The sequence below is a fragment of the Silene latifolia genome, chromosome 6, assembly GCF_048544455.1.
Source record: "Silene latifolia isolate original U9 population chromosome 6, ASM4854445v1, whole genome shotgun sequence".
Classification (NCBI taxonomy): domain Eukaryota; kingdom Viridiplantae; phylum Streptophyta; class Magnoliopsida; order Caryophyllales; family Caryophyllaceae; genus Silene; species Silene latifolia.
Genome location: NC_133531.1, coordinates 133,440,047 through 133,512,135, shown reverse-complemented (window position 1 = coordinate 133,512,135; position 72,089 = coordinate 133,440,047). Strand labels below are relative to the sequence as shown.

The following is a 72,089-nucleotide window of genomic DNA, read 5'->3' as shown; positions in this document are numbered from 1 at the left end:
GTCTAATGGTGAACATGGGGTCGTGGTGGTCGGTCTGATGGTGGATATGGGTTGGTGCGAGGGTGGTAAGGTGGTGGACAGAGGAGGAGCGGGCGAGGAGGAAGATGGTGGAGGTCGGTGGAGGCCGGGATGGACGAGAGGGAATGGTGGTGCGTGTTTGTGGTGGTTGTCGTTGGTAATGGTGGTTAGATCTAAAAGAAGAAAGGAGGAAGTGGCGGTTGTGGGAGTTTTTGGTGGGTGTTGTTGGTGGCGGCAGTCGTGGGGTGGTGTTGGGGGCGGTTAGATCTGGTGGTGGAAAGGAGGAAGTGACGGCAGTTGGTGGTGTTGATGGTGCAGGGTGGATCGTGGTGCTGGTGGCGGCGGAGTAGTGGAGGAAAAGAATGGAGGGTGGTCGGTGGTGGTGTCGGGTGGTTGAAGGTGAGAGGGTGTTTTTTTTTTGTGATTTATTTTTTTTGGATGGTGGGAGGTGGCTGGTGGTTTTGGAGATTTTTTATTTATTTGGTTTTTAGAGAGAGGGGAGGGTTGATAGTTGTGAGATAGGAGAGAGAAGTGAGTGGAAAAATAAGGGTTTTATAGTGAAATTAATGTTTGATTAATGATGGTAGTGAGAGAAAGGGATTAATTAACATCAATCCCTTCATTTTAGCACTAATCCCTCCCTTTTCCCTTTCAATCTCAACCCCTCATCTCATCTTTTCAATGGCCCTAAAGAGGACTTAGGGACTCAATGATATGGGATGGACTCACTTGATCCTTCCTCTCTCTCTCTCTCTCTATATATATATATATATATATATATATATATATATATATATATATATATATATATATATATATATATATATATATATATATATATATATAGTGGGATCCTATGTGAAACGAACATTCGGTGAGAACGCACTCGATACATTAGAATATATATAAAAGGTGCACTTTTTTATTTTATTTTTATTTTACCAAATCTCATATACACTTTTAACTAAAGTAGGTACACTTTTTACCAAAATTCTATATACGCAAAAAAGCATCTCCCTCTCTCTCTAAAAAAAACCCTCTCTAAAAACCTAGCCTCCATTATTATTCGGGGGCTTCCATCGATCATCCATCGATGGTAAGCCCCACAAAAGCTTTCTTAAACAACTAATATTATGCAGATCTATCTTATTTTCAATAATAGTCTCCCTTTTGGTGAGATCTGTTGTTCCGTCCCTTCTTTCGGGGTTTTTCCATTTTTTCGTGGGATTGTTATCAATATAATAAGTTTTAATCGACGGGGAGATTATCAGATTTGTTTCGTGGATGAATACATCAAGACGGCTACACTGTTTCCCTCCATCAAGAAGGATGCAAAGACATCGATTATTCATAGATTCAAGAAATTTATGATTTTAGAGCGGCAGTATTACCGATATTTAGATAGTTATTTTGAATGTATTTTTTACGTTAGCAATCTTGATTTTCCTTTGTCTATTTGTTATCTTCATTGTAACCTACGCTTAGTTGATTATTAATGAGATGACAATTTCAAAAAAAAAAAAATTTTACAATGCTCGGCCCACAACCCTGTCCATATAGACCTGGCAAAATTGACCAGGTCAGAAGGACTCCGCCCGACACTCGAGCTCTATTAGAAATAGAGAGGGAAGAAAGCATAAAGGGAATGGTTGTATTATTGATATTATCGTTTCGTTGTCTAACATACACTAAGAGACACTTTATATAGTGTCTTAAACCTAGACCTAGAATCCTTTAGGAAATATTATTCATATCGTAATTATATTATTACGATTACGGTATAATACCGTAATATTTTCCAACATCCTCCCTCAAAACCGTGGTAATTTGGCAAAATTTCCATGGGTTTGCACAATATCAATAACATGAGAGAAAAACATTTAAACTTCTTCGATCTTCGATCTTCAAATCTTAAACAGGAACGTCGCAACTTTTCGAACCTGTCAAAAAAATCATTGGACGGGAACGTTGTCGTTTTTCGAACCCGTCAAAATTCAAACGAAACGAGAACGTCGATTTTTTTCGAACTCGTTGAAATTTCGTGATCAGGAACGTTACAATTTTTCGAACCTGATAAATTCGGCGAACGGGAATATCATCCGTCCAAAATAATTAAGATCTTGCACACAAACCCATGAACAAGGCATAAGCCCACGTTATTAGGGAATGTGCACCTAAAAAAATCTCATCCGTGTAGCAAACTCTTGAACAAACAGACTACCATAATGCTAGTCGAAGAAGCTGGAAACTACGGACATGGCATGAAACCACGTCCCGTGATTCGATGGATCATGTTCATCGATTGAATTAAAGTTGTAAAAACAATCGATTCAGGCCGCAGAATTTTTTGATTTTAGGCCTCAAGAGCGTGAGGCTCTGATACCATATTAGAATTCCGTAATATAACATTGTAATAATCGTAATTGTATTAATGAATCGTGTCTATACATCGTCACATATCGTTCCTTATATACTCGATACATACAAGCTATTTACGGGAAAGATTATGTATAACAGTAAGATTATATTTCCAACGGCTATATGATCTTCTAAATATGGCAATGGAGAACTTGAAGGGAGCCGTTGGGTGCGTAATACCCCCCCTCAAGTTGGTGCGTGGAGGTTCGAAACGCCCAACTTGGATAGGAGTTCATCAAATGATATGCGACCAAGAGCCTTTGTAAATATGTCGGCTAACTGAGCCTTGGTGTGAATATAGCTTGGTCGTATAGTACCATTAAGGATTTCGTCTCGAACAAAGTGGCAGTCAACTTCGATATGTTTCGTTCACTCATGAAATACGGGATTTCGAGCGATATATAGGGCGGACTGACTGTCACAAGAGAGATCAATGGGTGCCTCGTGTTTGATGCCGAGAAAATTGAGGAGCCCTTTGAGCCATTTTATTTCACAGACGGTATATGCGATGGCTCGGTACTCAGACTCGGCTGATGATTTGGAGACGGTAGTTTATTTTTTGGTTTTTCATGAGATGGGAGAAGAGCCAAGGAAGACAAGGTAGGCTGAGAGAGACCGCCTGCTTGTAGGACAAGAGGCGTAATCGGCGTCACAGTAAGCTTGTAATTTTAAATCGTCCTGTGCGCGAAGAAGGATACCTTGCCCCGGTTTGTTTTTAATGTATCAAACGACTTGTAGGGCAGCCTTCCAGTGATCTTGTCGCGGAGCGTGCATGAATTGTGCAAGGATATGGACGGAATAGGTTAGTTCAGGTCGAGTGATCGTCAGATAAACCAAGCGCCTAACTAGTCTTTGATATGGTTGGCGGTCGGTAAGGAGAGGAGAAGTGGAGCTGCCGAGGTGGTGGTTCGGCTCCATGGGAATGTTGGCAGGCTTAGAGCCTAAAAGTCCGGCTTCGTTGAGGATGTCGATTGCATATTTCCTTTGAGAAATAAATAGACCGGTGGGATTGCGAGCAATTTCCAACCCCAGAAAATACTTTAAGGGCCCGAGGTCTTTCATGTGGAAGCATGTGCTGAGATATGTCTTGAAGCGATCAATTACAGGAGTATTGTTCCCACAAATGACGAGATCGTCGACATAGACAAGGACGTGTACCTCAGCATTTGTTTCGTGAAGAGAGAAGAGGCTATGATCATATGGGCATTGTTTGAAGCCGTATTTTTGAAGGGCGGAAGCGAGTTTGGCGTACCAACATCGAGGTGCTTGACGCAGGCCGTAGAGGGACTTTCGGAGGCGGCATACTTTCCCGTTAGATGCACCGTGGAACCCAGGTGGTGGTTTCATGTAAACTTCTTCATCAAGATCACCATGAAGGAACGCATTGTGTACGTCCATTTGATGGAGATCCCACTGTTTGGCGGCAACAATTGCAAGGAGAGTTCGCACTGTTACCATTTTTACTGTAGGTGCGAATGTTTCATTGTAGTCGACCCCTTCAATTTGTCGGTTACCTATGACCACTAGGCGTGCTTTGTAGCGTTCAATTGTCCCGTCAGCATTATATTTAATTTTGTATTCTCATTTGGATCCGATCGCCTTTTTATTAGGTGGGAGGTCTTCGAGGGTCCAGGTATTGTTGCGTTCAAGTGCATCGATCTCGCTCTTCATGGCATCTTTCCATTGTTGGACCTGCATAGCTTCACGAAAAGTACTAGGCTCGTGGTTGTTGGTCACGGCCGACAAGAAAATTTTATGGTTAGTTGAAAAACGGTCGTAATTTATAAAATGAGAGATGGGGTATTGTGTACCTGAAGACGATGATGAAGCGGTGAGAACATGAGTCGAGGGGCGTTTTGTTGGTTGAACAAAGTCTTTGAGGAGAGTGTTGGGTATTTTAGTGCGCTGTCCTTTACCCATAAGGTCGTTTGAGGTTTGGTCGGGAGCATCGACATTGGTCGTGGTGGATGTATCGATGTTGGTGGATGATGTGGGCTCGGATGGGGTGTCGATGGTGGATGTGTAGGGAGTGTCGGTTGATGGGGGCTGGTTGGGGTCTTGGGGAGTGGATGAAGGAGGGTTCGGGATGGGGTCGTTGGGTTCAGGTGAAGGGGTTTGTGTGAGGATAACGGTGTCGAGGAGGTTAATGTCGTCATGAAGAAACGAGGAGGGGTCCGGTTGGTCGTGGATGTGCATAGCTTGGTAGGGGAATTCGGTTTCGATAAAAACGACATCATGGGAGGTAAAGTGGGCACCTGTGTCTAAGTCATAAACCCGCCACCCTTTTTGTCCAATTGGGTATCCCAAGAAAACGAATTTGCGACTGCGAGAACAAACTTATCATTGGAGCGGTTTATGTTCTTGGCATAGCATAGGCATCCGAAGGTTCGTATATGGGTCATCGGGGGTGGCGTTTTAAAAAGCATTCCGTAAGGGGTCTTGCCTTTTAGGAGCTTGGATGGGGTTCGATTGATAAGGTAGACAGCGGCTAAGATACTCTCTCCCTAAAAAAATATAGGTAGACTAGCTTGAAATAAGAGAGCACGCGCCACATTAAGTATGTGACGGTGTTTTCTTTCGACTCTACCGTTTTGTTGTGGTGTGTCAACCATGGAAGTTTGGAAAAGGATACCGTTTTCTTGAAAAAATTGTTTTAAATTTGTAAATTCGGTGCCGTTGTCACTGCGTAAGACTTTGATTTTCTTATTAAATTGCCTTTCAACTAGCGCAAAAAAATTCAATAAAGTTTGACGTGTATCGCTTTTTTTTCGTAACAAGTAAACCTATGTAAAACGGGAAAAATCATCGACAATTGTTAAAAAATATTGGGAACCACAAGAAGCGTTTTCAGAATATCGTCCCCACAAATCACAATGAATTAAATCGAAAATATCATTGGCACTGTTCGTGCTTAAAGGAAAAACAGTCCGAGTTTGTTTTGCACGAAGGCAAATGTCGCAAGTATTGCTGTTAAAAGAAGACTTAAGTAGAGAATTAAAAGACGGAATAAAATGTGTAATAGAAGTGGATGGGTGGCCCAACCTTCGGTGCCAAAGTTCCACTTGATCATGAGCCGTCACGGAACACGCACGTCCAGCTAGAGGGCGTACCTCACCCAATAAGTAAAGCCCCTCGCTTTGTTCACCGGTCCCAATCACCGTCTTCGAGGAACGGTCCTGAATGAGACAAAATTTTTGAGAAAATTGAATAGTTAGAGACGGGTCGAGTAAAAGACTAGAAACTGATAACAAATTACAATTCAAATTTGGTGCGTATAACACGTTTCGTAAAATTAAGCGACTAGACAAATGAATGTCGCCACTTTGTGTGGCCATTGTGACATCACCTGTAGGCAAACCAACAGATAAAGGAGCGATATTATGTAAATTTGTAAAGTGGTCGAGACAACCTGACATGTGGTGCGATGCACCCGTATCAATAATCCAAGAGGAGGAAGGGGAATAAGACATACCGCTAAGACGTTCAGTAGACGATGAAGCTTGTCGGGATTGCCACAGTTGAGCCAATTCCGCAAGTTGTTGCGGGTTTAAATTGTTAATGTCAAACTGTTCTAGGGGAGACTTAGAGGAGGTCGGCTGTGTGGTAGAAGACCCACCACTGGAACCTCCTGCCGTGGCCATATGCAGCCGAGGAGTGCCCCCTGAATTGGCTGCTTTGAGCTTGTTCCAACGGGCACGGCTAGCGGTATCAGGGACGAAAACAGCCCTACTCAAATCGGTGTCGTTGGGGTCAACATATATACGATCCCTTGGTCGCTCCCCCCACTAGTCCGGATATTCCCCAGTAACCCGAAAACATTGTTGAAACGGATGACCGGGTCGTTTGCAAGCACGATAATATTTAGTATCGGAGGGAGGGGGTCGATCAGGTTTAGTATCACGGCTGCCCCCACTATGTCGTGAATTATGGGTGACTCGAGCAGCATAGGCCATGGTATCGGGTTGAGAGACCGGTTTATGTGTGGTAAGGTTTCGAACCCCTTCTTCCTGAAGAAGGCGATTATAAATAAAATCGAGAGCGGGAATGGGGTTCGTACCTAGAATTTGGGATCAGACATTATCAAAACGATCATCGAGACCAATTAAAAAATCACGTACCAGTTTCCGTTCTCGATGTGCCATCATAATTGAAGTCCAATCACAAGGACACGCAGAACAAGAGCACGTCGGGAGAGCATCGAGTTGTATCATTTCCTCCCATATTTTGGACAGTCGGCCATAATAATAGACAAGAGATTCGGTTGGGTTTTGTCGACAGCCAATTAATTCGGCATGTAATTGATAAATACGAGCTTCATTGTTCTGACAATATCGATTTTTAATATCTAGCCATGCCTGTTTGGCTTCGGGTCGAAGGGAGGTCACCCTTCGTATGGCAGGGTCAAGCGAATTGAGGATCCAAGCGGTAACCAGAGCGTTGGTTGATTGCCAGGACGTGAAATCAGTCGATGTTGCAGCGGGTTTGGTGACGGAACCATCGATATAACCAAGTTCCCCTTTGCGAGGAGAGCAAGGTTTAAACCCCGGGACCATTCATCGTAATTGTTGCCGTTGAAAGAAATCTGCGTGATATTAGTGCTCAGGTTTTCAACATGAACAAAGGAATAAGAAGGAGGCTTTGATGTGGCAACAAGTTCGGTGTTTGTCATGACTGTCAAAGCAAGTTAACGACGTCTGTGTTGTTTATTTTATTTTATTTTTTCGAAAGAGAAGAAACAGAGAGAAGGGAGGCGTGTGGTAGGTTTAGGTTAACCTAGCTGATACCATATTAGAATTCCGTAATATAACATTGTAATAATCGTAATTGTATTAATGAATCGTGTCTATACATCTTCACATATCGTTCCTTATATACTCGATACATACAAGCTATTTACGGGAAAGATTGTGTATAACAGTAAGATTATATTTCCAACGGCTATATGATCTTCTAAATATGGCAGAACTTGAAGGGAGCCGTTGGTCTTGAGGAGCCGTTGGGTGCGTAATAAGCTCAAGACCAGAACCGGAATTGACCCGATCCACTTGTTTATTGTTGCATACTAGTTATTATCAATAAATAACTTCATAATAGTTGCCTCGAAATTGACCCGGGTCAACCCGAGCTCTTAGAAACCTGAAATTGACGAAATCTAAATTGACCCAACCCCTAAACCCTATTAGATTAACCCGTTTGCATGGCCTCCGTCCAACCCCACTAGATACCAACCCGCACAGCCATAGACCAAAAAATCATGTTAACCCGACCCACCTCTACGACTCTACACAAGCACGTATTCGATCCCCTCTGACTCTATAGTAATCCACAACATCAAAATCTACTTGACTATCCCCACATAGAATAGAGTAAGAAGTATACTTTCTCTCTCTATATGAGAGTTTCTCTCTAAACTGAGAGTTTCTGTAATATCCCGAAAAAAAAAATATCATTAAATTTTTCTAGTCTTATTATTACTCGTAAATATAGTTAATATCGGAAAGACGGTTGTACGAAAAACGGATCGAAATAGCTTTTGTAGCCACGTGCCTTGTAACATGTTACACAATTTTGCATGTTACTTAAAAAGTGTACGTGGGTAATCAAGGGCTGTCCTTAGCTAAACAAAAGGATGACTAATGCAAAAAAATTACTTAGTAGTTAAGTTTTCCTGCCTATAAATAGGAGGTATGTCGTAGGTTTTTTTAAAAAAATACACAAGAATAAGTCTCACTCTTATCTTACCTCATACTTACAATAAAGTGAGAAAGGTGGAAAATATTTTATAATATTTCGTAATTACAACTTACTCTATATATAAAATAAGGTATGATTTCGGGACCCTTTGTCGATATAAGTAATTGTTTACATTTGAAATAAGATAGTATAAATAGCATGTTATATTAGTTTTATTGTTAATTTCATCTTATAATCATTATACTGTCCACATGTTATATTATTTACCGTCTTATAAAGTTATAAGGGTACTGTCGTTATAATGCATCATTGGCCAATTATAGCATTCGGGATACGATTATTGGATTGAGGCGACATTATTTTGTCCTATGTACATGGAAGGAGGGGGAGGGGGAAGTATGACCCCATATGAACGATGAGAGGAGGGGGAAGCATGACCCCATATGAACGATGAGGGGAGGGGGAAGCATGACCCCATATGAATGATAATTATGTTATCCGGCAATGGCCGAGATGGGTCTCAGACCCGGATTTCTTATACTATGTACATAAAGGTAGACTTGGGCTGGAGGAGTTTCGGCTCCGTAATGTCTCTCTATTCAGTAATGGTAAACCGGTATAAAAGTGGAGTGATTTATTGCATTCTGAAATGACAGGTTGTGCATATCTATTTAATAATTATTCGACTGTGTTCATGTGATCTATTTTATAGTACTTGTGCGACCAGGAAGAAGTAAAATATTAAAATGAAGGAAGGTATGGCCGGTGAAGGTGACCGGAGTCATACTCAGCCTGTGGTTGGCTGATTCCGTTACTTTCATTCTTTTTCAGGTACAAGTGTCGGGGAATGACAAGTGTGAGGAATTTCAGATAGGATCAATGGCCTAATAGGATGAATATGTAATAGAGTAATTAGTTTTTAGCTTTAAAAAGTGTTTTTATATTTATTTTTTTTACATAAGCCTTGTGTTCTCCGAAGGGGGAATACGGCGGTGACGCCCTTGTAATTCCGCTGCTGTTTATTATTAATAAAAAGAGCCATTTTGAGCTGCCTGTCTGCTTTCCGGGGCGTTACAGTTTCTTACCCTCTGGAGTTTGTCCACCGCCTCCACTTCTCCGGCAAAACACGCAGAAATCAGCCTTTATCTTCTTACCAAACTAGCCTAACTTCATCTTTTTCTTCCACTAATCAAACACTTCTGCCAAACTCACCACTTCCGTTTGTCGTGATGACATGTCGGCTGCTGGCCTGGGTTCTTACACGTGTCTTTGATTGCTCCGTTTATCTGCCACGTGGTCACTCCGGCCAAACCTTTTCTTTTTCCTTTTCTACTATAAATTAGCTTCTACTCTTTTTAATTGATCCATATCTCCACCTTGCTTTATTTAAAAACTACAGTTAATCACAAACATGGCTTCATCCTCCTCCACCGCCCCTTGTAGGGCCGGTGTTAGTATAAAATTACCTCCACACTTATGTGTAGACCTAACGAGCTTAGATTTCAATAGAGTCCTCACGGCCCGTTTTATCGATCAACGTTATCTGGATGTTGACCGGATTTGCAACAAATTGGTATCCACTGGAGGTTAAATGGGTCGATTTCTATTCGACCCATGAAACCTTATTACTTATTTTCTTTCTCTTCAATGGCGGATTACAAATATTTCAGGAAGCATCAATCGGTCAATATCGCCGGCAGTTTAATGGTGCTCCGTCCATGCTCTGCCACTACATTTCCGGACAATATGCTGTTTCATATTGTCCCTGTTTGGGTGCGAGTTCTACATCTCCCTTTTCATCTAATGCACTCTTCCGTCACTGCTTACCTTTTGTCCCATGTCGGAGACATTTGCGAGGAAGAAGTTGTGAATTCTTTAACTCCCTCTTGCTCTTTTGTTAGGGTGCAGGTTTGGATTGACCTTTCCAAACCTTTGATCCCTGGATGCTATTTGGCGCTTAGTGACAGGGAACATCAATGGATTGGGTTTTCTTACGAGGGTGTGTTCAGATTTTGCAAAACTTGTGGTGAAGTGGGACATCGTGTCTCATTCTGTCCATCTGGAAAGTTTCAGGGTGCTCGGCGTATCCATGCCCGAATGGAGGAGCTTCGTGCTAGAGGCTTGATGGTGCTTCATGGACCACCTGGGTCGCGATTTTACACCCCTGAGATCATGAGTTTACCTTCAAGGGTGAAGTACTTGACATCTAAGATCGATATTGCAGCTCTTGACGAGTCCCCTCAGGTTGATTCAGGTGGGGATTCCCCGGTGTTTTCGTTCTCTTCTTCTTCATCTGACAATGGAGGGGACGAGGAAGCACCCTTTGAAGCGCCGTCACCTGAGGTGATGGTCCATAATGACGAGTCTCGAGAAGTTCTGCTAGAGAAGCATCCTTTAGTACGCTATGTCCCTTCTCACGATGGAGCAACTACCTCTACTGGTCCTGTTTCCCCGGGTTTTAGAATGGCAGCTCCTGAAGTTGACATGGAACCTACCTTGGACCTTGGCTTACCTGACCCAATTACACACCCTCGCCAGGTAGATGTTGGCATAATTTTTCGTGATTCTCTGGTTGCTGGGCCTATTAATGGGTCTGGGAATAGCTCTACTCCTACAGACTCATCGGGTAGGAAATTAAAACTTGTTTTTAAGAGGAAGGTAATCTCTGATCTTAATTGTTTCAGTCGTCCAAGTTTTAAGAATTCGTGCCGATCACATTTTTTGGACTTGACATGGGATTTCTCCTCTGTGTCTGTTGCTGGTCCTCGAGCACTCCCCCCTGAGTGTCTCTATGAGTTCCTGGGTTTGCCGGGTTTCAGCTACACGAAACCGAAACTTCCAAATTTAGTTAGCTCTGTTTATGTGTGTGGGTCGAATAAACGTAAATATCCAAGCTGTGATTCGGGCCTGGAGTTTATTTCTAATAAACGTCTTAAATGTTTTGTTGCAAGCGTTTGGGGTTTTCCTGTTTCTCCTCTAACTGTGTTTCCGTCTTTTTTTCCTGTCTTCTACCAGCGCTGAAGATGGGAGGGCTTGCTTAGGTCAGGTGGTGGACCTTAAGTCACCACCCGGATACCAATGACTATCTTTTGTTGGAATTGTAGGGGATTTGGTGAAGCGGATGATCCTACAATTCCGTATCTACATCAAAGTGTCCTTAAACATCATCCGCTGATTTTGTTTTTGCAAGAAACTCACACTAGTGTATATATTGCAGCTATGAAGACTCACCATCTTGGTTTTCCTAATTGTTTTGGGGTGGACTCTAATGGTCGTAGTGGTGGTCTCCTTTTGTACTGGGAAAGTTTTGTAGATATACATGTTATAAGTAGTTGCCCTCGTTTTATTTTTTTGTAAATTGGGCATAAATGTAAATCAAGGTGTTTTTAGGGATATGTATGTTTTGTTCCTGTATGGGGAACCTGTTTTCCAATATCGGTATGTCTTATGGGATCGGATTTCTAATGCAATTTCTGGTTTTTCTCCATTTCTGGTTATTGGTGATTTCAATCAAGTGGACCTACATTCCGACAAATTTGGTGGTTCACTAACAATTAGGGGACAAGCTGAGTTTACAGAGTGGAAATTACAGAACAATCTTGTGGATATTCCGTTCTTTGGTCCTCGTTTTACCTGGATGAATGGCCAACTTGATGAACATTGTATTATGGAACGTCTTGATCGTGCGTATGCAACTCAAGATTGGTTGGACCTGTTTCCCTCTACTTCGGTTCTGCACCTACCTATTCTTGTATCTGACCATTCACCAATTATGTTACGTTTTCTACCGCAACCAAAATCGCGCAAACGACCATACCGTCTTGACAACTGGTGTCTTCAACTACCAGAAGTGATAGCAAATGTTTCTAATGCTTGGAATACTCCAGTAACCGGCTCCACTTCATATGTTTTGTCCCGCAAGTTAGCAGCAGCTCGTTTTGCTATTCTGAATTGGGTTATTCACCACCGCATTTGCTATGATATAAATTGGTCGTCGATTGAAACTGAACTTCTTTCAGCGTTTACTTCTATTTTGGACTCTGCTGCTGCACTCACATATCACAACCTCAGAACTTCTCATCTTCAACTCATCTCCAAGCAACATAGTTACGGGCTTCAGCGGCTTAAGACAAGGAAAGAATGTATGGAAGGCCTCCCGACTCGATTTTTATTTAACCGGGTTAAACAACGATCTTCCAAGCAGCGGTTGATTTCCCTTCGAACTTCTGATGGAACCTGGATTAATGACCCGAATGAAATTGAAACTGAAATTCTCTCTTATTTCCGTTTGATTATGGGTACTCATCATTCGGCTCAGGCTCATAATTTTCAAATAACTGAGGATTTTCTATCGGGCCTGGATATTCCTTCGCTTTCATCAGGCGACTGCTCCATTCTAGCTACTCCTTTTACTGAGACTGATGTTCTAAGAGTGATTCGTAGTATGGATGGTTCGAAATCACCGGGTCCGGATGGGATTACACCCCGCTTTTATCAGGTGTTTTGGCCTCAGATTGACCATCTCGTGACGGCGGCTATTTTGCAGTTCCTCAATTCTGGGGTCATGTTGAAGGAATGGAATCACACACATATTATGTAATACTACGGATTTTTATAAGCTAAGTACTCGACCGAGTAGAGCCTATTCGGCCGAGTAGTGTCAAGAATGTAATCTGTTTGGGTTCTGCCGAGGAATACTCGGCCGAGTATAGTGAATACTCGACCGAGTAGAGGATACTCGGCCGAGTGTACACTTTACTCGACCGAGTATCCGGTCTGGCGAGTAATATTTCAGCGGTTGATGCGGGAGTGTTTAGGGTTATTTAATATTGAAAGTCAGTTTCTAAACGTCATTTACAACCCTAAACATTTTACGATTACTCTAATCACTCCCTAATCCTCCACTGTGTGGGCAATCGTCGTAGTCCTTGCGTTCAATCTTTCATTCTTTCGCCGGTGACGATGTGGTAATTGTTATGCATTTGTATGGTTGATTGCAGCGTAAGCGGATTGACAAAAAAGGTAGGGTTTACCTACTCAGTTACCGTTAATTGATTTGAGACTGTGCTTGTGTTGTAATTGTTGTTATCTGCTGATCATCGGAGTATGGGTGTTGTGATGACGGTGGTGATGTGGTTGTGTTGTGACGGTTGTGGTGTTGTGACAGCTGTGATGCTGTGGTGTTGTGTGATTGTGGTGGAGTCACTTGCGGGAGTGGCTTCACACCCTAGTTCGCCCTCCGTGGAACCCGTCACGGGAGGGGATGTGCACATTAAGGGACATGGATTGTTAGTGGCTCGTTGATGAGCTGGACTTGGTGGGGATGGGCTGCGGTCACCCACTGGCGGAGTGGATTACCTGTTGCGATGGGTAATCTGGCAGGGCTACACACTTCGGTGTGTAGTCGGTTACTATGGAGGATGATCAGTCGGTTATATTGTTTGTTTGTCTTACATTGATTGAATGGTACTGACCCCGTTGTTGTTGTTTTGTAAAACCTGCGGTGATCCATTCGGGGATGGTGAGCAGACTTGACAGGTATTGCATTTGGTGAGCTTGGGCGGTCATGGGGAAGTCGTCATCACCAGTTGTAGTATCACAGTCACGAGTCTTAGCTATGATTTTGTAGTTGTCCTCAGTTGTATTCACTTTATTGGTTTTGGTTTTGATTTGGATTGTTGTAAACATTAATACTTTACAGTACTTCTAATAAATGTGTTTAGGACGGACGCTTTTGATATATACTAACCTCGGGCAACCGAGATGGTAACAGCCTTTCATGCTTGGGTAGTCCTGGTAAGGTACCTTGGTATGAGGGGGTGTTACAAAGTGGTATCAGAGCCGAAAATTCTGGCACCTAAAACTAATGAACCCAATGGATTTAGGGAGTCTAAATAAAATGAACCCGGGGAGGGTTGTTTGGAGCTACCGCAAAGACTTGGGAGACGTCCCGAAGTCGCACTATGGCCCTCACAATCTCAAGCCGGTCACCAGGGGGAATTTTTTGTGAGTCTTTTCGATGCGTGTGTGTGGTATGTGGAACTTGAATGGTTGAATCATGTGAAAGGAAGTGAGATGTGTGGAAACATGGTGAAACTTGTTGAAACGGATTTGGTATGAAATATGTTGGCATGTTAAGTGTTTATTATGTGGCTTTCAAGTGGAACATGTGTACATAATCATGATGATGTTAATGTTTGGTTGTTTGTAGTAGCATGTGATTAAGGTCATGCGTCTATGCATATGAATTTCGTGTTTAATTTCCATGTGGATATGATAAAAGTTCACCCATGTACTGGTTTTTAGAAATATTGGATCGTTATTGTTTGTTTTATGCATGTTTAAGTGTTTTGTTAAGAAATTTTGATTTGTATACAAACCTATTTTGGAAGGGTTGTCTTAAAACTGTCATAAGTCGAGTTATGTAAATTATATTGCTGTGATTCCAAGTTGAGGTGATAACTTGTCCTCTTACGATTCTAACGATAGGTCACACGCCCAAAATGACCAAGTAACGAGTGAGATATGACCGTTTTACGAAAACTGGACGGTGCTGAGAACTGCGCCGATACTCGACCGAGTAGTCCCTGCTCGGCCGAGTATCTTTTATACTCGACCGAGTATTCCATATTCGGCCGAGTAATCTCTCTGTGATAATACTGTTTAGCGTCTGGAGTCGTGAACTCGGCCGAGTAGTCTCATACTCGACCGAGTAAGGTCTACTCGGCCGAGTATTCCCAATACTCGACCGAGTAATCCTTCTGCGACAATTGAGTTTTCTTCTGGAGTCGAAAACTCGACCGAGTAATATAGTTACTCGACCGAGTACCTTTTACTCGACCTAGTATGTTATGTACTCGACCGAGTACCTCATTGGGCGACCACTTTGAGTCGGTGGCTATGTTCTTAGTTTTGTTTTGAGCCGGTGGCTATGTTTTTACATTGTTTTGAGTCGTAGGGTATATACATATGTATGTTTTGACTCTTAACACATTCTTTTATATGTGAGACGGTCTTGATACGTAAGTTACCGGAGGTTATGACATGGAGAATGACGGCTTATGAAGGACATGTGTTAGGTAAGGAAGACATGTGTTAATGTGGTTGTGAAGGATAGTGGCAAAAGAAAAGGGAAGAATGATGAGCTAATCGAGGTAAAGAGCATGTTTTGTGAGATATGGTGAGTGATATAGTCGTGTGTTGAGTAATATAAAAGTAAGTATATATGAGCAAGGGTGATGTGGGTGTAAAGAAACGTGAGAAAGAAAAGATTGAGATGAGGGATATGAATAGTGATATAGTGGTATGTGTAAGGATTTATGGCGGGAGACGGTTAGGATTGTGTTGGTTAAGGATATATGTGGGAAAAGGCCGTTATAGAGGGATGAAAACAAATGGTGTATAGTGAGATCGAGTTATGCCACGATGGGTAGATAGTGGTCGAATTTGGGAATTGGTGTTATCAAGAGGTGAAACTAATGTGTGATTTCCTTGGGCAATTAACGGTATAAAATGAATTTTGATTTCTAGAGATGTAAAAAGGGAGATGCAATTGTTTGAACAAATAAACGTTGATTCTATGGATGGATTCGTGACAAGGGTGAGTGATAGCATAATAAGAGAATATTTATGGTAAGAAAGAGTTAGATGATATCAATATGAAATAATGAGATGTGAGTTTTGGAGCAATGAGAAGGTAACCGGAGCATTAAAGAGTTAGGTAAGAGGTAATAAGGAGTTGAGGGGTTAATTGCTTTTGTCGAGTGTAAAAAGAAAAGAATGAGGGGAATAAACTAAGAAAATGTTCACCGGAGTTATGTGATATAAAGTAAGGAATCGTCGAGATGTATGATACTATCATGAGGATTGGAGTTAATGGTTATATAGGAGTTTCAGAACAACGTTGATTAGTCAGGAGTTTCGAGGAATTAAGTAAAGTAAAAGTTGGGTAGAGAATTTGCACGATATGAAATCTTGGTGGTGAGTCGGGTAATAATACAATTAAGAATAGTATTGGGAAGAACGTTGAGGTAATTTTGTTGATGGATTTGATGTTCGTTATTAGTGATGTTAACCAAAGTTAGGAAAGGAACCGTGATGTTTAGAGATGAGTGTAAGAGGTTGATGTCCGGACAATGGTAGTGTTATCGTTTGTGACTAGTGGTTAAGAGTGATGGTATATTAGAAAGGTAGCAATTCTAAAGAGGTTGATTTTGTAGAGACCAGGTTGATATGTATGGTTATGAGAGAGCATAATATGTGGTTATATGAGGCAGTTATTAGTAGTTGAGTATTAATGGTAGGGTTACATTTGGCAGGGGGTGATGGATATGCGAATGAGAGAATGTGTTATGAGGGGCATACGAGTTAAACTCAAGCGAGAGGTAACCTTTATCGGGGGGTAACTTACGTGATCAGGATTGACTAGTTGGATGTGATTACGGGTCTATGATATGTGTAAATGTTTGTGTGAGGTTCAGACCTCACAAGAAGTGGTATGATGTGATAATTATAAAGTTGTTATATGAATGTTTTGTAATTTATGTTGGGTACGGTATACTAATGGAATGAGGTTCAAAAGGTAATAATTTGATTGATCTGGCATGGATAGTTAAAATTGTATGTGTATTGATGATACATGTTTATTCCGTGAAATGGTAAGAATGATGTTCATGAGATTCTTGTCAGTTTATTCCGTATAATATGTTGTGTTATAATATAGTGAAACAGTTTTGAATGAGTTTTCTTGTTCGAAATGTCATACTGAGTCAGTGTTTATGGGAATTATATGTGATTGTGATGTTTATCGATGTGGTTGTTGTGCCTCGAGTGGTGATCCGGGCATGGTACTTCATGCTGTGATGCGGGCATTTTCGCACTGCGGTGCGGCTGTTGGTGGCGGTGTTGCGATGCCGTCACCGGTTGTGGTGGAGTAGGCGGGATGAGTATGATTCGAGTTTCGACAGTACATACCAGTTATACATAGATTGTTGTTTTGTTTGATGTTGCTCCCTGCGAGTTTCAGTTTGTGCAGATAGACAGTTGTCTTGTTTATTGATGTTTTCTTTACCAGGTTAAGTTTGGGAATGAGGGTAGAGTATGATATGAAATAGAGTTGTATATGTTTTCGTTGTTGTCATGGTATAGTGATATTCTGTTGATGGGACACAGTTGTGAGAGGTTGTTACAGTAATTTTGATCTCGTTCTAGATAAGGCTTTAGTAGACATAGTAATGGCTAGTGATTCGTAAAACATGTGTGGTAATGACCTGAAAGATGCAGGTGGTTCATAATCCTTTGTTGAGATAGTGAGTGTAGGGTGTTGGGGAATTAGTGTCATGTTAAGTTATGTATGAGTTTTGCGGTAATGAAGGAAAGAACTTGAGGATCTAGTGTGAGTGTACGTAACGAGTGTGGATCGTGAGTTATACTTTTGGGAGATAGGTGCTTTACATAGAGAGGTATGTTGTTTTGCAGTAATAATGGAGAGTTAGTATGGTGATTTTAATTTGCTACGAGTTTTATGGTATAGGTCAGGTGGTGTGCCGAATGAGTTGAGGTATGAGAAATGTTTAAGTAAGAGAGCCTTGGATATATACATGACGAGTGTTTAGATTATAGGTGGTTATCTTTGACATGCGGTGGTGATAAGGATAATGAAACGATATAGCTAGGATTTAGTATTAGTGAGCTACGAGGACGTAACATTTATCTTAAGAGGAGTAGGAGGCGATAAAAGAGATTTTGATGGTTGTGCATATGGTAGTATAATTGGAAGTAGAGTGTTGGTGTAGCATAAAGGACGGATATTTGTTTTGATTGTTTTTATTAAAGGTCATGACCGTGCTTGTAGTAGTTCGATGTTTAGGAATGGGAGAATATTTCAATAGTGTTGACGGTTGGATGATGATGTTATGAGTGTGAGTAAACTTCGAGGACGAAGTTCCTTTTAAGGGTGGTAGAATGTAACATTCCGTTTCGATGGTTGATCTTGTTTTGTGGATTGTCTTGGTATTGAGTTGCTAGTGAGTGTTATGGAAGTGAGATAAGGTTGGCAACGTTATATTGTGGTTATTAGATAATATTATGGAGTCAATATCGAGAGGATATGTTAACTAGTAAGCGTGGTTGGTGGAGTTAATGTTAGAGGTTCATGTTTTATAGGTTGGGTTGGAACTTCGGGGACGAAGTTCTTTTTAAGGGGGGAAGACTGTAATACTACGGATTTTTATAAGCTAAGTACTCGACCGAGTAGAGCCTACTCGACCGAGTAGTGTCAAGAGTGTAATCTGTTTGGGTTCTGCCGAGGAATACTCGACCGAGTAGAGGATACTCGGCCGAGTATACACTTTACTCGACCGAGTATCCGGTCTGGCGAGTAATATTTCAGCGGTTGATGCGGGAGTGTTTAGGGTTATTTAATATTGAAAGTCAGTTTCTAAACGTCATTTACAACCCTAAATATTTTACGATTACTCTAATCACTCCCTAATCCTCCACTGTGTGGGCAATCGTCGTAGTCCTTGCGTTCAATCTTTCATTCTTTCGCCGGTGACGATGTGGTAATTGTTATGCATTTGTATGGTTGATTGCAGCGTAAGCGGATTGACAAAAAAGGTAGGGTTTACCTACTCAGTTACCGTTAATTGATTTGAGACTGTGCTTGTGTTGTAATTGTTGTTATCTGCTGATCATCGGAGTATGGGTGTTGTGATGACGGTGGTGATGTGGTTGTGTTGTGACGGTTGTGGTGTTGTGGACAAAATTTGATGATCTTTGTGGTGTTGTGTGATTGTGGTGGAGTCACTTGCGGGAGTGGCTTCACACCCTAGTTCGCCCTCCGTGGAACCCGTCACGGAGGGGATGTGCACATTAAGGGACATGGATTGTTAGTGGCTCGTTGATGAGCCGGACTTGGTGGGGATGGGTGCGGTCACCCATCGGCGAGTGGATTACCCGTTGCGATGGGTAATCCGGCAGGGCTACACACTTCGGTGTGTAGTCGGTTACTATGGAGGATGATCAGTCGGTTATATTGTTTGTTTGTCTTACATTGATTGAATGGTACTGACCCCGTTGTTGTTGTTTTGTAAAACCTGCGGTGATCCATTCGGGGATGGTGAGCAGACTTGACAGGTATTGCATTTGGTGAGCTTGGGCGGTCATGGGGAAGTCGTCATCACCAGTTGTAGTATCACAGTCACGAGTCTTAGCTATGATTTTGTAGTTGTCCTCAGTTGTATTCACTTTATTGGTTTTGGTTTTGATTTGGATTGTTGTAAACATTAATACTTTACAGTACTTCTAATAAATGTGTTTAGGACGGACGCTTTTGATATATACTAACCTCGGGCAACCGAGATGGTAACAGCCTTTCATGCTTGGGTAGTCCTGGTAAGGTACCTTGGTATGAGGGGGTGTTACATATTATTCTTATTCCGAAGTTGGAACACCCAGAGATGGTCACTCAGTATCGACCTATTAGTCTTTGCAATGTCATTTACCGAATTGCGTCGAAATGTCTTGCAAATAGACTTAAGCTAGTAATATCATCAATTGTTTCAGACTCTCAGCAAGCTTTCGTACCTGGACGCCTGATGACTGACAGCTGTATTATTGCTCACGAAGTGCTTCACTATATTAACAAGACAAAAAAAGGTACAAATTGTTACGCTGTGCTTAAGCTTGACATGAACAAGGCCTTTGATCGTGTTTCATGGACTTTCCTCATGCTGATTATGAAACGTATGGGTTTCCCAACTTTCTGGCAAAACATTATTTGGGAATGCGTGGCTACGGTCTCTTACAGGGTTCTTATTAATGGAGAACCCTCTGCTTCGTTCCGATCTTATTGCGGTCTTAGACAAGGTGATCCGCTGTCCCCCTATCTTTTTATTATGTGTATGGAGGTTTTGTCTCGACAACTAATCAGAGCAGAAAAAATCGGATCCTTAACCGGCATTAAAATCTCGAGATATGCACCTACTCTCTCGCACTTGCTCTATGCGGATGATGCTCTTCTTTGCTGCAAAGCAACACCGTTGGCCTTTGAGACTTTAAGAGATCTTTTCAAGGAATTTGAAGCGGCTTCGGGTCAAATGATTAATTTTAGTAAGTCCTTTATTAAATTCAGCCCTAATACACCAGCGGATTTTCGCGAGCATCTGACGTCTATTTTGAAGATGACTAGTGTTCCCTCTTTTGGTACTTATTTGGGAGTTCCTATTGATATCCCTCGCAAAAGGTCAGAGCTCTTTCTTCCTTTTATTGATAGCATGACTACTCGCATTGCATCCTGGTCTGCTCTCCATCTCAGCCAACCGAGTAAATTGATAATTATTTCGGCAATTTTGCTTGCTTCTCTGAATCATGTCTTCTCCGTGGTACCTATTCCTCGCTGCGTGAGCCGAAAAATAGATGCCTTGCTTGCAGCTTTTTGGTGGCGTAATGATTGGCATAAGCACTCTATACACTGGACTTCCCAAAGCGTACTGCAAGCACCAAAAGAATATGGTGGTCTTGGCTTCAAAAACTCCCGCCTACTCAGTCAAGCTTTGCTTCTTAAAAATTTCTGGCGTATCCATTCACAGCCAACAACACTACTTGCAAGATATATGGTTCTAAAGTATGGCCGAGATTTGCCTATCCCTTTAGCTACATCTCGGGTTTCTCAACCATCATTTATATGGTCTGGTATTTGCAAAGCTGTTTCTTCGGCTACAACGGGGATTTGTTGGAAGCTTGGAAAAGGCAATTTAGTAGATATTTGGTCTAGTCGTTGGATTAATGGTAATCTGCCATCGGTTACGGCCCTTGTTCCAAATCCGGCTCCGTCTCTTTCTGATTTCTTACTGCCATCGGGTGACTGAAATCCTAACATGGTTTTCCGCTATTTTTCTTCAACTTGTGCAAAGGAGATTATTGCCATGGAACCACCTGCTCAGAACTTTGACGACTTTCTCTACTGGAAATATACGGAAGATGGCAATTATTCGGCTAAATCAGGCTACTCCATCCTTTGGGCTGCGTCTCCAGCTGCCCGCTGTATCCGCTCGTTTGTCCACACTTTTCCTTGGAAGCATGTATGGCGGAAAGGAATTCCTCCAAAAAACTCGGTTATGTTATGGCGGCTAGCTCACAACATTATGCCAACAAGCGATAATCTACTTTCAAAACATGTGCCGTTTGACTCCGTATGCCAACTATGTCGGAATTCCCCTGAAACAGAAGAGCACTTATTTCGTTCCTGTGAGATTGCCCAACATGTCTGGAAAGCATCCGCTCTAGGGATAAACACCATAGCAAATCCATCTACCCCCTTTATCTCGTGGATTGCAGACTTCGTGGTTTATCTTCACCGTCAATCTTTGGCATCTGATCAAAAACGGCTGCTGCTTTGCTTCTGTTGTGTTCTTCAGGCAATCTGGACCACTCGCAACTCTGTGCTCTTTCGAGATGATATTGTCAACCCAGCGTTTATCTGTCAACTCATTGAATATCTACTGCACTCACTTATTCGGACTTCCGAGGTACGCTCTACACAGGTGCACAACACTTACGGATTAGTTATGCCCTCTGTCGAGTTGGGTCGCTCATTATCTCAACGGAAATGGATTTCGATCTCTGTTTCAGCACACCATATCCCAAAAACAAACTGTTTCACCTGCTGCATCCACAGTTCCGTTAGCTTTCAGGTTACCTGCTGTAAACTATCTGCAGTTCTGGCAAATTCTTTGCCAGTCCCAATTAGTGTGCGGAATTCTATCCGAGAAATCCGTGCTTTGTTTGTAATTTACCCTTACTGGTCTGTAAGCCTGACAACAGGTTAGCTATGTGTACTACTTCCTTTCTTTAATATAAACTTGAACCAAACAAGATTAGGCAAGTACGAATTTAGAACCCCATACTACTATGCTATCAAATTTCATTCCATTCGCTTCCAACTTGTTGAACTTTCTAGCGTAGTATAGTAGTAATCCACAACATCAAAATCATCTACTTGACTATGGTCTCACCAGTTTACAAACTTCTCCAATCTTCATCATCAATGGCTGCTATCAATTCTCACTCAATCTCTAAATTACCCTTACCTTTTTCCAATTTTTCAACAAAAACCCATTTCTCTAAATTCAATTCATCTTCTTTTATTTCTCACAATTCATTCCCATCTTTAATTACAACAACAACAACAACAACAACTCATTTATTCTTAAATTCAACTAAACAACGTCATGTTTCTGCTGTTGTTTCATTCAGTCTCCCAACAAAGTAAGTTTTTGACTAAAATGATGAAAAATGTAAGCTTTTTATGGTGGTTTTGGTAAGGTTTTGGTTTATTTTGCCTAATTTGATTGATTTTTGTGTTTGCGCAGGAACCCAGAAAGTGCAGTTGCTGAAAAATTACCCAAGTAAGTCAAATATTTCATATTTAAAGTTCTTTTAATTAAGGGTTTTTGTTGGATTCTGAATTGGTTGTGGGTTTTTGAGGATTGGGTGGGGGAGTGGCGGAAATACGGAACTAGGGGTGCTCGCCTCCGCTGAACAATGAAAATTCGATTTTTTTTCAAGTTTACCTTGTAGCATTACTCGTTCGCCCGCCTGAAAATTTTTCGCCCCCCTAACTGAAAATGCTGGTTCCGGAACTGAGGTGGAGATTTGTAGTAATGGGTGGTGAAATATGTTTGAATAGGTGGTCATGGAGGGCAATAAAGTCATTTGCAATGGGTGAATTGGAAGCTAGGAAGCTAAAGTATGCCACTACTGGGACTGAAGCCATTCTCATGGGTATACTTGTAGAAGGTGAGTTGAAATCGGAGGAAAACACGAGAAATTATATGGAAGTTGATGCTTTATTACATTTATGATTTATTGTTGCTTGCAAAATTGCAATGCCTTTTGATGTTATATAGATTGGATAATGCTCTTAAAACAAATGATTTAACTTGTAGGTTATTGGATTGTGTATTTGCCTTTTGCTTGATTGCTGTTACTATGTGCCCATATGACTAGAACTGAGTTTGCTGTTATGATCAGAGTGCCAACCGTAGAATCTTTTGTGGGCGCTTATTAGTTATTACCTGTTATGATCGTCTGGACTTTCTGGAAGAGTGCACACCAACAAGAACATAGTTACTCCAGTGCCTCAAGGTCTCAATTGGTAGGGGGAAGGTTGTCAGATGTACGAGATTGACTCTTTGCGAGCGAGGATCTATATTGGCTGCCTAGTGAAATGCTGTTAGGGGTTGTTTGGATGTGGCTCACAACATGATGAAAATAGACTGCGTGAATGCCGCTCCTTAGGGTCCTCAAAGAATGCTATTTATTTGAATAATTTGTCAAGTTGTCAACTGGAAAAAGTTTGTTACGTAATTTTGATGATGTTCTTCATTTTAAAACGGATGCAATAGTGCATCAAGACTATTAGAGAAACGCACTGGCTACATAATAATTCCTTTGTGTGATGATCTAATCGTTTTTTTTCCTGGGTGTTAATGGAGATACAGCAGTAGTACAATCCAACAGTAGTGAGATTCAAACTTGCGACCTATCGTCCACTATAGCTCTATATTTACCACTAGGCTATGACCTTTTTGGTGACATACAAACATACAATAGGAGGTCAGATCCATTAGCAGTTGAAAAGAGCTTAAGGATTTTTTAGCATGGCTGACAAATAATAATTTGGTAGAATAAGGTTCGACGAATTACTAGGCTAGTTAAAAGTGATGTTTCAAAGGCAATTGCTTACCAACTTGAACTCTATTATAGGGACAAAATGTGTGAATTTAGAGATAGAAATCAACATTCTGCGTGGCTAGTTATCACTACTAAACTTGTCGCAACTGGTAATTATTAGCGCAATGGTATTGACCTTACCCTTTAGGCCTTTACTTTAGAGCAGTTGACATTGTTCTACGACAAGATCATTTTGACAGTTTCCCCACAATGGTAGCTAGTTATCTGTATGTTCCCACATACTTGCATATGCTAATTTTGTCCTTAGATACTCTACTCGAGAGGTATCTTTCAGGCTTGGGGCTCATTTTGATTCAGTTAGGATGTGAGATGCCTATGGCTCTATCTGATCGTCAATCACATCTTAGGTTGTACTTCTAAGTTCTAACTGAGAGCAACTAGCACTGCTGAACATGTATTATTAACAGCAAAAACGACAAAAATGTGGTATACAGTGTCTGGTGTCACTTAAGATGGTTATGTTGCATGCCGACATGGATTTGGGCTTTTTAATACCTTCTCGGTACAAGAATCTGTCTTTGTGGCTGCTTCAGATTTTGGGCATATGGTACAAGAAATTGTGTTCCTTTTCTGTATTGAATACTTGATGAAGTAGAATTGTTGTGTATATTCATATTTATAACTTTTAGGTAACTTGGCCTTTTTCATTCCAGGAACTAGCCTGGCTGCAAAATTTCTCTGGGAAAATGGAATCACACTCTTTAAGGTGCGAGACGAAAGTGTAAAATTACGTGAAAAAGGGGATTTCTTCTTCTTCAGCCCAGAACACCCGCCTCTGACCGAATCAGCTCAAAAGGCACTGGATCGGGCTGTCGATGTGAAGCTGAAATCTGGTATGCCGCTTTTCCATCTTTGATACTACAAACAATATATTTATGTAGTTCTTTTGCTTGGTGCTCATTATGTTATTTGATTTTCGTTACTATGTTGTTTACTCTTGTTTTATTATCATGTTGTCATGTTTGATGAAGGTTTGATGACACCATACCTTGTGGTTTATGTTAATATGTGAAGTTATCTTTACATTCTCATATTCATGAATTTGATAGTTTGAGCACATCTAGGGCACACTTTAATGAAGAACGGGCTATATAAGCAATCATCTGATCCAAAAGTTTAAAATGTTTTTGACACGCGTTTTACATACGTAGAGTATGCTGTTTTTATATTTTTTTTTCTTCTACGGAGTAGTTCTTTTATCGTGCTCTACCCTTTGCCTTATTAGTTATTACACCTTGATTTTATATGCTAACATGCCCTCTTTAACTTGAAAATACAAATTTGTTGCAAAAATGGCGCGCATTGTATATTTGTATGTGTGAAGCACACACCATCACACTTTGCGTCTTGTTTCCTGAATCCTGAGTACACTCACGCCTTTTAAAACTTATATCTGATTTGACCTGGACTTATGTTTCACTACTAGGAATCATCAATTTTGCTTTTTACGTATCAAGGTAAGCACCGAACATATCAGAGAAAATAAAATAGCCTTCTTTTCAACTTTTCTTGCATGTAGGCGTAGATGGAGAGATCACACCAACAGAGTTGCTCTTAGGTATATGGTCTGAAGTAGAATCACCTGGTCACAAGATATTGGCTGCCCTTGGCTTTGATGATGAAAAGGCCAAACAGCTACAAGCTTTAAGTTCTAAACCCGGCTTTGCTGAAGAGTCGTAACATCTTGGCCTGTGCTGCCTGAGTTGCCTGTCAATGTGGTAGTTTGATCTAAAATTCACATTGCTTTCATAAAACCGCTTAAAGCAATTGTCATAGGCCATCAAACATTGGTTTCATGTCTTAATATCGCCTCGAGAGTCGTTGCGTATAAGATGAAAATGATTGTTGTGGTCCCGCCCTGAAATTCTGTATCTGAACCGCAGAATGTTGTAATATGATCTAATAGAGTTTGAAGAAAACTAATTATTCCTGATTTTGCATGAGTTGAACTAATTCCTAACTGCTAATTAAGATATAGGTACCCTCGTAACTCAAGGTAACGAACTTTGGTATCGTTCACCTTATTTGAACTGACATTTTCTGATTTATGCACAGATATTTATAACATACCACTACGTTCTGTCGAATGATAACCGGGATTCGAACATGTCAGTACTATTCCCCTTTCGGAGGTTATATCTTCGTCATCGTCTCTTACCATCTCTGGCCAATCTGAGGTGAGAACTTGAGCCTTGGCGGCTTGTTTGGCCCAGTCGGTTTTTGCCACAAAAATCAAAAGCAGGACTAAGCAGGCCACTACACCGATTATGAAACCAGACAAGAGTCCTTGGAGCCCGAGTTTTACTTTAAAACTCAATACTATCCCTAGCGGCAGTGCCAGTAGGTAAAATCCACTTAGACTAGCACAGGTACTGAGCCATGGCCTCGCCATTCCTCGGATAATTCCTCCACAAACTGTTACCGGAAAGTTGATCAATTCAAACAAGGCCATCAGTGTCATCATTTTATTGACCCCTCTGATAACCCCTTTGTCAGGACTGAACAGTGGGCCCCACCAACTTCTGGCAGCCACCATAGTCAACGCGCCTAAACATCCTGAGATGACGGCCAGTCCGAGAGACACGCTAGCTGACCATGATGCAGCCTGGGCTTGGTTTGCGCCTAACTCGTTTGACACACGGGTTGATCCACATACGGAGAGGGAGACTGTTATAGAGTACAATAAGTAATCAAAGTTTAGCACAATGACTAGTACACTAACAGCTTCCCTAGCATTAGGTAACCGCCCGGCAAGTAACACTAGGATCTCATAACACCACCATTCAAGGCAAGTGGTCAGACAACACGGCCCACATAGCCGTAGTAGCACGACCCAGTCCTTGACTCCTTGGTCCCACCACCCTCCTTCCCTCCATTTCCCTTCTCCCTTAATCTCCATGGTTAGCACACTAGCTATGAGTACTAGTGTCATAACTAGATCACTTAGCCAAACTGCCATGGCTACACCGGCGACACCCATTGATTTTGATAGCAACATGTTGATTGGTACGTGGAATGCTACCGCGATAGTTGAGCTAAGCAAGATGGGAATTGTTACGCCTTGAGCACTTAAGTAGGCTTTTAGAGGGCAGAGGAATGACATTATTATTAGATCGGGGAGAAGGTAGAGTACATACGTTTTAGCCATGGAAATCATTTCGCTTTCTAGTCCGAAATGAACGAGAATTTTATCAACGTTGAGCCATAATATAGAGATTGGGAAGGTAACTAAAAGAAGCAACAAAGTTGTCATAAGAAGTGTCTTGTGTAGGAGTTTGAAGTTCTTAGCTCCATACGCTTGACCACATATGGGTTCCATTGCTCCTGCTAACCCCGATAAGACCGAATACCCGGTCACACTTGCGAATGTGTACCCAAGCGCACCCCCGGCTAATTGAACCTCTCCAAGCTTGCCTAAGAATGCCGTTGTGATGGGTTGCTTGGCAAGCCATGTTAGATTCATCACAATGAGAGGAACTGCCATGCCTCGTTGCTTCCCTAGTTCCGAGGTGATTTTTTGAAGAATGCTGGTTGGACATGTTTGAAACGGAGGCGTAGATGGTTGACTAGCCTGTTTTTGGTTAGGAAGAGGTGTAGAGGACATGATAAAACTGTTGTAGGATAGTGAAAGGGCGTATTCATAAGAGAAGGCTTTTGTTAGGATTGCTCATGCTATAAGAGAAGGCTTTTGTTAGGATTGCTCATGCTATAGTTATGTCTATGGCCTAAGCGATCTTTTTCACTTTGACAAAAAAAAAAAAAAAAAAAAAAAAAGAGAAGGCTTTTGTTAGTTGGTCTTTTAGAATACATCATACATGAGGCAAAATGAGATACTGAGACAGGTTGTAGATATGGTTGATGGTCTTTTAGAAATTAGAATACATGAGAAAAAATGTGAGATACTCAGACAGGTTGTAGATATGGTATGGTTAGTCGTACGTGCGGGGAGTAAAGATGATCCATAAATTCTTGTTTATAGCCGTTGTACAACGAGTGTGTAATGCATCCAATTCAACATTTTTTTGGGAGGTGATGCTGCATACCACTCATTCGTTGTAATTTACAACAGTTATACGCAAGACTAATTGGAGATGATCACAGATCGCAGTTGCCCAAAGAAAATTATAGAAATGAAAAGCAAGTTTGTTCATTTGTTTGCTGTAAGGGGATAATCCTCGCTTTATTTGAGTAATTTCTTTTACGTTTACGTTATTTGAGAATTATAGAAATGTGTTTAGTTCATGAAAAACTAGATTTGCAAGCGAGATGGAGTGCTCCTTGATGACTGTCAGCATTGGGGGTGACAAAGGCACTCATAAAAACGGCAAGATACCGCGTAACCATATGATCTCACAAGTCGTTGCAGCCATAGCTCAGTACAAGAGCGCGATACCGTGAACTATTTCTTAGTTTTCCAAGAAACATGACTACCACCCAGCAGAGCACAATATGCAGCACGATGAGTCAATGGGAAACTTGCCTACCCCTGGGTTATTGCGTACCATACGAAGACCACTTACCAATGCCATACACGAGGTTGATTAGGGATGGCAATGGGTAGGGTCTGGGTAGGGTCCGCCTAGACCCGGACCCGACCCGAGATTTTTCCTTTGGACCCGTACCCGACCCAGACCCGCAAGGGTCTAAAATTTGAGGACCCATACCCGGACCCTATGGGTAAGGGTAGGGTCTCTGGGTACTCATGGCCCGAGTTTCACCACTTTAAGAACAAGATTAACAACTATAGGGTCTATAATATAAAAAAAAAAAATCATACTACTTAAACATTATGAGTTTATTAATCTGCCGTTAATGGTGGTGGTCGGTCGCCGGCTATTAGAGAGGTGGTTGTCAGTCGCGTATCAGTGCTGTGGTGGTGGTTTTCTTGTGTCAGTGGTGGAGTGGTGGTATTGTCAGAAGAGTTCGGTTGAGTTTTATCACTTTATGGGATGAGGGAAGAGAAAGAGACTTTAGTTGGGTTTCTACAGTCTGCCAGTATGAATTCATAAAAGTTGTAATTTTGATTTTTTTTTTTAATAAAGGGTCTAAGGGTCGGGTATGGGTCTCATAACTTAGACCTGGACCCGGACCCGAAATATTTTCTTAAAACCCATACCCGACCCATACCCATTGGGTCTGAAAAAATGAGACCCATACCCGACCCATTAGGGTCCGACCCTCAGGGTCTGGGTCGGGTCCCCGACCCACTGCCATCCCTAAGGTTGATGCATAAACAACTGAGACAAGATGTGCACACTGTATACCAAATTCGGTCGTCTATTTGTCAAGTACTCCCTCCTATGGTCGTCTATTTGTCATTTGTCAAGTATTCCCTCCCATCGACTCCAAAGATAACATGGACCCACTTTTTGTGAGAAGAAAAAGTGGGTCCATTTTACCTTTGGAGTGGATGGGAGGGCAATGAGTAGATTATACAACCTGTTGTATACAGTTGTATGATGTAGAATCCGAGCTGTGTACTAAAATTTTCGAGTTTTGTTTAAAAGAATCTGAGTTATGTTGTAAAATTTTTGAACTCACACACTTAAATATAAAAAAATAAACTCTCTCAAAACTCAGAAAAACTACACATAAGCTCGGATTAATGTATAGGGTTGTATAATACTTATTATACAACTGGTTGTATAGTAATATAGGGAGACGGGAGTATATCAAACGACCAATTAAATGAATGACCAACGATGAATTTGTTCTATAGACATATACTTCTAATACATAATAATACAACATAACTTAACATTCTTCTTGGTCTTTGTGCCAAAAGTAAATGTAAATAAATGACTAGGTCGGATGGAGTATGTGAGAAATGATGTGGTAAGAAATAATGAGACCCGAAATGACAAAAGTGGGACGGAAGATTCCAACTCCAATACGATTTTGCCTAAACTTATGAACTCACACATTTTATCATAAAATAAATTTTTTTTAATACGATTACTCGATAAGGAACAGTTTATCATACCGTCTTAACCTATTGAATAAAATGTTAAATTTCTGAGTACTACGTAAAAAAATGTTCAAACTAGGGAGATATCATGTGAATTATCCGAACTGTAATCATTTGCAATAATAAAATAAAAATAAAATAAAATAAAATAAAATTAAAGGCATTCCTCCTAACAAAGTTTGCTAAAAATGCTCAAAATTTAGCTTGGCCTCGGCCTTCTATTCACAGGAAGAACAATTATTGTTTCTCTATCTCCTACATTTGATTTATGCCCCAATTTGAAACCCTAATTTCTGGTTCCAAATTCCAGATTAATTTGCGATCATATCGTGGAGCAACTGCTAATCTCGCGTTCATCATTTCAAGGTTTTTTCGAATAGCTCAATTTCCCGCGCAATTTCATATGATCTCAATTCTCGTTATATCATGCATTTTTTTAATTCGCGTTTAAATTGTTGTTAATCGATCGTGTTTGTACAAGCGTAGTATTCCTTCCATTCAATTCATTTCCATACGTCGGCTCAAAATTCTGTGTATGTAATTTGAACAAATCTATGGAAATGAATTGAACGGAGAAAATAACGTTTAACGTGAATTAAGATCAAATTTAGTGGCATTATTAGCCGTTTGGTTTGATAGTAATCGAACATGACTCGCTCCGTTCATATCATTTCTATACATTTGTTCGAAATTCTGTTTGTTCAAAATTTCACGCACCTATTTTGAACAAGCATATTGGAATGCAATGAAAGGAGACGGTAGCATTTAACGCGAATTAGGAATAGGAATAAATTTAGTGGCATTATTGATGGCAATACGTATAGTGTAATAGGAATATTTATAATAGTTGGGCCTCAACCATCACCTTAAGGTTTTGGTTGAGATAGTGTGACCAAAGGTCACAGGTTCAAATCCTGGCAACCTCAAAACTCCTCAAAAAAAACGAAGTGGAAACCCAGCACACGGTACGGAAGAGCCGGTGCACAACTAACCACTCTTCAAGCCCAACGGGCATTTGAGTGAGGGAGCGTAATGAAAATTAGAGGATTGTTGATGAGAAAGAAACCGCAATCTTTGTTTATCTCGTATTTGTTTAAGGTGTGCTACTATTGCTGAGTGCAGGAGTGTACCTGCTCTGTAAAGCTGTTGATTTGGTAACTGAAGTACGTGGTTCAAGTACCCCAATTAAGCTTCTTGAAGCTCTTGCAAGCAATATTGATGTTTGTAAGAAGAACCGTTTCCTCTAGCACGTTTGATATGTTGCCATGTCGGTGTATAAGTCGCAAGTTATTGGTGGTCAGAAAGAGAAGTTTGTAAGGTATAAAGATCCATTAGTCTTGCAATATAACGTGTTTGCCAACATTTATCTTGGTGCTGTGTCGTTCAAACCTAAAGCAATTCCGGAAGATCTGATACTATGATATGCTGATTGTTACTGTCATATTTGACGTTTCGTAACCTATTTATGTTTACTGCTTGCTTGGTTCTTAGTTTCTTTAATGTGATGTTCTGATGACCTGTTCTTGCCTATGTTTACGACCTTGCATGATTTATTCTTTGATAGTTGGTTAAATTTTTAGTTCAATGTTCAATGTAATTTTTGAAGCAAATTTTCATTGTAGCCATCCAAAATAAGTCTGTTTGTGTTGTTTACATTGCAGCATGACTATTAGGGGTAATATCGCTGCTGTTATTGTGTTAATATGGTGGTGACTCTCAGCAAATTCTATAGCTCAGAAATCACATACTGAAAACATTGAAATATTTCACACTTTGCCCGACTTCTATGTTCCGTTGATGAAATGAGATGGTGTATAGGGTACCTAATTAGAGAAAATTTGTGCCCTTCCTCTAGGATTTAAATTGTGTACTACTACTATTACTCTCAATGGCTTCTTATTGTATGACAGGCTCAATAACATGGACTCATTCTCATCTGCAACCCCCAGTACGACTCGATTTCCTTTTAGCATTGAGGGACTGAAAAAATCTGTATATGGAGCCCAAACTAGGACCACGTCCCTTCATTTTGGAAGGGTAGGATCTGAAGGCCTTAGGACATTTGGTAAATCACTTAAATCAGGAGTTGGTCGAGCAGTCTTCCCTGAAGATCTTAGAGTTTCTGACAAGAAAGTATTTGATCCTCAAGATCGATCCCTTCTTTTTTGGAATAGACTCTTTGTCATATCTTGCATTGTTGCAGTGTCTATAGATCCCTTGTTCTTCTATCTTCCAATAGTTGAGAAGGATGATTGTCTTGGTTTGGACTATGGCTTAGCTGCTACTACGACTTCCATGCGTACAATGATTGATGCTTTCTACCTTATCCACATGGCTTTTCAATTCCGTACTGCATTTATTGCACCATCTTCTCGGGTTTTTGGGCGAGGTGAACTTGTAATTGATACCGCTCAAATAGCCAAGCGATACTTGCGGCGTTATTTCATTATAGACTTTCTCGCTGTTCTTCCTCTGCCACAGGTATTGTTTCGGATTTGTTATTTTCTTTTTTGAGGTACTTTGCTGGATTTTCTTTTAATCACAGATTCTCCTTGTTGTTTGGCCAGTATACGAAATGTTCTTGTAATGGGTTCTTGCTGTGTAAATATTCCGTAATTTTTTGTTTGTTGGTTCCCAAAAATCTGTCGAATTAATAGGTCTTTGTCATTTAGCTTTGTTATTTCCAGTGATTTGCAATTGATGATTCTAAATGAATACTTGTAGTTGGTTACTAGCTAGTAAGTGAGACTTGAATTATTTGACCGAAATCATATGCCATAAAAAAAGCTGTCACTTGATTTCACATTACCTGTACTTGAAGATTGTTTCACTGTTTGCTGGTTGCGGAGAAGTGTTATTCATGATAATCACCAAAGGAACCTTTATGCGCAGATTGTCGTATTGAAGTATCTTGTTAAAGCACAAGGCAAAGCCTTAGTAGAAACAAAGAAGTCATTACAAGAACTCGTCTTCATTCAGTATATTTTTAGATTTGCCAGATTTTATCCCCTAACAAATGACCTGAAAAAGACTGCTGGTGTGTTCGCGGAAAGTGCTTGGCTTGGTGCTGCATACTACTTGCTATGGTACTTGCTCTCTAGTCATGTAAGCACACACCACTTTCTTCAAACTGTTAATTAATACATGCTCATTTCATTACTTGTGCTTATCATGAGGTTTTACCAGCTTTCTCATTGGAATAGTAGTGACGAGTGGACTCTAGAATGTTCAGGACACGTCACCTGAAATATAACATACTTAAGACTGCTTGATTGGCTCAGGTTATAAAATGGAGGAATGGTTTTGGCTTGGGTTATAAAATGGAAGAATGGTGACTAGTTTTGTTTGTAATTTTAGCTGAAACATCAATAGAGAATGTTCATGATATTTGATCTAATGCCTATTCATAGTCTTTATCCTCAGAAATCTTCATTTTTGTTCCCAGTGAAGGCAGTGACCCCTTATACTCTGGTTCTGCATTATGACAGAATATAGAGGAATTGCTCTAAAGGGGCAAAGCTTCCACGTTTATTTTAAAGTAGCAATCATTCGATGCAAAACTCTTAACATAATTTTCATTGTGTTTGTCTGTACATAGAATTTTGGTATTGTTAATATTGGAATAAGGCCGCAATGGGAGCAATGATGTTTAAATCAAGCCTCTCCTTATCCGCTATTAGCCAGAGCTTTTTAGGCATTGAAGTGATGTTGTAGTCATTAGTTGGTAATGAAAACTATTTTATGGAAACCATTAGAATGGCGGAGCATTACCAAGGGAATTGAAATGAAGCATTTTATCTCACAGTCCACATAAAAGTCATTTTCATTTCTCCATTATATAACTTCACAGTTCACACGAACAGGCCATGAGTATGGAGGACTACATAAATTTTATTATACAGGGATAAATTAGTTTCTGTGTGATGCCTATCTCAATTCACAATCTGAAACCTCTAGCTTCTAACTCGAGTATGTTACGCGTTCTATCTCAGATTGCTGGGGCGTTGTGGTATTTGTTTGCTGTGGAGCGCATTGACACATGTTGGCAACAAGCTTGCAAAAGTCAAGTGGGTAAATGTGAAGAAGGTTTTCTGTATTGTGGCAACAGTTACGATATGAACTCTTATGCTGCATGGAGGAATATAAGCCAAGATGTTCTTTCTAAAATGTGTTCACTTGAGGATGAACAATCAACATTCAACTTTGGGATATACTCACAAGCAATATCATCTAAGATTGTTGAAGCACAAAAATTCAGTAATAAATTCTGCTACTGTTTATGGTGGGGACTACAAAATCTAAGGTACGTTGCTAACTTGCTACTACCATTATGCTCCTTAGACAGCGTCTTTCGGACTATTTTGACAATTTTTCAGTGCCTTAAACACCCGCTTCGGACTTGAGGTAGCTTTTGTTACAATAATTTTGTGCCACATCGGTGACCCTTTGGAACTCTACAGCAAATTATTCAAATAAGAAGGTATGGTTCAAGAAGTAGACTAATAAGTTAATAATAACAACTCCGCAAAGACAATCAACAAGATTTTATAGGATGGAGGCGAGTTACGTCTCAAATGGTGATTGTTTATCTATCTCAGAGTAAGACCAAGATTTTTCTGGTAATTGGATGCTATATTGAAGTGCCTCATATCATATGTTACCAAATAGTAAGTGGTTTACTACATAGCAAAGCATAGGCTGCTGAATTTAATGGGAAGTAACCATGCCACTAAATTCATGAGGTGAGACAAGTTCCAAATTTGCGGAAAAACCTTGGATATAATTTATAATTGCTTCTTGTTATAAATTGAGTGAACTGAATTAATCAAAAATAAAAACCTTGCAATTGATGATTCTTCCTGTTATTACCCCCAATAATTTACCGGAGTGAATTTCCTCGCACTCTTTCTATGCATTTCCACATATAACATAAGCTAAGTATTAAATTGTTCTCACAGTTCACCTCGTTCATAATTTGAGAACAATTAAACTTTGAACGCACAAATTAGGTCTTAATTTGAGAACAATCAAACTTTGAACGCACAGATTAGGTCTTCTTAATTGACTGCACCATAATGAGAACGGTTATGTAATCGGGATACGCCATTTGTACTTCTAGGATCCCTTCACATGGCTCAACGTGTGAGAATGCTTAGCAAGTCCAAAGAATGTTAGAAGTTACCTCATGATATAACCTTGGTTAACAAGTGAGCTAGGTTCTCATCAGTGTGTACATTCGTAAGAGAACTATGACCTTCCTCTTAGGACAACTCGCACAAACTGATTAACCAAAAATAAAATAAAAAGCATCTCGCACAAACTGATTTCTTATGTTGATATGCATGGTCCAGACATGAAGCACTCTTATTAGGAAGACGTAAAAATACGTTGGTGATCTAGGTATACGAGTTACGATGATCTACTGCTGGTTATGTGTTTAAAATACATGGTGCTACAGTTAGTTGGCAATCGATGGCTGGGTCTACGATGAGTCAATGACACTGTCTACTATTGAAGTCGAGTGAAAGGCACTGACAAAAGCACTGTAAGAAGCACTATAGTTGAGGGGTCTTCTTGATAATTTGGGGATATGAAATTGTTGAGCTGTGATAGTCAATGTGCAATACACTTGGCTAAGAATCAAGTTCATCGTGCTTGGACCAAGCATATCAACGTAAGGTATCATTTTGCAAGATATCGTAGAGGAATGTTATATCGCTCTATGAAGGTACATACTGATAAGAACCATATGTTAAACACAATTGTAACTTTCAACATTCTTTGGACTTGCAAACCACTCACATGTTGTATCTTATGAAGGGATACTGGAACTACATATGACTTGATCCCGATTTGAGGGTAAGTCGGCCTTTAGTAATTAGTACAGTCAGTTGATTAAGAAGACATAATTTTGTTTGTTCAAAATTTAATTGTTTTTGAATTATGGACGAGGTGGAGAATTATGAGAACAAGTGAATTTTTAGCTTTTGCTAAAAATGGAAAACGCAAAGCAACGTGTGAAGAAATTTGTCTTGTAAATTACAAGGAGTAATAGGATGAATCCTAATTTGCGAGGTTTTTATTCGTATTAATTGAAATCACTCAATGTATAGCAATTATGCAACTTTAATTTCTAAGGTTTTTCCACAAATTTGGAACATGATCAAAGTTTTAATCCTTCTATCGTGCATCTCGATTCTTATTTTGCTGTGCCCAAAGATTTTATAGGCGTGGTTATTTCCCATTTAAATAGTTCCACCGTCTGTACTTTTGTAGGTAGTAAACCACTTCCTATTTGGACACATATGGTGGTGTAAGGCTCATGAATCAAACATCCACTTACCCCAATTATCATGGTTTTGCTTCTGAACAGAGAAACAATCATCCTCAGTATTTGAGACAACACTTCTCCTGCAAATATTTTTGTTTGACTTTGGAGCGGTTGTCGTTATTAGTTTGGTTCTCAAATAACACAATCTGATTTGGACAATTTGCTTTGAAGCTCCGAAACTCACCACATTTAAAGCATGGCCTTTGCAGCGCCCAAACTCGCCACATTTAAATCATGGCCTTTGCACGAGATCTAGATTTGATCTAGACTTCTTTACCCTGTTCTTAACAGAATCAGACAATTCTTCTTAAAAGTTTCCAAGTTCACCATATTTAATGCATTTCCTTTGCAGGAGCTCTAGATTTTTATCTCGACTTCTTTCCCCTCTACCTTGTCTTCTTTCGTTGGTCCTCCCCTTCGTAATAAGCAACCTTTGAGCTTCTTTTCTGTGTTCAGTTCCATTGTCCTACATTCGTTTCGTAAAGACCTTTTGCAGATACCATTAAAAATGTTGATTTAATCTCATCAATGGTTAGAGCATAACCCACACTCTTCAATGCTTCAACCAGAGGTTCATAGAACTCCTAACTTCTATTTCCTTAAAGTCTGATATAATCCTATCAAACTTGTTGATATAATGTCGAGTTAAGGTGTCTTCCTCCATTTTGCGTGTATATAAATATCTAGATTTTAAAAGATCCAGTTCTTTGTTTTCGTCTTGGAATAATTCTAATTTTGACCACACATCAGCCAGCGTTATTCAAACATCAAGAATGCAATCCCTCTCGAGGTATAAGATCATGGCCACTCATGCTTTGAGATCTGATTCTTTCAATCCTCGTCTTTCATATCCACACGTTTCTGTACGTTCTTTTCCCACTAACGTCTTGTTCAACTTTTGTGGGAATTGTAACATATCATCATTGGAAGCCAAAGTTCTATGGTTGCTCCAACATAAAATGGCTAAGTTACTTTATCCATCAATATTGGATCATTTAATCATCACTAGAATCATTGTATATCCTATGGGCACAACTGAACATTTTCAGTTTATTAAGGCACTACGACTCGAGAAGGTGTCTCGGGTATGAATTTAAATTCAATTTAACATCCTGAGTTTTTTAGATTGCCTACGGCGACATTGAATTTGAAGTTGGTAACTTGATAAACGCAATTACCTTATTTTGCTCTATATACAGTCCTAAATTCTTAATGAGGTACTTTGTGGCAGTACTCTTGGGCAGGGACTACAGACCAGCACTTATCCTGGAGAGGTCGTATTTTCCATATGTCTTGCCATATCAGGGCTTATTCTCTTTGCTCTTCTGATCGGAAACATGCAGGTAATTGCTATAGACCTACCGTTTTGAAAGAAGCATAACTAAAATTGGGTTTATGGGTTTAACAATAAGTTAATCTACTCCTAAGGCTATATTCAACTGTGATTTACGTGGGAGAAAAACATCCTCTTGATGTAATCGCTCTTATATTGATTTCCATAGAGTTCCTGATCATGCTAAAACGAAAAATTTTTGTCGTTTGCTTAACTTGCAGACGTATCTTCAATCACTCACAATTCGACTGGAGGAGATGAGAATCAAGAGGCGTGACTCAGAACAGTGGATGCATCATCGTCTACTTCCTCAAGAACTTAGGGAACGTGTGAGGCGCTATAACCAGTATAAGTGGTTGGAAACTCGAGGAGTAGATGAGGAAAGCTTGGTTCAAAGTCTACCAAAAGACCTTAGGAGGGACATTAAACGCCATCTTTGTCTTAACTTGGTCAGAAGAGTAAGTGTTCTTAACTTAATTCATCACATTTACTGGCACTGGCGGAATTATGATTCATGTCAAAACTCATAACAGATTAATTTCTTGGCTTTCTAGTATTTTGGTCAAGTCACTTGGCTTTATTTGTTAAAATTTTCGATATTTTCTCTTTGACTGTGTCACAATTGCCCTCCGAAACATTCAATATACATTTTTGCCCTAAAAGTTTAATACCTAGTTTTGTCACTAATTTCACCTATTGATTTACATATTTCTTTCTAGGTTGTTCTTTTGTGTCCATGGACTCCATACTGGTTTAAAAATCGATCGAGAAACATGCGTAAATAAATGGATTAGACACCGATTTGAGATAAATCCTTACATCCAATTTTGTCATTGATTCTGGTCTTGCTTCATTTATCCCTAGGTTCCCTTGTTCGCAAACATGGACGAGCGTTTACTAGATGCAATATGTGAAAGACTAAAGCCAGCCTTGTACACGGAGAAAACCTATATAGTTCGGGAAGGAGACCCAGTAGATGAAATGCTCTTCATAATCAGGGGACACCTAGAGAGTGTGACCACAGACGGTGGTCGAAGTGGATTTTACAACCGGGGTTTGTTGAAGGAAGGAGACTTTTGTGGAGAGGAGCTCTTAACTTGGGCCCTAGACCCTAAAGCCAGTGGGAATCTACCCTTATCCACGCGAACAGTAAAAGCCCTAACCGAGGTAGAAGCCTTTGCTCTTAGGGCAGAGGAGTTGAAGTTTGTGGCCACTCAATTTAGAAGACTTCATAGCAAGCAAGTTCAACACACATTTCGATTTTACTCTCAACAATGGAGGACATGGGCAGCATGCTTTATTCAAGCTGCATGGCGGCGGTATATAAGACGTAAAGTGGCTGAGCTCAGGCGTAGAGAGGAGGAGGAAGAGGAGTATGATGATGATGACGACGATGATGATGAAGGGGATACATCAGGAGAAGAGGTGAGGTTGATTAAGTCGCGTGGTGGTGGTGGTGGTAATGAGGGTAGTTCAAGCCTTGCTACCACCCTTTATGTCTCGAGGTTTGCGAACAACGCTCTTCGTGGTATCCATAGGCTTCGGAGTAGCGCCTCTAGCTCTAACTTTGCCTTGCAAAAGCCTCCTGAACCCGACTTCAATGTTGATTGAGGTTTGTTTGCGCAAAAGCGTAATTTTCTTCCATGAATGTTCATCTTATTGGAAGTAAATAGCAAAAATTAAATCCATGGGAATTCCAATACTAGTTTGATAAATTATGTTTAGTAGTTGAGCCTCTGTTCATTAGGAAGGAAATAGTAGATTAAAGGATACTAATAAAGTAAAAGGTAATAATAAGGCATTACTGGGGCGATATGTTACTTCGACCCTTCATTTTTAGGCTGTACATGACCAAAATATGATATACGGGATATGTATAGATTTCGTACCCAACACTTTCCTTCGAGTGTATTTTTTTTCCTTCATATTGTTAGCTTGTTTTTAATAAATTCTAACCATAGGGTGATTATGGTCTATTGGTCTTTATCCTTTTTTTCGATATATCTTTATTTTGAAAATACGTCCTCGGCCCTAGTAACATCTGTTTACAATAGAATTTATGTATCTTATAATTTGAGGCATGGCGACTTTAGTTAGATGTATGATTGTTGTGTTTGACACTCAAACCAAGTCCAAGTAACATAAGTTGGTGTCAAGTCAATCCTGTTGCATGTATCATGTTACAAATAAAAGAGCCTATTTGAAATGGATGTAAAGTGGGGAATTATTTTAAGTACGACTTAGACCTGAATAACATACTCCGTATAATTTAGTTTACAAGTCTTATTTATTTATATCACTATTGAAAAATAAACAATATTTTTACTGTGGAAAATAAAAGATGAGGTATGTAAATTGCACTAACGTCCAACTTCATTTTCCCTCACTACTAAAGGTTGTTCAAAGTAAAGCACGAACAAATGAGAATGAGTTACGTCGCCACTATAGTTATATAATTAGACCGGGATAGAGACGAAGTTAAAATTTAACCAAGGGCTAAAACATCATTTTTACCTATATAATTAGACCGGGGTAGTTATATAATATGCCACTATAATTATATAATCAACTAGTCTTGCTATAGACAGATATATTCGTCTATAGCTAAAGACGGATCAAATAGCTTGAAAGTGCTGACATTTTTTGCCCCCACTACCCCACTTGTTGTTTGTCCTATTAGGAATGTGGTATTGTATTTGACCCGTCTTTAGTTATAGACGTATATGTGCCGTCTATAATGAGATTTTGTGTTATATAATTACATCGGGGACATAGACGAACGAAGCTAGGTTAAAATTCAACCTAGGGCTGAAACATCACTTTTACCTATATTTTGAATCATAGTCTTTTTTTTTAAATTTTTTTTTTACTAAGTATTATATTTTTCCCGAAAAACTCGACTCAACAAGTGCTTAGCTTCATCTCTGAATTAGACATTCAATAATGTGAGTTGAAGAAACGCATTTCTTGCATGTGTGTATAACTTAATATAAGTACTGATGGAGCCAATTGAATTCTATTTTATTTTGATAGTTGTCACTTTTCATTTGTTTAAAATATAATATAGAAATCCCTCGTGCCTTTCCTTTGCATAATTTGGCTATAATATTAAGCTAATTGGGCAAAAGTGATGGCATTATTATTGCATTTGACTTTTTTGTCTTCCTTTGAATGCCGACATAGTTAAGTTTCAAACTCAAATCTCTAGTTTATACCTTACTCACTACTAAAGCAATTATTTTAAAACGTTTGAACATAATTCAATTAAAATATATTTGTACATACTCTTTTGCAATAAAACGTACTCGTATTTGCTTAAGCTTAAGACGGATAGTACCAACCCTTACATATTATCGACTTGCCTAATAATAAACGTACATCGGCAATGCAAGGCAAAGGGTAAAGGTTGGAACGTACAACACATCATCAACCGTATAACAATATATGTATTTGTGTCTTAACCACTATATTAAGACCCATAATTAAAACTCCTAGTACCTTCATCTAACCTACTATACTAAGACACAATGACACATGTATTAGTATTTTTTTTTAAAAAAAAAAAATGAATATAAAATCATGAAAAATGCAAATTATTGCCTAGATAATGAGATCATCAAATTCAAACTAGCATTATGAGTAAGACCTTGGGAAAAACATGCATATGGGTCACACCAAAACTGCAACATAATAACGTAAACTTTACAGACGAGCATCCCCAGAAAACATCAAAGATTGAACTCACTTATTAATAATCCAAATTAAGTTTATTAGATGGCTTTAGTTGGAAGCAACGAGGATAGATGTTGTGACTAAGTCGTAACAACAACAAGTAGCGTGCCTCGAAAAGGAGCTCTGTATGTGTTGTAAGGCTCTAACGCCCACTGCCACTGCACATGTATATATGGGATTATGGGATATGTATCTTGCACTTGTTGACCACCACTTTCTCAATTTCACAAATTATCGAATTTGATCATTGTATAGTACTATGAAATACGCGAAGTATCCGGTTTAAATCTTAAAACAGATCAAATATTACACATGATCGTAATAAAGACAAATTTTGGCATTTCCTAGACATCTTGCCATGTAATTTATTATTTATGTGACTTGTTTTAAGCTTAAGACCGATAGTACACATCTTAAATGAGAGTTTGTGAATATGAACCCGTATTTCATTAGTTAAACATATATTTATTGTTACCCATAATAATTAAGTGTTTCAATTTTCATATATAAAAAGATCGATTAAGACTTTATTTGCCAAAATTAACTGAAATTTAAAACGTATATGAAATAAAAAAGTTAACTAAAACCTAAAATGGTAGTAAAAACTAGAGGCTGATAATAAGATAGCTGATTATATATTAAAAAAAATTTAAAATAGCTAAAAATGTAATTGAATTTTGGTAAAATGACATAAAAAGATATAAATACGTATTTAATATTATAAACTAATGGGTAAAAAAGGAAGAAAAAATAAACACATAGAGCTCATTTTTCACATCTTACCCTAGGAAACTTTTTATTTAACCTAACTTATTTGTTAAATAAGCTAATTATTATCAAACACTTATTAAAATTTTGGTTAAATAGACTCCAGTGAGGATCCTCTGTCCCATTGTGTGTGCCACACCAATTAACTTCTAATACCTCACCAATTAGCTCCTAATAGACTCTGCTCAATTAAGATAGATTGTTTGTCTCGCCAAACAGCGAATAAATATAATAAGACAGTTTTATATAATAACTAGTACTCTGTACTAGTATTATCTTATTTATACGGAGTATATGTTTACCATTAGATGCATTTTTGGTACGCGGATGTAGCAAATTACCCCCATAACTCACTCATGTATTATGTGCAAATTAATCCTCTAAGTTTCATTTGTAGCAAATTAGCTCCATAAGTTTTCAAAAATGTGCAATTAAGCACAAATCAATTTTTCTACCATTTTTTTAAACTAAAACCTAGTATTTTTTTCTGTTATAAAAACCATTTAAAATATATGTAATAAAAATTAAATACAATATTTACATATTCAACGAAAAATGTAAACCAATTTTAATATAGAGAAAAATTTAGTTACATATCTTTTCATTGTAACATCACTAAAAATTCTCATATTATGAATATTTTTTCACCAAAATGAATAAAAAAAATATTTGAACATGCATTCTAATAGTTAGGAATTTTAGAATTAATATTTGATCAATAATTTTGATTTTTAATAATATTAAAATATTTAATTTAGTATATTCATTCTTAAAAATAAGATATATGGTTAATTGCACATTGAGAGAAATCTATAAGGCTGATTTGCTACATTTATAAGTTAAGGGGCTTAATTACACATAGGGCTTGCTTGGAATGAGAGTAATTATTATGGGATAATTTGTTATATTTTCCATTTTCGGTATGAGAAAGATAAAGAATGACATGCATACATTAATGTTATCTCATTCATCCTCGTAAATCGCCATTCCCATTTGCTTTCAATGCTCGATCTTCAGTCTTCACTTCCCCCCTCTCTTTCCGGGATTTCCTATTTAATGATCGTATACTAGGGATTTGGCTTCCAATCACCATGCTCCCTATATAACAAGCTGTCTCCTTTTTAATTTGACAGTCTGATATAAAACCGTCTCATACAAAATCATTTTTATTTTAATTACACCCTTACTTTCCTATCCTCAATCAGTTATCTACCCTCGATAAAATAATATGGTTATTTTTGTGTTTATTTCGTTCCGAAATAATCTTCTCCATTTACAGCTGGTGATCAATGTTCGTAGCTAAAGGGACACCTCAAATATATTTTTTTTTTTGGTACGCGACACCTCAAATATATTGAAAAGGAAAAACAAAGAGATTAGAACACCCAAATAAGTCTTGTAAAATGGTTTTACAATAAAACATTGCAAACCCATATAATAAAGACCTTAATATCCTTATTATGAAAAAGTGGTAGTCGTCAATATATAGAGATTATTTTAGTAGGATTACTTAGATAACATATAACTTAATTTTACAATGTTTAGGTAAAACGAGTTTTTATAAGAATTATCGCACCTAAAAATTAGCGGACATCTTAAGCTCCTTGTGGTAGTTTTAATAAGTTATACGAATTTGATAATCTTTCAAATTTACCACAATTGAATTATCAAAACATTCATAAGCATTGCTGCATTTATTTGAGAATTATGTCATTCATAATAACACAAATTGTTCCTTATAAACCTAACATTCTTTTAGTTTCCTAAGAGTTAATAACATACAACAAGAAAAAATAGATCATAGTATAAGTTCATATGAATAGAGAAGATATATATATATATATATATATATATAGATATAGCATACTGATTAACATGCATGAAGAGGAATAATAATGTTGGCCTTTCTTAATAGTCACTTCTACACTATATATGAATGATCAATGTCACTTTGCAATAACATTCATATCGTTAATTATTATTCTCTCCGTCTTTAATGACGGCTCTTAATTACTTCATCCGCCTCAATCATTTGTTACTTATTAGCTAGCATGATGAATGCTATAAAGAAAGTCAAGGATAACCGGAGATGTCTTAGTCTAGTGGTTAAGACGGAGGTATTGTGGACAATAGGTCCCAGGTTCGAACCCCCCTTCCCCTTTATTGTAATGCGACTTTGTACGCGCTTCGATTGACAAAAAAAAAAAAAAAAAAAAAAAGTCAAGGACAAACATCATATCATCAAAGAGTCATTCATTCATAATAGTAAGTTATTAGCTAGCATGATGAATGTTATATCATGCCCTACTAGGTTAATTTAAAGCACACATATGAAATCTAAATTAAATCAACTAGTCCCTCTGTCTCAATTGTTTGATTTTTTACAAAGAATATAAATGATAAACAAATGACCGTGTCAAAGAAGTAGTAATGAGCAATTAGCAATAATAACTAAGAAAAGAGGAAAACACCAAGATTAAGAACACCTATTTACTCATCATTGTGATTTTATTGCTTGAAGGTAGTCAAGGTACTAATATTCATTGTAGGAATTTTGAAGTGTTAATGAACTCTTGATGATCACAATGCATGTACAATGTTTAACCTCAATCCAACCAACAACAAAAAAAAAAAACATGCAAATCTCACAAAATTAACTCACATATGTGACCAACACATACACTACTACCATGCATAAAACAAAATTAAAGTACATATTACTAATAATAATAATAATAATGGGAAACAAAAATCTAGCTAATAAATTTCCCAATCAAAAACATGCCAATTAACCATGTAGCTCTATAACTTACCTGCACCACCAACAATTAACCATCTACTTTCTCCTAATAATAATACCCAACACACAAATTGCGCAAACAAATAATAGAGCTGGTAAAAGCTGACCTGATCACCTGAACAACCCTGTAACCCAACAAATTGAATTAGGTATCATCAACTGACCCCATATCGCCTTGTATCGTAAGTATCTTAAAACGGAGGTCGACCCGTCGACCAATACCCTTCAGGAGGTAATTGAACCGGGTTCATTAAATTAGGAGGAGCCATTCCATGTCCAAACAAGTTTCCCCTCCCATTTGACGGGTCGCCGCCACCAAGCAATTGTTGAGCCGAGGGTGGAAGAGAAGACTGCTGGTCAACCCCGCCACCTGGCATTGACATATTGGGCCCACCAACTCCACCCTCTGGCTCGTCTTCCAAGGGAAGTCTCTCATAGGCCGCGTTACTAAAGGACGCGGCCATGATGACTACTGGCCCTGAGGCCAGTAGCTGTCCGACAACGCTGCCCCCGACCACCTGCCCCTGCCCGCCAGCTAAGTAGATGCTCAACCCGGTTGCAGCGGGCGGGGCAGGTGGAGGCAGAAACGACCCGGACAGCGACAGGATCTCAAACCTCCCATGTAAGGTAACCACCTGTGGAGCACCGCTGGCAGTCGGGCTGCCAGGTTGGCGGATGGTGACGTTAGCAACTGTGCCGGTCCCACTTAAGATACACACCCCACGCTGACGTAACCTAGCGAAGTTTGACACGCTCTCCATGACGTCACACCCGTCGGAGACCTCCATCACGTGAGTCCTCAGCGCGTTAGCGCTGTCACGTGTGATGATGATGGGTGGCTTCGGCTTATTCTTCGACCCGGCGGGTCGTCCACGTGGCCTCCTATTCATCTGGTTCGGGTCAGACCCGCCATCCGAGTTGTTGTTGTTGTTATTGCTGTTGCTGTTGTTGTTGACGTTGTTGTTGTCGGTGGTGCTGGTCGTATCATCGTCTCGGTCGCGCTTGTTTCGAGGCGAGTTGTCTTGTTCCGGGCTCTGAAACGGGTTGAATTGCTGGTGGAGCCCTTGGTGGAGGTGGAACGGAGGCGGGAGCGAATGTCCATGTGTTACTGGATCCATATCTTATTATACTGACGGATTTTGAACACAGGTCAACAATTAATACTGTACTTACGGATCTTGAACACGAGTTTATATATTCTAGGGTAGTAAGTATATATTGATTAAAAAGGGGAGTAATAAGGAGGAATTGAAGAGATTGGAGAATTGAGTGTGTTGGGAGTATAGTGGAGATGTAAAGGTTAAGGAAAAAGAAGGATAATTAGTGGAAGTACATACAAAGGGAGGAAGATTAAAGCTTTTAATTGGGTTTTCAAACACTTTTTTGAGCTCCTTTTTGCTTGCTTTTTTCCCCCCAAACTTTAATTTGTTCTTCACCTTGTTGATTATTGAATCAAACTAGATAGATAAGTAGTAGAAATTGATCTAATAATATTACCCAAAAGATTGGGAATCTTGGGTTAAGAAAACAATATAAATTTATGACAATTCTTCAAGTCTTTTTTTTTTAAAGGAGAAAACTAAGGGATTAGATGGAGAAGTGTGTATATATATTGATTTGTAATATAATGGGGGAGAATGGTGGGTTAGGGTTAGAGGAAGGGAAGAAAGAGAGATGTGATGTGTTAATAATGGACTGGTATGGGTAAAAAAGGAAGTTTTAATGTAAGAATAAATTAATGGGTCCCATAGGTTTTGCCTTATACTCCGTACTCTATAAGCTCTCTCTATAATGAAAGGTCATGTCAATGGAGAGTATATGTAACCAATGTATGTATATGTGACTATGTAAGACAAAAGTGTATATGAAAGATCACCCGGGCCAACTAAATCCTAGTATTAGGTATTCCTTTCTTTGATTGGGGAACACCCTTTTACTTTGGGTTATAATTTTGGGTTTTGATGGTATACTTACTATTAAGTATTAATCTAATTGATTATCCTTTTCATTATTAAGATTTAAGTTCGGGGTGATGGTTGAGTTAATTGGATCAAAATATGTTTGTGTAGTACGAGTTAAGTTTGAGTAATCACTTAAGTGAAGAGTTGTTCACCTTTCTTTAGACTAAAAAACGTATACTTCGTTCTATGTAAATATGATTTATAACATCATGACGACCGGATCATTGTAACTTGGAATTGATGACAAGGGATATTGTTGAGAAAATATGTAACAAAATGAATCTAAAACGCTTCTTTGATTCTTACTAATCGTTATTAGTTACTCTATATTACATTAGTCTTAAATCTCAATTGTTAAAGTATGATTGTCTAGGTTTATACATATTACAAAGTATGTTGGAGTATCATTTATTTCATAAATCACAATCAATAACTTGTAGTTTGTTCTATCTTTTTGGAGTCTTCTCCAAATCAACAGATCTGTAAATGCCCAAGTTTCTATTTCCATTTCATATAATCTCGTCAGGCATGGCTAGCTGAACTTGGATAGAGCCTGGGGTACGGGGCGGGTCGGGCCAAGTCGAGCCTCGCCTAGCCTAGTGGAGGTGGACTCAAAATCGGTCTGAAGTAAGGTTAAAGGGAGGTTCAGGTGTGTGGAGGGCGGGGCCGGGTTGAGGGGAGCGGGGGGTCGGATAGGAATTGCTCAACCCGGACCCGGCCCTTTTTGTGACGGGTTGGATCAGGCTGGTCACTAGCTACAAAAATAACGATCCGCGGGGGGAGTGGTCTAGGCTAGCCGGATCAACCCTAAGGTTTGACAACCGCTAATCTCACATATCATTTCTTATTATCGAGTTTCATATATATCTTCACTCACGCCCAAATTCGAATTAGCTTAACCAAGTAAACAACCATCAACAAACAACATTATGTGAAAAATGAAGAAAGACCGAAAGGAGAAAAATAAGAAAACAGAATTGAGCCAATACCTAGTAACAAGAGAGACTAACTAAATTGAGTAATGGAGTTTATTATAAATTATGCAAAGCGTCTTTCTTGTGACGGACTCTGAAGACCTCTCACAAAAAGGGAGAGGGGACAAGGTGGGGCACCCTCCATATGCTTCCCCACTCACCTCTCATGGGTATTTTGTGAGAGGAAATGGTATTCGTCACAAATTTGTGACGGATATCGCCGTCTTCAATGAGATTTTGTGATGATGAAATTAGATCGTGGGAGAAGGGACCCGTAAAGACAACTATCTAAGTCTAAATTAAACAAGAATGCAAAGGAGCCCATATGCACATATTATTATGTCTACATACCCCGTTATTTGGGGGTGTGCTTCCAACCTCTACCCTTAAATTAAACAACAACTAATAATACAAACTCCTTTCGTATAAGCTGCGTTAACTCATTATGCTGTTTAGCAAATTGCACCGTTCCTAAGATGCTCTTATCCTGTTCTTAATTGGTAATGATCACCGACTAATAAACAAGATGTAGTGTTGAAAGGAATTTCATATATGAAATATAGGGTAGTACCATAAAAAGTTACTATTAGAAAAGTAATTGTATTAGGGTTTTATAGATACTCCCTCCGTCCCTCCGTCCCAGCATTTGTTTGCATATTTCATTTTTAGTTGTTTCACTCAATTGGCTCCATTTCTTTTATAAAAATGCCTTTAATAAGTAACTAGTCTTAAACCCGTGCAAATTGCACGGGTAGGTTATTTGAGTTTTGTTAGTATAAAGTTATAAATTTTTATAGTAATTAATTTTATTTTTGTAAGTTGAATGTATTTATAAATAAAGTTTGAAAATAAAGAATCAAAATATTTCTTCTTTTTTAAAACAATTTTAATACTCCAAATGTAATAATTAAGTATAAAGTGATTCTCATGTAGTTATTGTTTTCGTCGTCGTCGCAACTGGCTAAATAGTTGTTATAGTACGATATATTATTCTCTTCTAGTTAAGAGCGACTTTATAAAACAAAACTCGGCTTATATATAAAACCAATTTTTTAAAATTTTATATAATAACAATTTTTTGACCCGTTTTAAATTACAATTGTTAGTTAGTGAAACATGATAAAATAAAAATTGTTACCCGTTTACGTGTAAAATAATTTAGTCGAATTGTTAAATAAACTTGTGATATTATCACATAAATATATACTTCGTAATAGCTAAACAGTTAAAAATAACGTTATATACTTTAAATATTTCATCAATATAAGACGCCCTATCAATAAAATGTTATTTTTTATCAATTAGTTTCATTGTAGACGGGTCAAATATGTCACCACTTTCATAATAAGACAACCCTCATAATCCCACTTGTTTGTCTTATTATGAAAGTGATTAAATATTTGACCCGTCTACAACTTTGGACGGATAGCATTCATCTAAAATGAGATTTTGTGATTTTTTATATAACAAACATAAAATATCACGACTTGCCACATTAGCTATATAATTATTGCTTTAATATTTAAATATGAGATAGTTCATCAAGAGTATAACACTCTATAAAGTTATGCATTTTGGGATATATACAAAAATCCGATGTACTTACTCTAATGATCTCATAAAAAAATCACAAAAACTCCGGTGAGACGGTATCTCAATAACGTTATTGAGAGACCTCTTACATGAAGGGGTGAGGGACCCACTTAATTTTATTTTTCCCTATTATGTCTTTCACTAAATTCTTTAGCAACTTGTATAATATCAATATAAAGACTTTATTTTACAATTACTTCCTCCGTCTCTGTCATTTGTTTACCATTTTTATTTTGGGGTGTCTCAGTCAATTGTTTACCTGTTTTATTTTGGAAATGTTTTTTATGAATAATTTGATCATCTACACTCGATTTGGTCCAATTATCATCAAATAATTGGTCATCATTTCCTTTATCTTTGTGACAAATTAAAGTTAAACAAATGACCAAAACGGAGGGAGTAATTGTCAAAGCCCACGTGCTTCTAATAGGACCATACTCAAGCCGTGTAAAAGGTGGTGGCACTTGGCCCATAATATAGCAATGAAGTAGGTATTTACGTTAATAAAACTCATAAATCAATAAACCCAAAGCTATATTTGAGGAAACGACATTTAGGTCAAAATACCACTACTATGAAATCCACCTCATGCCATATATTATCACAAATTCTCAAAAACCCTTTGTCCCACTCAATTCCACTTCCGCCGCTCGTACCCAATCTCACCTCCCTGACTCTCATCCTTTATAAGCTTGTTTTTCTTATCTTCATACGCCAAGAGAACATTATCAGAGTATTTATCATCATTTTCTGTATTTATGCTCCTGAAATTTTTATTCGAAATCATTTTTTTCAAAAAAAATACGTTAGTTTTATGCTATTTTTACGATTTCACACGTTTTAAAACTTATTTTATAGAGTATATATGTAAATGTTTGTTCTTAACATTTTTAAGTTTGTAAAAATAGTCAATATTTTTTTTCCATTTTTAATTCCTTTCTCTTTTCTCATTTTGTAAATCATGTGATCCCATTTTTTTTTAGTTCATAGTTGTATTTATTAATAGTATTAACATTTTTGCAATGAGTTTAATAGTATTCCTTTGTTAATTAATCTCCGTCTCTCATCACTTTTCTTGTTTTTTTTTTTTGAAATCTTAAATGTAATTTCGTAATGAGATTATACCGTGTTTATGATTTTTTTTTACTTGTATATTCCATATTAAATTTGTAATTTGATGTTTTTTAGTTGTTGATTATTTTTAATATTGTTATATTATGATAAAATTAACATTAAAGAGTAATTGTAATTATTTTAATAAAGCTAAGCAATTCACATTAATTATAATTTACGGTTCAGACCCATCTAATAGACAGATTTTTGTATATATAAAGATTGATTCATAGAATTAGATGATGAAGCCTTGGAATTAAATTTCATACAATTAAATTTATGAAATGTGATCCCACTTAACATTTGAATAACTAAGAGCATTAGGAAGCAACAATCATGCTGCACAACGTGGGGAGTAAAGTTAGGAAATAAACAATTTGCTTTGACTTGCTGACTTTCAACCACAGAGCGACACATAGGCTCTGTGGTTGTTCGTTTAATAAATAGGATTGGATCTAACATTCTCAATTTAGTCTACTTGTCATCTAATATAGTTTCATTGTAGATTACTTGCGTTAACAATCGTAAATAAACAATCATATACTTTGTATATTTGTAAAAGTTGCTATATCATGTCCCTAGTTTTACTCATCATGCCCTACTTTTTCATAAAATTTCTCATTTTGTTTTTTTGTGTGTGTTTGGATAACGTTAACTTTTTTGCATATATTATCAAACGGTAATTAAGAACAATGATTTAAATTAGGACAAAAAATTGACGATTAAGAACGAAAAAAAGTTTAAACAGCCATAACTTTGTGCTCAAGTATTGGTTTTCACCGATTTTTTTTTTAAATCACTTATCTTGACGAGATAAATACAATGAGAAATATATTGGCCTTGGTTCATTCGTGTTGAAAACACAAAATGGCCTCAGCCGATTCATGCGGTTCTCAGTCTTCTCACAAACCAAACACGGCCAGTTCGTGTAAACCAACACCAATGAATTGGCTTAGGATAGTTCATGCATCAAAATGAAGATAACAAGTTTGACCATGAAGTTTGTGAGCATCAATCTGATACTCCCTCCATTCAACTCCACTTTACAAGTTTCTCTTTTGCGCACTATTCACAAGCGAACATTCAACTTCAATTTTTTCTCGATACATAAGTGAAAATATATTCATGTGGGATCTTATTTGATTCGTCTTTAAGAGTACATTAAAAATATGTAACTTTTATAATTTTTGCAAATACGTAGCTAATGATATTTATCGCGTAAAAGCTGCGTTGGCAAACGTGATAAAGCAAACTTGCAAAGTGGAGTTGAAGGGGGGAGTATGGGTTAGATGTGAAATGAGTCAGAATTGAGATACCATATCTAATTCATAAATCTTGAGATTGATATAAGTCTGTCTATAAATATGTCATGTGCTACTGTATGAGTTACTGTATTTGACTCTTCTGTACTTGGCCGTAGTACTTTAAACTTTGAACGTTATCATGTGCATAATTTTAATTTCAAATACTTCCTCCATTCAACTCCACTCTACCACTTTACTTTATCACGTTTGCCAACGCGTGTTTTACGCGGTAAATATCGTTAGCTAAGTATTTGCAAAAATTATAAAAGTTAGATATTTTTAAAGCACTCGTAAAGACAAATCAAACAAGATCCCACATGAATATATTTCCACTTATGTATTGAGAGAAAATTGAAATTGAATGTTTATTTGTGAATAGTGTAGAAAAATGAAAATGGTAGAGTGGAGTTGAATGGAGGAAGTACATTGCCTAGTGGACTAGTAGTATGCACTGTATATTACAAGTAATTGTCGCTATTTCTTTCAACATGTGCATATTAGGTAAACATTTGATGTATAGGACGGATAGCTTGCAAATTTTGTATAACATACTTTTTTTCGCCCAAATCAAAGGTGGTTCAGTTTTTGAGAATCAAACTCTACAAACTTTGACGGTAAGAGCAATAGCAATAGAAGAGAACTTTATATTAAGTTTTTCTTATGACATAGATGATCATATTTTATTAGTTTCAATGTTTAAGAATTTTTGCCCACAATAGATGATAATTTTATAAAGTTCTTAGATAAAAAATATAAAATAAGTAATTGATCTTCCACATAATTCAAAGTATGTTTATTGGTTCTCAAATTCCCATATATGAACAACCAAGTTCTTATTTTGGAACTCAATTCTTAAAATTAAAAATAACATTTTACTTACAATAAAAGAACTTTTTATTTTGGGTTCTTAGTGAACACCCCAAGGGCCAAGACTAAGAACCACTATTTTTATTGCTCTAAATACGGTCAAAAATATAAAACTTTGAAAAACGGAACTTATATGTATATTCTGTATAGATTTGTTGTGGAAAGATCTGTTAGGGTGCACTCTTGCCCCACATCGGTAGAATAAAGATGGAAACTCATCTTTATAAGTGTCTACAAAATATAATATTCCGTACGGGGTCTTTTGGGAAGGAGCCCAAGAATAAATCCGTGAGGGTTTGGTCCAAAGCGAACAATATCGTACTATTATGGATTGTGGACACTAATGCAGCAAAGGCCCACACGGGGATATTCACGCTTCCGCACAACAAGATCTTTTATAAAATCTTATTTTTTTGTAAAAAGAAAAAACACGTATAAATGAAGAAAAATACGATAAAACTATCACCTCGAAAAACAGCCAAAAGTAAGTGTAACCTTCAATTCATAAGAGAGGGAATATATGTTAATCATTAATCTTATTATATTATTCCTAGTCATTAACGATAAAAACATATAAACAGATATTAATTATTTTAAAATAGACGAAATAATGATGATATTAATGAGGGTGACTTATAAAAAAAAAAAGTTAACTCTTACCGCTGTGTCACACAAATTCTCATTAAAGACGGATATTTTTTGTCACAAGTTAAAGACGAGCCAAATAATGTCATCATTTTAAAGATTAATGTGACCATTTTAATGACAAGTTGTTATAGGTTAGAAAATCGTTCTGTTAACATTTTATCTAAAAATGCTTACATTTTCGTTTTAAGTGGGTTATTATTTACTTCGTTTTCAGCTTGTGACGAAATATGACCCGTTTTCAGCAAGATTTATTACTTATGTTAGCTTAAGTGAATTATGAATAATATTCCCTCCGTCCCGGTCAATTGTTGTCCTTTGATTTTGGCATAAAGACTAAGAAAAGAGGAGTGAGTCAATTATTAGATGACAAATGACCAAATTGAGTGTGAATGATCAAATTGCTTATCGAATACTCCATCTGTCCCGATCATTTGTTGTCCTTTTTCATATTGGGGTGTCTCAATCAATTGTTGTCCTTTCTATTTTAAGAATGAACTTGATAAACAATTTGATCATTCAAACTCAATTTGTTCCACTTGTCATTTAGTGATTGACTCATTCCTCTTTTCTTGGTCTTTGTGCCAAAACTAAAGGACAACAAATGACTGAGATGGATGAAATATATTTTAAGAGTAAAAAGAATAACAATTGACTGAGACCCAAAAAAAATGACTATGACAGATGAAAAAACAAAAAAAAGTAGGTCATAGTTTGACCGGATATGTGTAGTAGTTGAGGATGTCAATCGTAATGTATTGGAAAACCAAACGTAAAAGGGATACTAGTACTACAGGCGCACGAGGACTGCTGAAGATCTGTTTGTGAGTGCAGACTGCAGAGAGACACAGAAAGTAAAAATGAGAGTGCGAGAAATACGCGCGACTTCCGCTGACATTTACATTTCCAGGCATCACTACTGCTAGCCTGCTACTACCTTAACTTCTACTGCTCTCTGTGTCGCACATTGTCACAGCGTCATTCACAACTGCCAAAGGTAACCTCACTTATTCATTGGGTCCGGATTTATATGGACGAAGTTAGGTTCAAATTTTACGTAAAGAGCGACAAATTAATTTACCCATATTTCATTATTTCTAACTATGGTTGTTTTTTTGAAAAAAAATAAAATAGTATGTAAATTTTTTGTTCCCTAAAAGTTCGTCCAGACCATAACTTGGTCAATATGTACTTAGTTTCGTTCCTAATGACCAGATCGATTCGGATTGAGGTAGAAAAATGGGTAGGAATTATACATTTTTCTTTTATATTGTATTTTTCTTGCTATTTCGTTTATTTGGTCTCAATCCGCATTTAATCACATCTAGTTATGAAATACGGAGTATCTATTAAGTAAACAAAGTGTACTCTAAAATTTAAGTTAATGAATATTGAACTTTACCTATTTTCAGAGGTATTTCTGTCCTTATAATTTAAAAAAATCGCCTAATAAATACTCTGTTTAAATGTACTGATTTAAGGGGGCGTTTGGTTTAGGACTTTAAGATATTTGGTCGTTTGATCGTAGAATCGAATGAAATGTTATATGGTACTAAAATGAAAAATATAGTCAACCTAATGCACAAATGAATAGAGTATATCAAGGCTATCTGGATGAACCCCGGAAAAATGCACGGGTTTAAACTTGAAACACACACATCAAGCTATTAGCTAGGTTGTCAAAAGTCAAAACCCGTCCAAATCATGTTAAACCAACAAGTAAAAATGTTGAACATCTAGTATACAAGGCTACGTCAACACGAATAAGGTGCATTCCTATAGACTTGGCAAAATGGGTCAACGGGTTGTCCATTCGGTCGACAGTTCGGATATCTCCTTGATTTCGGGTTGCTTCGGGTTGAGACGGGTCATTTTGGGTTTCAGGTCTCTTTCGAGTTTGGTAGGCGGGTCTGTTTCGGTTCAAGTGGGTCGGATTGTTTCGGATTGAGTCATTTTCGGATCAATGAATAATAGAGAAATAGTCATTTCAAGTCTTTTCGGTTCAATTAAAGTTATATTTTGTCGGGTCATTTTCGGGTTTGGTGGTTTCAGCGGGTCGGGCCAGTTACAGGGTCGGGTCGGGTCAATTCGGGTTTCCGGTCACATTCCGGTGAGGTAGTTCGGGTCACTTCGGGTCCCGGGTCAGTCTTTTCGGATCAGCTCAATCAAATCAGATTGCTTTTGCCAAGTCTAATTCTGCGGCCCTCTTGAGATCGATTAATAGCAATATCAGGATTGACTCGACTACTTAAAATAAATGTGTAACCTTAGTGGCTAACTCGAAAATTCCAACCTATAAACTTCCTTTTCATATTGCTTGGGGTAGACCTGGTAAACGGGTTAATTGGGTTGAGTTCGGGTCGGGCCAGTTCGGGTCTTTTAGCGATTTTGGGTTAATTCGGGTCGAGTTGGGTCATTTTGGGTTTCGGGTCTTTATAAGGTTTGTTGGTCGGGGTTGTTTCGAGTCAAGTGAGTCGGGTTATTTCAGGTCGGATCATTTTCGGGTCAATGAATACGAGAGAAAAAGTAATTTCAAGTTTTTTCGGTTCAAATAGAGTTATCTTTTGTCGGGTTATTTTCGGGTTGGGTGGTTTCACATCGTGTCACTTTCGGTTAGGGTTTGTTACGAGTCAAGAAAGCTCGGGCCATGTTTGGGTCGGGTCAATTCGGGTTTTCAGATCACATTGGGGTAATGTAGTTCAGGTTAATTTGGTCGGCTTACTTTTGCCAGGTCTACTTGAGGGGTTCGTTGCTACTAATATGGCTTTGTCTAAAAACTTCCTTTTCTTATTGTTTAGGGTGACCGTTGCTACTAATCCGATTTAAAGCACGATTGTTCCTTCTAACCCTCGCCTAACTTCGCCGGCTGATCACGGGGGAATAATAGTGTATCATTGAATTGGTCACACCTATAATCTCGTCAAGAACTTGTACGCATAAGAAGGTGATTCTTGATGACAAAGAGATAATTAGTACAAATGAGGAAACTAATAAGGTAGAGAAGAAGATCGTGGATATTGATGAAACATCACTGATTCTCTTTTTAGACGGACTATTCTACTTGAAGCCTTTAGACAGTCTTATACTCTTATATGATTATTTTTATGATAAAATATGACCATTTAAATTGAATCACGTTTAACTTTATATGACCCGTTTAAAACATTTTGACAAAAATGAGAGTTTGAAAGAAGCCATTCTCTTAAAACATCACAAATTCTCATTATACGTATAGACGGATACCATTTTTCCTCACAAAATTACTCATTTGCCATAAAGTGGGAAGCACATGGGGTGCCCCACCTTGTCCCCCTACCCATTTTATTAGAGATTTTTACCCGTCTGTTCGCCACACCCGTCTATACCAAGACCTATTGATAAAAGATAGACTCATGCATAAAGATGCCCTTTGTCTGTCTTTCATTCAATTCGATCCCTCCTTCATGGTGGGCCCCACTTTTATTTTGCCTAATCTTATCCTCATCTCTTTGATTTGACACAAATTATAATTATATAACACCACTTGTGTTTTAATTGAACTACTTTGTGCTTAATTACTCTCCTTCATGGATAAACATCATACTCATGTATTCTACATGGAACATGGATGCAGGCATGCTCCCTCAAGTTTGTTTCCTTTGTTGTCAAAATAAAAATAAAAATAAAGTTTGTTTCCTTCTTTTTTCACTTTGCTAGTACGTAGAAATTTAGATAATAAATGGGTTTTTCTAAAATGTGCTTAATAGGCACATGTTAAGATGCTAATAAAAAAAAAATTACATCAATAATTCTCTAAATATGGTAATAATGAGTTTGGATTTCAATTGCTCATGATATTTTAATGTAAATGTTTCTTTCCTTAGCATCTTAACACGTGCTTATTGGGCATATTTTAGAAAAATCCATAATAAATATGTAAAAAGTTCATATAATTAATTCCTTCTAGAGCATCCACAATGGTAAGCTAGTTGCTACTAGCTTACCATTGCCACATAAGATTTTCAAGTTACAACATTTTTAAGCTAGAAACTACTACAATGGTAAGTTACTAGTGTTGTGGCTTAGATGGGCTCATATGCACAACAACATTTCTTAAAATGCAATTGTACTCCATGCCTATTTCCACGTGTATTAGTTTAGTTGGTAGATTTTTTTTTCAACTAGCTTACCATTGCCACATAAGATTTTCAAGTTACAACATTTTTAAGCTAGAAACTACTACAATGGTAAGTTACTAGTGTTGTGGCTTAGATGGGCTCATATGCACAACAACATTTCTTAAAATGCAATTGTACTCCATGCCTATTTCCACGTGTATTAGTTTAGTTGGTAGATTTTTTTTTGTAGGACCATTTGAGCTACTAGCTCCATGAAGCTAGTTGCTCAATTTAAGCTAGTTCAATAGGAGTGCTCTAATGGTTAAGCAAGTAGCTTGAAATTTTTTTTATTTGCAAGCAAGTCCTTTTGGGTAACCATTGGAGTTACTAGCACCCCCTAAAGAAAACGAATGTTAAGTCTCTTAATTTACTTAATTAGATTATCTTCTTTTCGGTTTAATTTAATCTCTCGTTCAGCTTATTCAATTTAACTCAGCTTATTTCAGATTTATTGATCTCAGTAAATCTCAATTCAATTTAATTATGTTAAACCTCATTTAGCCCAAAAAAAAAAGGGCCTTAGCCTTACTCTTCTAAATTTCCTGAAAAAATGTACTGTATCATATATCAAGCAGTGTGAGCCTCCTAAGAAACTCTCTATTACATATGCAAATTCTATCAAGTTAGACAAAATTGACCCTCTTCAAAACTTTTCAAGATCTAAAGAATCTCTTGTGAAAAGTTGTATCATGAAATAACGTTATTATAGAGGATGTGCATAAGTAAAGCAATTAATTTTAGAGATCTTTGTTTAATGGAGAATTTAATGTGTTCAATTTTTATAGATTTGATACGTTAATTTGGACATTTTTTTTTGTAAATATCGTATTAATGAAATGATTAATCTACTAGTTTAGAACTTGTGCACTTTATGCACGGTATATATAGAGTTTTACAATTTTAGTGTATTATTTATGAAATTTAAATTAACTAATCTTTTTTATTTTTACGTTTCTCATCGTTATATTTTGATTTGAAAATTCAAAATCAAAATCGTATAAAGCATGAAATGAGTATTTCAATGAAAGTTTTTCTTTTATCGAGAGATTAATAGTATAATTTTATAAAATTTTACTGATAATATATTTTTAGCCGCAATTTTTTATCATAAGAAATCGATAAATTTTATCGTATGATTCTTAAAACAAAAAAAAAATGAATTCCTTTTTATCTCTTAAAAAGACTGCAGATAAATTTGTATAAAATGTGAAATACTAAATAACATAAATTTATAAATCTAAAAGATTATGTATATTATAGCTCACCGTACTTATAGAATATGCTAAAAAAAAACTAAACTTTATTTTAGAAAATATTTTTAAGCGGAAAAATTTAGAGTTTCACCTATTCTTTTAGTAAATAAGGGGATTCACTCAAAAAGAATATTACACATGGGTCTGAGTGGGTCCGATCATGGAAGACAAATGGAGTCGTTTGGTTGATCAATGAACTTAATTTTCCTAGGAACTTCAATTTCATGGGAATTAAGTTCCTGCATTCAATTCGGGTGAATTTGACAAAAATGTTTGGTTGCTCATGTAGGAATTAAATTCCATGGGAACTTCCAATGACCAAGGGGGGAGTAGGTAAGTCAATTCCTACATCATGTAGGCATTGGAAGTTCCTGGGAACTTCTAATTCCCCCATTTTCCAAAAAATATGGCAACCAAACAACCCCTGTTATCAATTCGATTCGATCTAAGTGGGAGAACTCCTTGATTATCAAGCTTACCGGAAAATCCATTGATTCCGGTCACCTTGCTGCCTCCGTTAGACAACTTTGGAATTGCAAGCAGACCCTGCACCTCATCGGTCTTGGCAAGGGTTTCTATTCCTGCAAACTGGAGTCCGCTACTGATCTTATCAATATCAAAGAAAATGGACCTTGGTTTATCCAAGGTCACTACCTCCATGTTCAAGCGTGGACCCCAAATTTTCAACCATCAACGGCTTCAATTACCTCTATCCCTACTTGGCTCATTCTTCCCGAATTACCAATCGAGTATCATCGTGTCGACATTTTAAGAGCAATTGGAAATTCTATTAGGGTGTTTATCAAACACGGCCCCAATGGACTCAGCAGAAATAATGCGAGATTTGCCAGAATTTCAGTCCATCTCGACCAGTCAAAACCGATTCCCTCTAGAGTTTGGCTGGAAAAATTTTGCCAAGAAATCAAATTGGCAGACAAGCAAATTTTTTGTACCATTTGCCATTCGTTTTGCAAGGGTTCATGCTCAGTCAGTCCTGCTCCCTCAGAGCATGCTCCGGTCCCAATTGGTGATAATGATGCTAAGGTTGTCAAACCAAAAACTGTCAAGCCTGCTACTGAGTTAGACAAAGACTCTCCTCTGACATCTTCTGAAAATTGGACTATGGTCCCCTTTTATGATACTGGTAAGACCTTCCTTTCCCTCCCTACCCTACCCTCCTTACCTTTTACAAGTAAACCCTGTCCCCCTTTAACATCTTTACCTGACATTAACCCCACCTCCCCCTTTTCCCTCTTCAATTTAAAAATCGACCGTACCTTTAGCTTTCCCTCACTTTCTACCCTATTAAATCAACCTTTCTTTTCCCAACCAAACCCCCTTTTCCCAGTTCCCCTTCAAAAATCAAAACAACAACAATCCCCTGCCTCAAAAAATGGAACCTCCGTCGGACCAGAACAATGCCCTCCCACCCCCTCTCCGCCTATCTATCCCCTCCTCTTATCTACCTCAAGCCCCCCATCTTCCTTTCCCCTCCACCATCCCGCCAACCCATCACCCTCCTCCTATACCACCAGGACGCAACCCCAAAGGATTACTTCCAACCCCCGCCCCTTACCCTACCAGAAGTGCCAATCAACGAGACCACCTTCACCCACGAACTTCGCCTCGTCTCGCCTCAAGTATCCGTCCTCAACCTCTGTCAAATCCTCGCAAATCCGTCCAACCCTCCACCTACCTGTCTAAACCTGTGTCTCATCAACACCAGGATGCTGTCGGGCTGCCTCCACCCGGCGCATCTTCCCGACCTCTCAGACCTCAAAAATTTGCCCCCTGTTTTGATGTGCTTCATCCGGTGGTTCCTCCAAAAACACCACTTCCTCCACCCGTCCCTGACTGTCCCACCCGAGCTCCAGTACTTGCTGGACCCTACTCCCATTTTGCCTCGATTGAGAAGGGTTTATCTATTGAGTTTGACATCCAAGGATTTCCGAGTTGCGAGTTTCTCGAACTCGGTAGTGAACTTCCGAACCGCCATTCCTCTGAAAATTCTGGATGTTTGGATCAGCTGGTCAACAGCACCAATTGCGGGTCACAGAGAGCTCTTCATGACTCTGTGCGGGTCGAACTTGCACCCTCTTCCAGCACACCTAAGTCGCGTACCAGGCGTGGCAGAGGCCGCGGGTTTTCCGGGAGCTCAACCTGAGCTTACTGATTTGTTTTCTTCCCCTCGAAACATGAATATCCTCTATTGGAATTGTCGAGGCATTGCTAGACCATCCTTCCGCACCCACCTCTCTTACCTCATCAATGCTCACAACCCCTCCATTGTTATCCTTTCCGAGACTAGAGTAAGGTCCCCAAACTCCCTTATCATTGTGCGGAAGCTTCCGTTTGACTCCTTCAAGGTTCTGGACCCAGTGGGTTTCACTGGCGGTATTATTATCCTTTGGAATGCGTGCAAGGCAACGGTCTCCCTTCTCAACAAGCATGAGCAATTAATTAATGTGGTGGTTCAGGTACCTCTTTCTCCCCTCTGTTTTCTTCTTTCTGCTGTTTACGCAAGCCCGAAATTTCGCATCCGCCGTGGCCTTTGGACGGACTTGGTTAATTTAGCTGATAATCACAACTTCCCCTGGGTCTGTGTCGGTGACTTTAATGAAGTTACCTGCTCTAACGAGAAACTGGGGGGTCGGGGCATTAGACAAAACAGAGTCGACTTGTTTACCTCGGCCCTTGACGCTTGTGACCTTATTGACATCGGGTTCTCTGGACCTAAGTTCACTTGGACCAATAGGCGTCGTACTAATCCCATCTTGGAAAGACTTGACCGGGTTTGGGTGAACCAGTTATGGCTTAACCATTACCCCAATTCTCATAATTATCACTTGACCCGTCTCTCTTCCGACCATTGCCCCATCATTCTTAAAACCTCCCTTCCCCCCCACCCCGTTATTAAGCCCTTTAAGTTCGAGAATTTCTGGCTAAGTGAGCCCTCTTTCTTCCCTCTTGTCTCCTCTACCTGGCCCTCCCTTAGTGGTTGCCCCCCGACCAAAATTTCTAGCCTTAGCCTTACCCTCCGTGACTGGGCCGCCGTGACTTTTGGCAGCCTCCCTAAAAAGAGGGCCCACCTCTCCTCTCGCCTTCTTGGGGTTCAAAGGGAGCTCTGCTCCCACCCAAATTCTAGCTTCCTCCTTGACCTTAATGATTCCCTCTCTAATGACCTGAGCCGCATCCTTGATTTTGAACACCTCTTCTGGCTTGATAGAGCTCGCGTGAATTGGCTCACGGATGGTGACCGGAACACTTCCTTCTTCCAAAAATCGGTTACCCTCCGTAGGAGCTACAACCTGAAGGAAAGGTAGATCTTTATACCTAACAACATACTCATATATGCATAAATTTAATTTGTCATAAAATTAACTAATGATCTTATGCATGCAAACAAAAGATATAATAGAGGAGAAATCATGTTCTTACATTGATATTCGGTATATATGGGCACAAAAGAGTTCTCCTTCTCTTTTGTTCTTGAGCTATCCTTAATGGAAGAACAAAGACCCAAGACCCAAGTGTAGGATCTCTCCCAAGGCTTTATACCCAAAGCTTTCTCTTAATCTAAATTAATATTATGAATACTAGACAATATTAATTCTTTGCATGAAAAATTGACCCAAAAATATGGTATATTTTGGCTCTCCAATGTCACGTAGAAGAGTAGAAGATTAGGAAGCTTTTTCTTACTTAAACTTCTTAAAGTTTCAGCATGTTATGAATGAATTATGACATAGAGAATTTAATAGTCAAGGTAGGGCAAAAAGAAGAAGAAAAGCCACACCTCATGATGTTCCCAAAACGTGTGGACCAAGAGGAGGGGTCATGGCTTTTGGTCTTCATAACTTTCGGCATTTTGATAATATGGATCCATATTATTTTTGTCAATTTGTCAATATGTTACATGTCATATGTCACATAAAATTGCTATGTATTTTTAACACATTTAAAAATCAACGTATTAATAAAAATACGTCATACAAAAAGACTAAGTAATTCATAATTACTTGTACCAAAATATTTTACCAATTATAAATCACAACAACTTGTATTTATAATTATTCATTCAATTTCAATTGTTTCCTTAAACAATAATTTCATCCGAGTAAAGATACAATTGACATTACTCGGACCGTATCTCATCTAAATGAGACACGTAAATTTTACTTCCAAAATCGTCCGTCAATTTTCAAGTAATTCAATTAACTCGTAACATTATACGATTAATTAAATAATCAATTAAGAGTGTTGCCCTATAGGTATGACCTAGGGGATCAATCGATCACCACCGTCGCACGACGAATAATGTCAAACTCTAGTCGACCAATCATTACCGATATGTGTGGACCAGTTGACGAAAAAATACTTCCCAAATGTATTCTTTAAAATGAGATTTAATAATGATATTTAAATCATATGATCGCACTGTTGTTGAGGACACATTTCCCAACAATCTCCCACTTGTCCTCGACAAGTGTGCGTCACCAATTCTCTTGTCCTATTACTATCTCCCACTCAATGCAAGGTGTCTTTCGGTCGTACTTGCAAGTGATCATATCGTGAGTGGTTTCCTCGATCCGAGAATAACCGATTGACCGGATTTATCCACCATGGATACATTCCGAGCGTGGCCACGCATTTCCAGTTCATTACTCCTCGAGTGGCCCTGAGATATTGTTATAACCCTGACAAAGGGGTGGACAATTCCTATCGCACTCATTCCCTTTGACTAGCCACAGCCATCATAACCCAAAATATGCCCATTTGACCCCATTTACGAAGGTCGTAGTAACACAAATCAAAGTTAATCTGAAACTGTGCCATCTTAGGTGAATAGTCTTTAGTCAAAAGAATCGACTCATTTGAATACTATAGCAGCTCTCGCCACGACCAGGCTATATAAATTTGCCAGAACTCTATAAGCGGTCATTAGGCCCGACAAAATGTTCCTAACAGTCTGCCTATGTGATCGACTAGTCATCTCACATGACTCTATGGCACTTGAACTTGCCATCAATCGCATCACACTCTAGTCACTTCGAGACGTCACCTCATACAAGTGACTATGGGCGAATACAATGCTAATCCGTGTTCACTTTAACGGGGTTCAATTGTCATTACAACCCGTTTGGATGTAACAAAGTATAAAAGGAGTTTTTAAAGAAAAACTCGAACGACAAATGCGATTATCACATATGAATAGTCAATGCCTGATTACTATTTCATGTTCTATAATCTAATTTGATCTTGTACGTAGTTGTTTATTTCAACTCAATTGAAATGACATGACTCATCATGTTTAGCCTTTGAGAAGGCTTTGGTTAGTAGGTTTTATCAACTTCTTGTACCTTACTCAACCTAACTACATACTCGTTTTCCTTTGTAATGTATACATTTGCATTACAAAACTTTCTGAGTACGTGTCGAGATCCAATCAAGACATAGGCCCTCTAGCCTAAGAATAGCTCCCACTGTTTTCACAGTGTGCGGGACTCATCTTTCTTGCACATCTCATGATTGCAAGTGTACTCAATTTCTGTTATAAATATCTCTCATTGTTCTTTATTGCCTAGAACGATTCTAGAAAATCTACTTCTTAATTATCATAACCACAATGGTTTCTTAACCATCCTAATGTGTTTTGATTATGGTTTTGTCAGAACCATGCGCAATCTCAATTGTCAATTGTCACTTGTGTAATACCCTTACACAAAATTGCATCATAAACACTTTGCTTTACTTCCTTAATACTTCTGCAAGCACTTAAGGGTAATCTTCATGGCTTACTTGATAAAGATTACTTAAATTCGATTTTGAAAACAATTCATCATACTCAAAGTATATGAAGTGTTATACATCATTACTCATTTAATTGATCCGGCAGCGGAAGCAAATGGAATCAATCAAATATGTTCAATTTAATTGAACTAGTCATGAATCTTATCAACATAAGACTTCTTATTGACGCTAATATCATGTGGATTTATCTACATAAATCTAGATATTAAAGATGTATTATATTACTCCAAAAGTCTTAAATCATTCTCAATGATCAATATGTCATCCACATATCGGACTAAATAAAATTTCCGTAACTCCCACTAAACTTCATGTATAAAAACAACTTCTCGTCTTATCGAGAAAAGTTTTATAACATGATCAAAACATTGATTCTAACTCATTGATGTCCTACTTAAGACCCTCTCTTAAGTCTCACATTATCTTAGGATTGCAAGAATCTATAAAACTCATGACATGTATTGAATACATTCCTTCCATTGAAGAAGTGGGTTCTAGATTCACTTGTTGTATTCATATCCTCATAATGAAACACAATCCCTAAGAAGATCCAAATAGACTTAAGCATTTCAACCAGTGCAAAACTCTTTGCTACCAATCTTGTTTTGAAATCTCTCTTTATTAGTGCAAAACCCTTTGTCACTAATCAAGCCTTTTTATTTCGGATTTTCATGGCTCTAAGCCTTGTATTGAGTTGTGACTTAAACACTCTTATGTAAGTCATATGTTCATTACTTTCTAGAAGTAATCAACTTGAATCAAATAATTTCTTTTGTAAGTTATAAGCTCTTTACTTTCTTAAAAGTAGCTTGAATTCATCATTTTTAACAAGTGACGAATATAACCTCCTAGGTTTTTAAAGAAACAACGTCTTACACAACACGTCCCATGTAGCCAAGAAAGACCTGTTTCTTGCGACATGATATTCTTTGTGGCTCTTGAATAATTTTCTCCCACTCTGTCTTCTAGAATAAACTTGTATTTTAGAAAGACAGCTTCACGAGCCACAACCTGGTGTACTCGTGATTATCATAAGGAAAAATGAGCATTTGTTTCTTGTGAAAACTTACAAACATGGTACCCTTACCATTTCATATCTCATATGATTCTATTTAGTGGAAAAATAATTTAGACAAAAATGATAAAATCCCCAAAAGTATCAAGTAACTCAAAGTAACTTGATTGAAGTCCAAACCATATCAAATAGCGTTTGATTTCTTATCCAACCACACATTACTCCATAATGCGTGCTAAGAGAGATTAACTTGTGATACTATATCACATTTCCTTTGGCTTATATCAAATTCTTCACTTTGATAATCCCATCACGACTAAATCGTGATTCCTTGAATTCTTTGAACTTCTTCAAAGATTTCTCTATTTACCTTATCAACTTAAATCGTTGATAAAAGAAAATGATCAACCTATTTTGGATCAATGATTTACAACCTCGATCTCCTTTTCAACCAAAAGGCACGAGACATCTTTCTTTGAATACAAGATACGCATATACCATTAACAATCTAATGGTTTCAAGAGTACTCGATAACTCTTTGCGTTCATCATTCCAAAATTTAAGATTTAATCTTGGGTTACCAATTTGAGTCTTGCACCATCTTCATGATATATCATTCTAGTTTGGTTTAGAATATAATCACCTTGATAATGGGCTAGCCATACATCAAATCGTGGTGTATAGGGTCACAAAAGTGAAACCTCTTTTGTATCTTAACAAGTTGTATTCTTATTTAGAGTTCATGTACTTAATAGTCATAATTAAGTACAACTCCAAACCCAAAAACTAGATTTAGTACACAATGAATCTATCTCTCGACTTCATTGTTGCTAGTCGTCACATTCTAATCATCCTATGTATCAAACATAATGATGAAAACCACCACTGGTTTCTAATATTGACGAAGTGGTACTAGCAAAATTTATGTTTAATCAAATAAACATTTAAAGAAGAAGATCCCATTAGATGTCCCACAACTAACTTGTTGATTCTTCAAGAATTTGGGGTAGTTTCCTTTCTCGTGTCCAACATTTAAGACAATGGAAACTTTATCGGTTGGGATTGATAGGTTTAGTATCGTCATTCTCAACAACTTTACTTTTAACATTACCTTGTATCAATTCCATTATAATCCTTACTTCTTGAACCTCGTCCTCATCTTAACGGTTTAAGAGAATGCTCCCACTCATTTCAATGAGTCTTTGCTTTGAGAAGCAAAATTGAATTCATGAAGAACACTCTTCATTTGTTCGTTTTAGTCTTAAAAACTCTCATTGAGGTGGTTGAGTTATTTTGGTCAATTACGAATTCTTGACAAAACTAATTACCAAAATAATTTATCGCTTCAAGATACTTAATTCAATTAAGTACATGAAAAACAATCCATTGTAAGTAGATGTGTTAGTCCAGAATCAAAAAACCTGTTTGATAATGAATAACTTTAATCTATACTCCTTGCAAGAGATCCTTAGCAATGGTTCATATGAGGTTTCAGAAGCAAAATTCAAATTTGTCTCTAGTTACGATGTTTTAATGGAGATTTGAATCGAAATCGAAATAATATCGTATATGAATTGTGGTAAAGAAATAGAACAATATGATAACGGAATAGTGGAAAACTTAACATTTATCGTTTTAATAATACTTGTAGATAACAAGTTTTATGCATTTTTCTAGTGACCTCTACCCAACTAGATAAATGATTCCAAGACCCAAATTCATATCGACTTAGGCACGGTGTGGCCGATGAAACCTTCATCAATATAACTCGGTGGATTAACTCTTTAATCGATTCTACTTTTAGAACTCTTGGTCGATAAAATTACATTAACATTTATCTTTAGCCCAAAACACATTCAACAAGGGGACGGTGTGGCCGATGAAACCCTTATCGAAAAACTTTTGTTGAGTTCAATCCAAATTTCGAATAAATGTGTCCATGATCCAAACCCACATTAACTTGGGCACGGTGTGGCCGATGAAACCCTCATCAACATGAATTCGGTGGATTGACATTCATCACCCACTTCCCCTACGTAACAAGGTTTGTACCCCGGTGTGGCCGAGTGCACTCCCTCACGAAATAGGTTTTCATGGTTTCTACTATTTGGTAAGGCTATATCTCAATTGATTGTTTTAGCGAGAGGTCATGTCAATTTATTATCTATCACGTTTTAAGTGAACTAAAGCGGTGAACTACGATAATTGTAATTGACACGGTCGAAGGACTCGATAAGATGATGATGCATGTTTTAGTTATGGCGATTTAGCGATGCATGCGACATAAATAAAATGCAAAGCATAAAAAATCCTAGTATGGCCTTCCTAGAAATAGAAAACTGTTTAACTATTACATATTCGGAAACCAACTCCATTGGTCCCTTGAACTTCGGTTGTGGCACGCATCTCGAGGTAACACCGTCTTTATGTATCGCCATCTTTAGGAAATCCGTCTTTAGGAACTCCGGAATGAATTAAAATTACATAATGAATTACATAATTCCTATTATACATTTGTAACTATAATAAAAATAAATCTATTAAATTACAAGACGGTGATACGAGATCACATTAAAAATTACAACCGAATCGATATTCCCATACATTTCGGGTAATACCAATTAAAACTAAGGCCATACTAAGCAAAATTACATAATTCAAAAATTATATAAATAAAAGACATTCAACAATTGAAATATGCAGCATTATAATATGTATGAACATGCCCAATTTTATGCTAAATCGCCTTTAAATTTGCCAATATCATATATTACTCGGTTTTTACGGATTTGCGTGATTCAACATTTTACAATCACCAAAAATACATAAATTCATATTTATGCATAAGTTAATTACCCTAACTGTTTAGGACTCAAAATTTAGTCTTCACTAATAATTTGACCATAATTAACTCATATTTGTTCATAATGGACTTAAAATTATAATAAAATGCTATAAACTTCAAATAAATCATAAAATTTCAAATAAATTCAAAATTTGAAATTTAAACTCTTGAACATTCTGGAAAAATACCATGACACTCATAATGTTCAAAAACTTAGGTTAAAAATTTCGAAATTTTATCCGGAAAAACAATGTTGCGGTTTATCGATTTTAACTAAAATAATCATAAAAATATGAGAAAAATATTTTCACCAACTTTTCAATTTTAGATCTGAAAAAGATAATAAAAAGCAACATGTGACGTTTTTCCTTAGTCATGAAGTATGTTTTAGCAATTTTCACTAATTAAGTCACTATTTATGCTATTTTTCATCAAAAATCCATAAATCATGCATAAAGACTTCAATATAGCCTATTATTTTACACACTTCTTGTAAAATTGCATGTGACAACATACTAAATTTATATGACCAGATTCGAAATTTATCTCATATTAACCTATTTTTCACCTAAATCCGAATTTAATAATGAAAAATTCATTTTTCGAGCATAAAAACTCATAAAATTATGAAACTTTCCAGATCATCTAATAATAATATATGTGAAAACATATCCAAAAAGAACTGGAAAATTCGAAGTTTAGCTAATTTTCGTCCAAAAATGGCATTTTTATCATAAAAATCACATTTTAATGCCAATATTATATAATATGAACAGTAAAATCCGTAAATTAACCAAAAATCCTAAAAATCATTTTAGGACCAGAAACTTATCATGCATGAATTATTTTCGTGATATATCATAATATCACAAATTTACAAGTTTTATATGTTAATCGTATAACTCGGAAAAACTATAACCGATTTGCATGCAAACAACCATTGCTCTGATACCAATTGAAGGAAAGGTAGATCTTTATACCTAACAACATACTCATATATGCATAAATTTAATTTGTCATAAAATTAACTAATGATCTTATGCATGCAAACAAAAGATATAATAGAGGAGAAATCATGTTCTTACATTGATATTCGGTATATATGGGCACAAAAGAGTTCTCCTTCTCTTTTGTTCTTGAGCTATCCTTAATGGAAGAACAAAGACCCAAGACCCAAGTGTAGGATCTCTCCCAAGGCTTTATACCCAAAGCTTTCTCTTAATCTAAATTAATATTATGAATACTAGACAATATTAATTCTTTGCATGAAAAATTGACCCAAAAATATGGTATATTTTGGCTCTCCAATGTCACGTAGAAGAGTAGAAGATTAGGAAGCTTTTTCTTACTTAAACTTCTTAAAGTTTCAGCATGTTATGAATGAATTATGACATAGAGAATTTAATAGTCAAGGTAGGGCAAAAAGAAGAAGAAAAGCCACACCTCATGATGTTCCCAAAACGTGTGGACCAAGAGGAGGGGTCATGGCTTTTGGTCTTCATAACTTTCGGCATTTTGATAATATGGATCCATATTATTTTTGTCAATTTGTCAATATGTTACATGTCATATGTCACATAAAATTGCTATGTATTTTTAACACATTTAAAAATCAACGTATTAATAAAAATACGTCATACACAAAAATGACTAAGTAATTCATAATTACTTGTACCAAAATATTTTACCAATTATAAATCACAACAACTTGTATTTATAATTATTCATTCAATTTCAATTGTTTCCTTAAACAATAATTTCATCTGAGTAAAGATACAATTCGATTACTCAGACCGTATCTCATCTAAATGAGACACGTAAATTTTACTTCCAAAATCGTCCGTCAATTTTCAAGTAATTCAATTAACTCGTAACATTATACGATTAATTAAATAATCAATTAAGAGTGTTGCCCTATAGGTATGACCTAGGGGATCAACTGATCACCACCGTCGCACGACGATGAATGTCAAACTCTAGTCAGCCAATCATTACCGATATGTGTGGACCAGTTGACAGTAAAAATACTTCCCAAATGTATTCTTTAAAATGAGATTTAATAATGATATTTAAATCATATGATCGCACTGTTGTTGAGGACACATTTCCCAACACAACCGCATTCTTTCCCTGACCAATGACGTGGGCGCTGCCATCTCTGGCCATGATGCCCTTAACTCTCACATTACCCATCATTTCATCACCCTTTTCACTTCTGGGAAAGAGGTTGTTCATCTTTCCCCTCCCAACTGGTACCCACCCGTGGGGACCTCCTCCTCCACGTCCTTCCTGATTCCTTCTAGTGAGGAAATCCATTGCGCCCTCTTCTCCCTTGGTTCTAACAAGGCCCCTGGACCTGATGGTTTCCATGCGGGTTTCTTTAAACGTTGCTGGGATATTATCAAGCCTGACTTTATTCCCTTCATCCAAAACATCTTCTCAACCAAAACTGTTCCCCTTTCTATCAATAAGACTTCCATCTCCCTCATCCCAAAAATCCCTTCTCCTCAAACTATCTCCAATTTTCGACCCATCAGCCTTTGTAACACCACATACAAAATTGTTACAAAAATCATTGTCAACCGTCTCAAGCCTCTCATGCACAATTTGATCTCCCCCAACCAGGGAAGCTCCATTCCCGGTAGAGGCACTGACACCAACTTTATCATTGCTTCTGAGATCCTCCATTCTATGCATTTCTCCAAGAGTAAAACCGGCTGGTTTGCCCTTAAACTCGATCTTGAAAAGGCATTTGATAGACTCGAATGGGACTTTATCAGATCCTGCCTTTTTGCGGTCAACATTGACCCGGACACTATCTCCCTTATCATGAGCTGCATTTCCACGACATCCGCCCATGTCACTCTCAATGGCTCTTCCCTTGATAGTTTCCTCCCTTCCCGGGGAATTCGCCAAGGTGACCCCCTCTCCCCCTACCTCTTCATCATCTGCATGGAAGCCCTTTCCCGCCTCATTCATCTCTCCTGCTCTGATAATGAGTGGACCCCCTACCCGCTTGGGAAAGGGGGTGTCTCTTTCTCCCACCTCCTCTTTGCTGATGATATCCTTGTCTTCGGTAGGGCCTCAGAGAGAAACCTCTGCGCTCTCCAAGACACTATCCTCTCCTTTTGCACCACCTCGGGGCAAAAAATCAATTGCCTCAAGAGCAAAATCATCTTCTCCAGACACACCCCCCCTCTGATATCTCCCTCTTCGAAGAGGCCCTTGGCATTAAGAAAACCAACAACCTGGGCACCTACCTAGGCTTTCCCCTCCTGGGGAAAAAACCTAAGAAGGCTGACCTTCACTTTATCATTGATAACATCCAATCGAAGTTAGCTACTTGAAATCCGGTTTCTCTCCGTCTTTGGCGAGAATCGCCTCATTAAATCTACTCTCAATGCTTTACCCTGCCATGCGATGCAATGCATCCGCCTTCCCACCTCCATCCTTAACAACATTGACAAAATCACCCGCAGCTTCCTCTGGTCCAGCCAATCTTCTAAGAAATTACACCTTGCCAATTGGGATCTTGTTACTCGCCCCCTCTCTCTGGGAGGCCTCGGTATCAAGGCCGCCAAACCCTTGAACGACACTCTCTCCATTAAGCTTAGCTGGAAAATCCTCCTTGATAAATCCTCCCTAGCTGCCAAAGCTCTCCATAGTAAATATCTCACCCCCTTTCCTCGCTCTTTCTCCTACGGCTCACACATTTGGAAAAATGTGGGTGTTG

The 72,089-nt window shown here is 38.0% G+C and overlaps 4 protein-coding genes across 4 annotated transcripts; 2 read left to right on the top strand and 2 right to left on the bottom strand.

Moving 5' to 3' along the window:
• The first annotated feature begins 21,990 nt into the window (after window positions 1-21,990).
• On the top strand, window positions 21,991-25,819 carry LOC141587322 (ATP-dependent Clp protease ATP-binding subunit CLPT2, chloroplastic). Its single transcript, XM_074408775.1, has 5 exons — window positions 21,991-22,398; window positions 22,503-22,538; window positions 22,820-22,929; window positions 24,540-24,719; window positions 25,406-25,819. Exons 1-5 carry the CDS (start codon window positions 22,136-22,138, stop codon window positions 25,564-25,566), a joined length of 750 nt encoding a protein of 249 aa, XP_074264876.1. The 5' UTR covers window positions 21,991-22,135; the 3' UTR covers window positions 25,567-25,819.
• A 55-nt stretch (window positions 25,820-25,874) lies between these two features.
• On the bottom strand, window positions 25,875-27,494 carry LOC141587321 (protein DETOXIFICATION 56-like). The gene has a single exon (XM_074408774.1). The coding sequence runs from the start codon at window positions 27,488-27,490 to the stop codon at window positions 25,946-25,948; it is 1,545 nt and encodes a 514-aa protein (XP_074264875.1). The 5' UTR covers window positions 27,491-27,494; the 3' UTR covers window positions 25,875-25,945.
• A 2,541-nt stretch (window positions 27,495-30,035) lies between these two features.
• On the top strand, window positions 30,036-39,467 carry LOC141587319 (putative cyclic nucleotide-gated ion channel 8). The gene is made up of 8 exons (XM_074408773.1): window positions 30,036-30,220; window positions 30,977-31,172; window positions 31,765-32,335; window positions 32,747-32,959; window positions 33,847-34,157; window positions 37,417-37,528; window positions 37,740-37,976; window positions 38,383-39,467. Exons 2-8 carry the CDS (start codon window positions 31,120-31,122, stop codon window positions 39,127-39,129), a joined length of 2,244 nt encoding a protein of 747 aa, XP_074264874.1. The 5' UTR covers window positions 30,036-30,220; window positions 30,977-31,119; the 3' UTR covers window positions 39,130-39,467.
• A 5,128-nt stretch (window positions 39,468-44,595) lies between these two features.
• LOC141659022 (AT-hook motif nuclear-localized protein 18-like) lies at window positions 44,596-46,588 on the bottom strand. Its single transcript, XM_074406825.1, has one exon. The coding sequence runs from the start codon at window positions 45,934-45,936 to the stop codon at window positions 45,010-45,012; it is 927 nt and encodes a 308-aa protein (XP_074262926.1). The 5' UTR covers window positions 45,937-46,588; the 3' UTR covers window positions 44,596-45,009.
• Window positions 46,589-72,089: the final 25,501 nt, after the last annotated feature.

Bases quoted from the DNA above. Each gene is read 5' to 3' on its own strand.
- LOC141587322 (XM_074408775.1), top strand. From the start codon at position 22,136: ATGGTCTCACCAGTTTACAAACTTCTCCAATCTTCATCATCAATGGCT. The intron at 22,930-24,539 runs GTGAGTTGAAAT...TTTTCATTCCAG, and splicing joins CATGGGTATACTTGTAGAAG to GAACTAGCCTGGCTGCAAAA. The intron at 24,720-25,405 runs GTATGCCGCTTT...TCTTGCATGTAG, and splicing joins CGATGTGAAGCTGAAATCTG to GCGTAGATGGAGAGATCACA.
- LOC141587321 (XM_074408774.1), bottom strand. From the start codon at position 27,490: ATGTCCTCTACACCTCTTCCTAACCAAAAACAGGCTAGTCAACCATCT.
- LOC141587319 (XM_074408773.1), top strand. From the start codon at position 31,120: ATGTCGGTGTATAAGTCGCAAGTTATTGGTGGTCAGAAAGAGAAGTTT. The intron at 32,960-33,846 runs GTAAGCACACAC...GTTCTATCTCAG, and splicing joins GGTACTTGCTCTCTAGTCAT to ATTGCTGGGGCGTTGTGGTA. The intron at 37,977-38,382 runs GTAAGTGTTCTT...ATTTATCCCTAG, and splicing joins GTCTTAACTTGGTCAGAAGA to GTTCCCTTGTTCGCAAACAT.
- LOC141659022 (XM_074406825.1), bottom strand. From the start codon at position 45,936: ATGGATCCAGTAACACATGGACATTCGCTCCCGCCTCCGTTCCACCTC.